We start from the raw sequence: 55,383 nt of genomic DNA, 5'->3' as shown, positions 1-55,383 counted from the left end.
AGTGCATTCGGAAAGTATTCAGACCAGTTCCCATTTTCCACATTTTGTTACGTTACAGCCTTATTCTAAAATTGATAAAATAAAACATTTTCCTCATCAATCTACACACAATAGCCCATAATGACAAAGCGAAAACATGTTTTTAGAAAATGTTGCAAATGTATAAACAAATCAAAAACAGGAATACCTTATTGACATAAGTATTCGGACCCTTTGCTATGAGACTTGAAATTGACCTCAGGTGCATCCTGTTTCCATTGATCAGTTTCTACAACTTGATTGGAGTCCACCTGTGGTAAATTCATTATTTGGAAAGGCAACCCCCTATATTAAGTCCCACAGTTGACAATGCATATCAGAGCAAAAACCAAGCCATAAGGTTGAATGAATTGTTCTTAGAGCTCCGAGACAGGATTGTGTCGAGGCACAGATCTGGGGAAGGGTACCAAAACATTTCAGTAATATCGAAGGTCCCAAAGAACACAGTGACCTCCATCATTCTTAAATGGAAGAAGTTTGGAGCCACCAAGACTCTTCCTAGAGCTGGGCCACCCGGCCAAACTGAGCAATTGGGGGAGAAGGGCCCTGGTCAGGGTGGTGACCAAGAACCCGATGGTAACTCTGACAGAGCTCCAGAGTTCCTCTGTGGAGATGGGAGAACCTTCCAGAAGGACAACCATCTCTGCAGCATTCCACAAAATCAGGCCTTCATGGTAGAGTAGCCAGACGGAAGACACTCCTCTGTAAAAGGCACATGACAGCCATCTTGGAGTTTGCCAAAAGGGACCTAAAGGACCCTCAGACCATGAGAAACAAGATTCTCTGGTCTGATGAAACCAAGATTGAACTCTTTGGTCTGAATGCCAAGCGTCACGTCTGGAGGAAACCTGGCACCATCCCTGCGGTGAATCATGGTGGTAGCAGCGTCATTCTGTGGAGACGATTTTCAGCGGCTGGGACTGGGACACTAGTCCCTGGCTTCGGGAAAAGTCTTCGAATGTCCTTCAGTGGCCACGCCAGAGGCCAGATTTGAACCCGATCGAACATCTCTGGAGAGAAAACAGCTTTGCAGCGACGCTCCCTGTCCAACCTGATAGAGTTTGAGAGGATCTGCAGAGATGAATGGGAGAAACTCCCCAAATATAGGTGTGCCAAGCATCAATCTTGGTTTCACCTGACCAGAGAATCTTGTTCCTCATGCTCTGAGAGTTCTTTTGGAAAACTCTAAGTGGGCGCTTGTGTGCCTTTTACTAAGGAGTGGCTTCAGTCTGGCCACTCAACCATAAAAGCCTGATTGGTGCAGTGCTGCAGAGATGGTTGTCCTCCTGGAAGGTTCTCCCATCTCTACAGAGGAACTCTGGAGCTCTGTCACCATCAGGTTCTTGGTCACCTCCCTGACCGAGGCCCTTCTCACCCGATTGCTCAGTTTGGCCGGGCGGCCAGCTCAAGGAAGAGTCTTGGTGGTTTCAAACTTGGCTAGGTGACCAATGTATTCTGAACAAAAATATAAACGCAACATGTAAAGTGTTGGTCCCCTGTTTCATGAGCTGAAATAAAAGATCCCAGAAATGTTTCATATGCACATAAAGCTTATTTCTCTCAATTTCTTTGCAAAAATATGTTTACATCCATGTTCGTGAGCATTTGTCCCTTGCCAAGATAATCCAGCCGCCTGACAGGTGTGGCAAATCAAGAAGCATTAAACAGTATGATCATTGCATCTTGTGCTGGGGACAATAAAAGGCCACTCTAAAATGTGCAGTTTTGTCATACAACACAATGCCACAGATGTCTCAGGTTTTGAAGGAGCGTGCAATTGGCATGCTGACTGCAGGAATGTCCACCAGGGCTGTTGCCAGAAAATGTATGTTCATTTCTCTACCATAAATCGCCTCCACATCCGGCTTCTTCACCTGTGGGATCATCTGAGGTGTTGGAGAAGGGTGTGCTGAGAAGTATTTATGTCTGTAATAAAGCCCTTTTGTGGGGAAAAACTAATTATGTTTGGCCAGGCCCACCCATGGCTGCGCCCCTACCTAGTCATGTGAAATCCATAGATTATTTATTATATATATATATTTATTATATTTACTGATTTTCTTATATGAACTATAACTCAGTAAAATCTTTGAAATTGTTGCATGTTGTGTTTATATTTTTGTTCAGTGTAGAATGATGATATCACTCAACAAAAAACTGGGGGAAAAATCGGATAATCTCTCGTTCACGCTCAAAAACTCACTGACGGTGGCGGAACCTAAATTATGGGAACGATGTCTCCTCACGCGGTGAATAAACTGTGGAACGGTGTTGCCATGTTCGCGGTTTTCCTGAATTTGGGCTACTTTGAAAACGATGTCGCGGGTGAAATGTATTGGTTGCGGATTTTTGGGCTAGTTCTAAGTTGCACCACGGCCGCCAAGGCATTTCTCTTAAAAATATATATTTTACTGTGACCAGCTCCTCAGTAGTGGTAAGGGCCGGAGAGGAGGAGGAGGTGTGTGTGTGTGTGTGTGTGTGTGTGTGTGTGTGTGTGTGTGTGTGTGTGTGTGTGTGTGTTGAGAGAGCAAAGCACAACACTACAGTTATTGACTGAGTCAAGTGAGAGAGGAGAGAGAGCAGCACGCGCACATTGTGACAACTTTTTACCAGTTGTAGGTAGGCTATTTAGATTGTCATTATGGAAACACCTATTTCCTAATATTTTTCCATTAAACATGTTCATACGCTAGAAGTGATGTACATCAAGAAATAATAGAGACAACGCACTGGAAAACGACTTTGGGCGCATTACATAAATCCCTTGGAGATGGTTTAAACTGCATTCTAATGTTGGCTGCTTAAAGAAAACTGTATCAAGCGAAGTGCTTTATGCATGCTCAGTTCTTGAGTCTCGGGGGCTGCCTGAGTGGACATTGGAAATGGAAGTTGTGGAACTCCCTCGCGTGGTTCTTTTTATGGGGAAAAGTCCTCAATGAAACTGACATTAGGCTAAAAGTGGATAATTATACATTTGCCTCTGTTGGCCGTCAAGTAGCCTATTAATGTATATGCCATTGTAGGCTACCATTTGATACAATAAATATGTTGAAATTACGATATTACGGGAGTCATTGCAAGTCAATTTGTGTCACTTGTGTAGCCTACCTGGAGCTGGCAAACCAATTTAATAAATAGCCTATAACTTGTTGTAGCCTTGTGTTATTATGAACGCGTTAGATTGACGGTAACATTAGTCAGATTAGGCTACAGATAAAATTAATTCCAAAACATAAACACTGGCTGTTGTTGACAAGCATATTCAGTTAATATACATATTATTAATATTTAATTCAGTGATTTAAATTATGACCCAATACTCAGTAGCCTATTCCAGTAAGCTATTGGGGAAACAAGCACTTCTTATTGCGAAATCGCCTCGCTTTTCATGTTGAATAAATTAGTCTGTTAATTTGAACCAAGCAAGCTGCTAAATCGTTCAGTTTACATATTGTCTAGGCTACTGTAGACTATCTGAAATTAGATGTAGGCCTATCAGGGGCTATAGGCTACCTGCCGTTATCTAAGCAAACTGGTAAAATGTTATTTGAATCATAAACCCAGATTTTAGTCTGTAGCCAATGTCAATTGAAATGACATGTCAATTTCGCATATGGGCCATTTATAACAGGTTGTAGTCTTAACATCTGGCACATAATAACAACACAATTAAAATAATGTTTTATGTTCATCCAAGTGTTTCTTGCTCAGATTTTTCAAAATGTACTGTCCAGCTTTCATCACTCAAACTCTCCTGTCTGATTTATCTAGAGTTATGCGCATGCGCAAAGGGTTATTTGTTTGTTACAACATTATCCAAGCACACCAAGACAGTCGTGATGAGGGCACGACAAAACCTATTCCCCCGCAGGAGACTGAAAAGATTTGTCATGGGTCCTTAGATCCTCAAAGCATCCTGACTGGTTGCATCACTGCCTGGTATGGCAACTGCTTGGCCTCCGACCGCAAGTCACTACAGAGGGTAGTGCGTACGGCCCAGTATATCACCGGGGCCAAGCTTCCTGACATCCAGGACCTCTATACCAGGCGGTGTCAGAGGAAGTTCCTAAAAATTGTCCAAGACTCCAGCTACCCTAGTCATAGACTGTTCTCTCTGCTACCACACGGCAAGTGGTACTGGAGCGCCAAGTCTTGGTCCAAAAGGCTTCTAAACAGCTTCTACCCCCAAGCCATAAGACTTCTGAACAGCTAATCAAATGGCTACCCAAACTATTTGCATTGCCCCCCCCCCCATTCTACACTGCTGCTACTCTCTGTTATTATCTATGCATAGTCACTTTAATAACTCTACCTACATGTACATATTACCTCAATTACCTCGACAGCGGTGCCCCTGCACATTGACTCGGTACCGAGGTATTTTCTTAAATCTGCATTTTTGGTAAAGGACTTGTAAATAAGCATTTTACTGGAATGTCTACACCTATTGTATTCGGCGCACGTGATAAATAAAATTTGATTTGATATTTATAATTATAAACCTGGTTCGAGCCCTGAATGCTGATTTGCTGAAAGCCGTGGTATATCAGACCATATACGGCAGGTAGCCTAGTGGTTAGACTATTGGACTAGTAACCGAAAGGTTGCAAGATCAAATCCCCGAACTGACAAGGTAAAAATCTGTCATTCTGCCCCTGAACAAGGCAGTTAACCCACTGTTCCTAGGCCGTCATTGAAAATAAGAATTTGTTCTTTACTGACTTGCCTAGTTAAATAAAAATATACCACGTGTATGACAAAACATTACTTTTTACTGTAGTAATTATGTTGGTAACCAGTTTATAATAACAATAAGGCACCCCGGGGGTTTATGGTAAATGGCCAATATACCACGGCCAACTGCTGTATTCAGGCACTCTGCGTTGCGTCTTACGTAAGAACAGCCCTTAGCCGTCGTATATTGGCCATATACCATACCTCCTTCTGCCTTTATTGTTTAATCATAGCAGTCAAGCGAGTTAAATCGACATCCATTGATAGAAAGTGATCTGGTGAGTTTAATAAGGGCAAATTATATTTTCTCTTGTCACATATTCAATTCCTTTATTAAGTCATGTCATAGATTGCAATAATTATTTTGAGGAAACACGATTTTTGCTTCTAACGTCATTACAAGTTTCTATGATATTCCTTCTTAATTGGTTTGATAACGTTATGGAAAAATACTTTATTCTATAGACATGGCAACGCCTCTCTTGCTGTGGCAGGTTTTGAGTGGTCATTGGGGTAGAAAGTGGAGGTTTTGTGCTGATTGTATGGAGATTGTGACAGCTGGTTAAATGGCGTCCCTTGAGAAGGCAAGAACAAGATTAGGCAAAGGTTGGCTACTTTGAAGAATCTGAAATATAAAATATATTTTTTCATTTGTTTAACACTTTTTTGCTTACAAAATGTTTCCATATGTGTTATTTCATAGTTTTGATGTCTTCACTATTATTCTACAATGTAGAAAATAGTCAAAATAAAGAAAAACCCTGGAATGAGTAGATGTGTCCCAACTTTTGACTGGTATTGTATGTTTCAGTAAAATTGGATTTTTAGCATTTATAGCAATGGTTATCAACTGTACTTACTGCAGGTATGGAACATAAGTTGCCGAAAATTGAGGTTGTGGTGGCATCTGCAGAGAGGTATTTGGTAGAGATCGACCGATTATGATTTTTCAACGCCAATACCAATTATTGGAGGACCAAAAAAAGCCTATACCGATTAATCGGCCGATTTTTTAAAATATATATATTTGTAATATTGACAATTACAACAATACTGAATGAACAACAACACTTTTATTTTAACTTAATATAATACATCAATAAATTCAATTTAGTCTCAAATAAATAATGAAACATGTTCAATTTGGTTTAAATAATGCAAAAACAAAGTGTTGGAGAAGAAGGTAAAAGTGCAATATGTGCCATGTAAAAAAGCTAACGTTTAAGTTCCTTGCTCAGAACATGAGAACATATGGAAGCTGGTGGTTCCTTTTAACATGAGTCTTCAATATTCCCAGGTAAGAAGTTTTAGGCTGTAGTTATTATAGGACTATTTCTCTGTACCATGTGTATTTCATATACCTTTGACTATTGGATGTTCTAATAGGTACTTTAGTATTGCCAGCCTAATCTCGGGAGTTGATAGGCTTGAAGTCATAAACAGCAATGCTTCAAGCATTACGAAGAGCTGCTGGCAAACACAGTAAAGTGCTGTTTGAATGAATGCTTACGAGCCTGCTGCTGCCTACCACCGCTCAGTCAGACTGCTCTATCAAATCATAGACTTAATTATAATATAATAACACACAGAAATACGAGCCTTAGGTCATTAATATGGTCAAATCCGGAAACTATCATTTCGAAAACAAAATGTTTATTCTTTCAGTGAAATACGGAACCGTTCTGTATTTTATCTAACGGGTGGCATCCATAAGTCTAAATATTGCTGTTACATTGCACAACCTTCAATGTTATGTCATAATTACGTAAAATTCTGGCAAATTAGTTCGCAACGAGCCAGGCGGCCCAAACTGTTGCATATACCATGACTGCGTGCAATGAACGCAAGAGAAGTGACACAATTTCCCTAGTCTAATATTGCCTGCTAACATGAATTTCTTTTAACTAAATATGCAGGTTTAAAAAAATATACCTCTGTGTATTGATTTTAAGAAAGGCATTGATGTTTATGGTTAGGTACATTCGTACAACGATTGTGCTTTTTTTGCAAATGCGCTTTTGTTAAATCATCCCCCGTTTGGCGAAGTTGGCTGTCTTTGTTAGGAAGAAATGGTCTTCACACAGTTCGCAACGAGCCAGGCGACCCAAACTGCTGCATATACCCTGACTCTGTTGCACAGAACGCAAGAGAAGTGACACAATTTCCCAAGTTAAAAGAAATTCATGTTAGCAGGCAATATTAAATAAATATGCAGGTTTAAAATTATATAGTTGTGTATTGATTTTAAGAAAGGCGTTGATGTTTATGGTTAGGTACATTGGTGCAACGACAGTGCTTTTTTTGCGAATGTGCTTGTTAAATCACCCATTTGGCGAAGTAGGCTGTGATTCGATGATAAATTGACAGGCACCGCATCGGTTATATGCAACGAAGGACAAGCTAGATAAACTAGTAATATCATCAACCATGTGTAGTTAACTAATGATTATGTTAAGATTGATTGTTTTTTATAAGATACGTTTAATGCTAGCTAGCACCTTACCTTGGCTCCTTGCTGCACTCGCATTGCTGCACTCGCGTAGTCAGCCTGCCACGCAGTCGCCTCGTGGAGTGCAATGTAATCGGCCATGATCGGTGTCCAAAAATGCAGATTACCGATTGTTATGAAAACTTGAAATCGGCCCTAATTAATCGGCCATTCCGATTAATCGGTCAACCTCTAGTATTTGGGTTTGAGACTTGATATCAGAAGAGTTACAGGGTGTGAAAAGTGGTGGTGTCCCATCCTTTCAGGTTGTTGGCCTGAGGTAGGACTAAATAGATTTAAATAGTGGAGTAGGGGGATGTTATTTTTTTGTTAGTGTAGTGCTAGATGGTAGGGTATTTGTTTATTTATTTTGTTATTTATTCAAGCAAAGTATTATGGAGTTGTACTCCAGTCTAGTAGGTGGCGGTGATGCAACATTTATTGGATGCCAACCGCTGTTAAACCTCATCGAAGAAGAATTGGGCTAGAAATTAATGCTTGACCTGGCAACCCTGCTGTGGAACTACTTCCTCTCAGTCCCAACATGCGCCATTGAAAATAAACGTAGCCGAAGTTTCACGGCATTCATTGTTCAAGTCCTGTTATTTCTGTAATTTGTTGGCCAGAAAATAACAATGGAGACGATTTTAGAACAACAACGTCGCTACCATGAGGAGAAGGAAAGGCTGTTGGATGCCAAAACTAAGGAAATGATGCATAAGAAAACCACGGTATGCGTTGCATCAACGCTAATGCTATTTAACGTTAATGAAGACGTTCATTGATTAAAGCATTAAATCAATTCAGATAAGCTAACGTTATTTCAGGGAATAGTAGCTTAGGTGTTATGATTTTGTTTATTTGTCGCTAACTTACCAGCTACAATTTCTGCCAGCTATTGTATTCAGTTAGCTGCATTCGATATAAGGCTAGTTTGTTAGCGAGCGTCAGCTAACTTGTAAATAAAGCCCAATGGGGTGGTTTTTGGTCCAGTTTCTGGCTTTGCCATCTAACGTTAGTTAATATTTATGTATTTTTCTTCTCAAACAGTTACGCGAACAAATAAACTCAGACCATCGAACAAGAGCAATGTTGGATGTGAGTATTTTATGTGATATTGAAACATCACAACACTAAATAACAATTTGGACCTGTATTTTCATATTCACTTGTTTTGTGGCTAATAGCCTACTTGTCAAGGACATGCATGGTGTGACAGTATTTTTTGATAACAAGCTTCGCCATCCTTTCAGAGATACATGGACGTGAGCTCAACTGTCAGGGAAGCATATGAAGACAAAGATGGGTAAGTGTGTGTGTGTATGTAATGTGTTTGTTTCAGGTGCTCATGCATGATCAGCCTTGTTATGTGGAGTAAATCAGAGGTGTAATATTGTTGCTTTCTCTATCCACAGTATGAGGAAGGATGAACTGAACGCCATCTCAGGACCAAATGAGTTTGCGGAGTTCTACAACAGACTAAAACAGATCAAGGAGTTCCACAGGAAGCATCCTAATGAGGTCATCTTTTTTATCAGCTCCTTCCTGTCAGGCCTAGCTGTACACTGAATAAATCATCCCAGAAGTACACAGAGGGTACAAAACATTAAGAACACCGGCTCTTCCATAACATACACATACATTGATGTCACTTTTTAAATCCCCTTCAGTCTCTGTAGATGAAGGGGAGGAGACAGGTTAAAGAAGGATTTTTAAGCATTGAGACATGGCTTGTGTATGTGTGCCACTCAGGGTGAATGGGTAAGACAAAAGATTTAAGTGCCTTTGAACATGGCATGGTAGTAGGTGCACTGGTTTGTGTCAAAACTGCAACGCTGCTTGGTTTTTCATGCGTAACAGTTTTCCGTTTGTATCAAGAATGGTCCACCAGCCAACTTGACACAACTGTGGGAAGCATTGGCGTCAACATGCGCCAGCATCCCTGTGGAACGCTTTTGATACCTTGGGGCAGTTAATGTTTTGTACACTTTGTAGGTGTTTAAAAACGTATCTCTGTGTCTGGAACTACTTAGGGTTTTTGAGAAGTTATACACCGAGTGTACAAAGCATTAAAAACACCTACACCCCTACAAAGTGTACAAAACATTAAAAAGGGGCAATCTGAAGTTAAAACAATGACACTTTACCCCGCCACTGTTTTGGTAAAATGCCTAGGGATGGGACAGGAGAAATGTAACCACTCAAATTCATAGACAGAGCTAGGACTGACCATCCATGATATCAAAGTATAGTTTGAGACATATTTTGAGGCTATACACTAGTGTTTGTTTACAAATGTTGTTTATAAAAAATTGAGTAAAACATACTTACAGTGGGGCAAAAAAGTATTTAGTCAGCCACCAATTGTGCAAGTTCTCCCACTTAAAAAGATGAGAGGCCTGTAATTTTCATCATAGGTACACGTCAACTATGACAGACAAAATTAGAAAAAAAATCCAGAAAATCACATTGTAGGATTTTTAATGATTTTATTTGCAAATTATGGTGGAAAATAAGTATTTGGTCACCTACAAACAAGCAAGATTTCTGGCTCTCACAGACCTGTAACTTCTTCTTTAAGAGGCTCCTCTGTCCTCCACTCGTTACCTGTATTAATGGCACCTGTTTGAACTTGTTATCAGTATAAAAGACACCTGTCCTCAACCTCAAACAGTCACACTCCAAACTCCACTATGGCCAAGACCAAAGAGCTGTCAAAGGGCACCAGAAACAAAATTGTAGACCTGCACCAGGCTGGGAAGACTGAATCTGCAATAGGTAAGCAGCTTGGTTTGAAGAAATCAACTGTGGGAGCAATTATTAGGAAATGGAAGACATACAAGACCACTGATAATCTCCCTCGATCTGGGGCTCCACGCAAGATCTCACCCCGTGGGGTCAAAATGATCACAAGAACGGTGTGCAGAAATCCCAGAACCACACGGGGGGACCTAGTGAATGACCTGCAGAGAGCTGGGACCAAAGTAACAAAGCCTACCATCAGTAACACACTACGCCGCCAGGGACTCAAATCCTGCAGTGCCAGACGTGTCCCCCTGCTTAAGCCAGTACATGTCCAGGCCCGTCTGAAGTTTGCTAGAGAGCATTTGGATGATCCAGAAGAGGATTGGGAGAATGTCATATGGTCAGATGAAACCAAAATATAACTTTTTGGTAAAAACTCAACTCGTCGTGTTTGGAGGACAAAGAATGCTGAGTTGCATCCAAAGAACACCATACATACTGTGAAGCATGGGGGTGGAACATCATGCTTTGGGGCTGTTTTTCTGCAAAGGGACCAGGACGACTGATCCGTGTAAAGGAAAGAATGAATGGGGCCATGTATCGTGAGATTTTGAGTGAAAACCTCCTTCCATCAGCAAGGGCATTGAAGATGAAACGTGGCTGGGTCTTTCAGCATGACAATGATCCCAAACACACCGCCCGGGCAACGAAGGAGTGGCTTCGTAAAAAGCATTTCAAGGTCCTGGATTGGCCTAGCCAGTCTCCAGATCTCAACCCCATAGAAAATCTTTGGAGGGAGTTGAAAGTCCGTGTTGCCCAGCGACAGCCCCAAAACATCACTGCTCTAGAGGAGATCTGCATGGAGGAATGGGCCAAAATACCAGCAACAGTGTGTGAAAACCTTGTGAAGACTTACATAAAACATTTGACCTGTGTCATTGCCAACAAAGGGTATATAACAAAGTATTGAGAAACTTTTGTTATTTACCAAATACTTATTTTCCACCATCATTTGCAAATAAATTCATAAAAAATCCTACAATGTTATTTTCTGGATTCTTTTTCTTCTCATTTTGTCTGTCATAGTTGAAGTGTACCTATGATGAAAATTACAGCCCTCTCTCATCTTTTTAAGTGGGAGAACTTGCACAATTGGTGGCTGACTAAATACTTTTTTGCCCCACTGTATATATTTTGAATTCTGGTGGGGTATGACAGTTGAACTAAGCACATGTGGCATTTATAAGTTATTCTTCCAGAATCAATCAATGGGTTTATGTAATTCATTTGAAAGTCCACAAATGGATACACCAATTGCACATTGCCCCTTTAAATAACTATTATATCATTCAATATGTCTCGGGATTCTATATGTCATTCTACAGTCCAGGTGCACAAAGGGGGGGAAGTAATTTGTGTTATTGCATGTTCCACAATAAATGTCTGAAACCAAATCTTGAACCGAAGTTTAGGTCAACCAACCATCATCAGGGTTTAGCATGTCTGCTGCTGTGGCTAAATCTGTATGTTGCTGTTTCAGATCTGTGTGCCCATGTCTGTGGAGTTTGACGAGCTGGTCAAGGCTAGAGAGAACCCAACTGAAGAAACACAGAGTGAGCATTCTACAGTATGGTGGTGGAGTCATTGTCACACACTGTAGGTGTTAATGTAATGATTTATGTGGTCTTTCCCCAGACATGGTGGAGTTCAGTGATGAGGAGGCCTACGGACGCTACCTGGATCTTCATGACTGCTATCGGAAGTTCATCAACCTGAAAGGGGCAGAGGTAAGATGTCCACTCTCTGTACTCTAAATTACATTACATTTAAGTCATTTAGCAGACGCTCTTATCCAGAGCGACTTACAAATTGGTGCATTCACCTTATGATATCCAGTGGAACAACCACTAAATACTCTTCATCCTAGTCTAATGTAAAACTATACTAAAGCCTAACCTTCTGCCCTCTCAGAAACTGGAGTACATCAGCTACCTTTCCTCATTCGACCAGCTGTTTGATGTCTCCAAGGACAGAAAGAATGCTGAATACAAAAAGTTAGCATATTTAACAATTTGCTTTATTGTACATACCTTTTCTTTGTGATTATACTGTAAATGCACTAAATGTATTCCTATAGAATTGTAGTACCTTATATTAATTTGTTTGTAGTTCTCCTCTGCATGTTTTTCCATTAGGTTGTTTCACACCTGTGTTCGATGTTATACAGGTACTTAGAGATGCTACTGGAGTACCTTCAGGACTACACAGAGAGAGTCAAACCTCTGTTGGACCAGAATGATCTCTACGGCAAGATCCTGGGAGAGTTTGAGAAGAAGTGGGAGATGGGGACCTTCCCTGGCTGGCCAGTGAGTGTCCAAGATGGGGAAGAGGACTACTATAGTGATGGTCTATATGGGAGTTTCACATTTTTATTCTCTTCCTCTGTTATAGAAAGAGACGAGCAGTGCTCTGACCCACGCCGGAGCTCATTTAGACCTTTCTGCTTTCTCTTCTTGGGAGGAGTTGGCTTCCCTGGGTCTGGACAGGTTGAAGTCTGCCCTTATGGCCCTGGGCCTGAAATGTGGAGGGTAAGCAATAATCATGCTCTTCTGTGGATGGGAGGAGGTCTATGGACATACATTAAACTTGGAATACTGTAATAACAGTTGTAATTTAGAGTATTATAACAGTAACTGGAATATTGTAATAACATCATTCCAGCCGTAGACTAGGAGTATAGATCGAAGGTGTAATGATGACTAATATCAGACTGGGTGACTCTGATGTAAGGTTGCTAAATGGGTGTATATAGCTAATGTGTATGTGACCCCACAGAACCCTGGAAGAGAGAGCTCAGAGGCTGTTTAGCACCAAAGGAAAATCCCTGGAGTCTCTGGATCCCTCCTTGTTCGCCAAGAACCCTAAGTCAAAGGGACCCAAGAAGTATGTGATTGTCAGTTAAACATTTGCATGTTTTATGTTTTTCTGCACCTGATAGCATGTTCTAGCCGTGTTATTGACCATTGCAATCTCTCTGCAGAGACACAGAGCGTAACAAAGAAGTCGCCTTCCTGGAGTCTCAGGTTTATGAGTATGTGGAAATCCTGGGGGTAAGTAAAAGCTGCCAAGGATGACTCCTTTATAGAACAAGAAGGCCTGCACACTGTTAAAGCTCCCAATTCACCGCTTTATTGACAAGGTTTCCATCAGGTCACCTGAAGAAGATCCATTTCGGATAGAAACGTTGTCAATAAAGCGGTGAATTGGGAGCTTTAACAGTGTGCAGGCCTTCTTGTTCTATAGTAGTGTTCTTTATTAGCCCAGCATCTATGTTTTTAGTCGTATTTAATGAATGTCTTTAGTTCTGAGGGCCTTTATATAATGGTTAGTCCCGGCCATACAATAGGTGTGTGTTACTCACGACAACCACACAAACACCTGTTAACACTTCCATCTGATTGTCTATGGCCCTGTAGGAGCAGAGGCAGCTGACCCATGAAAATGTGCAGAGGAAGCAGGCCCGGACAGGAGAGGAGAGAGAGGAGGAAGAGGAGGAGCAGCTCAGTGAGAGTGAGAGTGAAGATGAGGACAACGAGATAATCTACAACCCCAAGAACCTGCCTCTCGGCTGGGATGGAAAGGTTTGGAGTCGGGCCCTGACATCAGACCTGTGTACTAGCTGTGTTAAAGCTCTGCAATACTAATGAAATACAAATTATTGTTTTATTAATAAGTGTTATTTATTCAGACTTCATTGTACAGCAGTTGCATGCCACCACGCTAACCTCATTTTTAATTGTTCTAGCCCATTCCATACTGGCTGTATAAACTCCATGGCCTGAACATCAACTATAACTGTGAGATCTGTGGAAACTACACGTACAGAGGACCCAAGGCCTTCCAGAGGCACTTTGCAGTACGTTCACATTTCTGTTCAACATTATTCGTTGAATTATTATTTGCGTATTGTTATTACAATGTCATATTAGGTTATTACAGTGTTATATCAATGCCCTCCTTTCGTTTGTATATGTGCATAAGTGAAACTGCAGAGGATTTGATTTTAGAACTGGACTAATTCTGTTCTCAGCTGATAAGAGCATGTTGACCATGGTTAGTTAATATTACTGCTAGCTAATATGTTGTCGCCTGTTGTCTCCTCCCTTCAGGAGTGGCGTCACGCCCATGGCATGCGCTGCCTGGGAATCCCCAACACGGCTCACTTTGCCAACGTCACCCAGATCGAGGACGCTGTCTCTCGTAAGTAGTTCTGTTACAGCCCTGATAGAGGCTGAGGCAGATGACAAGTGAAAATAATGAGTATTGTTATTTGGGTTGAATAGAATAATCATGTTAGAGAAAAAAGTGTTACCAGACCAACAAATATTTTCCGGTGTAGTTGTACATCCAGATTGCCCTCGCAAAAAGGTTTCTGACCGCAAGGGTCTTTCCTGGTTAAATAAATTATGAAAAAATGACTGGTCATTCAGTCCAACTTCTGGATAATAATAGTGTATTTTTAACCCAGTATGGTCAAAGCTGAAGTCACAGAAGGCATCAGAGCGGTGGCAACCAGATACAGAGGAGGAGTACGAGGACTCCAGTGGAAATGTGGTCAACAAGAAGACCTACGAGGACCTGAAGAGACAGGGTCTGCTGTAGAGAGGAGACCGACAAAGACCTGGAAACCTTGAAGCGCAACATGATGCCCAATTATTATGATTTTGTTTGGCCTTTGACCCTTGACCTTTTCATTTACAAGTTGTGATGTTGTTTTTATTAATTCCTTCCTTTGACAACCATTTTGAAATGAAACAGCCATTGATTATAATAATAAATTAGTACTATTTGTCCCCATTGTTGTTTCTGAGTTGTTAGTTCTATTAGAAAGCAATTGTAATGTCTTAAGTTGTTTAAGGAGTCACCTGAACCACTGTCCATTCCCTTATGCATGATTACACATTTTTGTATATCCAAGAACCCTCCCATTGTCAGGTGATGGACAGTCCCTTTAAAGGGAGTGTACTAGAGGGGAGTCTACAGATATCTTCACACTTGCTCACCGATTCCTCTGTTTGACTGGTAAGGAAAATTCACCTTTATTTATTAATTCATACATTTCTTAAAACGTTGAAGATGCTTTCTCAGCTCAGCAGTCTTTTTGGCATTAAACAAATAAGACTGCTGTATTTGAGTGAGCTGTTAATGATTTAAATATTGTTCTTTCATGTAGTATGACTTGCTTGCTATGACATGCAAATTGACTTACAGTATCAGTTTGCCAATATGAGTGTAGTTGAGGGAAGAAATGTCTGAATATTGCTAAAATAATGTTGGATTTGGTCTGTTTATCCATAATATACACCATCCAACAGTCATCATAACTGGTTATATATAAACAGGGATATGGGTAGCGTTTAATTGTTTACCACTAATTCCCATGACCACATTACCAGTCTCCAGGCTGCACCCATTAAAAGTCATTGGGAGAGGAGATACGCATTTCCTTAGGTAATGCGTTGAGATGGAAGTTCTGGCTCCTGGTCTTGGCTAAGTGTATCCTGAGGGGATCATAAAGCTACCACGGTGTGTTCTACGAGTACTCCTGGACCCCAGGGACAACACTAACTAGATGGATATATAACGTGTTTATATTGGAGGAATATTCCTCTCATCATAACAATGCCCACGCCATCACATGACTGAGAATCTGAAACCGTCATTAATTAACACACCTGTTTGTACTGGGACTCAGGCTACACTTTTGCAGGTTAATTCTCCACACATCTGCTGCTGTGGGAAGTAAGCTAAGGATGTTTTTGAAACAGGACTGCAGAGGTATCCTCATCACCTTACCTAATCAATATCAGTAGTCCAGTAAATATGAGTTGGTTTTATACTAAAAATGACAGAGCTGGCCTTGATTAGCATTTTTATTTGACCATTTCAATGCAGGAGTCCTTGGTCTTTCCGGTCCTCAACGGAGATCTGTTGCATTTGTTCTTGGTAAGATTACGACATCTCTGATTTGTATTATCTGATTATCCCTGATTGTTTTAATAGCTGAGAGATTTAATAAGCTTTGATTATAACTCATTGATTATTAATTCATTATTTAGTGCTTTTGAATCTAACCATTAAGAAAACTGTGGGAGACCAACTCCCAACTTCCACAAATGACCCCAAGATGACTGAAGCTCAAACCACCCAACCCACCACAACCATCAGCAAACTGTATCCTATATACACAACCGGGTCAAACACTGAAAACAGCCAAACCATTCACACCACCACTGTCCCTCCAGGAAGAGACTACTACAATACAGACCGCAACAAAGAAGTCTTACATCCTACATCCCAGACTGGGGGAGAATACACCAGAGCTCAAGATTACATCGTAAACATCTCTACACTCAAGACTGAGAGAAACAACACAGAAGATATGAACGTCACCCCTTCTTTCAAGAATGAGATAGTGAACTATAGTGATGTCTTACCAACAACTCAGACCAATGGAAACCAAACTCAAGATGAGGGCAAGGACTTTGATGACCAAGGCTCCATTGCCTCTGTTATGACCCAAACTGAGAACTATAATATCACCACAGAGCCTACCACTACAGCTACTGCAAGATCCACCATATCCACAATGGGAGGCATGACTGTAAATGCTGCTTTAACTGGGAAGAAGGTACTAGACATTTCTTGCAAATTAATGCAAAATGCTGGCAATTTTGGCAGAAATGTCAACTTTTCAACATGCGTTATAAATTATAATTTGCTTTCCTTCACAGAAGAGGTCTTGTAAAATATTTAGCTGCATCGGCATAACATGCTACAAACATATGAAGGCCATGGAGGAGTTGTGTGAGGAGGGTATGGACTTCTGTGAGGTAAGAAGAGACCCATTCCTATTGTGGCTTTCTAACAAATGTCTTTACGATGCAATGTCAATTCAATGGGCTTGGTTATCAACATGTTAGTTCATCTGAATCTTAACTGTTCATGGATGAAGTGTTGTTTTTGTTAATGATGATGATGATGATTCTTCTACTCCTGATGGTGATGATCACAATGATGATAAATACAACTTATACACCATCCCACAGCTCAAGAAAGCCTCAAGCCAGGTCACCTGGAATACATACGTGGCGGTGTGGAGTGCTGGATGCGCCAGAGACTGCAGACAGAGTACTAAGTGTGGTCTCTTCAGCTCGTACCAATGCCACAATGAGTGTTGTGTGGCTGGGTCTGTCTCCTGTCTCAGACTGGATGGTTCTCTCAACATGCCTGTCAACTCTGCCTGCTGTGGCCTGGGGAGTCTCTCCCTCCTGGCTCTGAGTGTAACCTCTCTACTGGCCAGTCTACTCAACACTCGCTAATCTACTAACCTTCCTGTGACATTAGACTCACTTTAGAATACAGAGGGTTTAGTATGGATCGACTAAATGCATATTTCAGTTTTGTCATATCCACTGCTTGGGCGTCATTAGTTCTTTCATGTTTTCTTCGTCTGTGAATGCAAGCTCTCGTGAAAATAAAACTGTTTTCCAGCTTTATGTTGTCCTTAAATAACACATCCCAACCTCTAGTGGATCCAGTCATGGGTTTGAGTGTGCTGTTCTTCTGTGGGCGTTACTGCCAGGGGATACATAGGCCTACAATGAGCCCGCTATGGACCAATTACTGTTCACAATGATTTCAACTCAGACAATTAGACTCATACCTCAACTATTTTTCGCTTCAACCATGTTGATCATTATATTTCTAGGAATTTCATCAACATTGTATCACTGTCAGGTTTACAAAAATAGGTATTTCAGATGGTGTGCAGTGTAGCTTTGACTAAACTCCTAAAAGCCAATTAGACTAGTGTTCAGCAATAATTCATCTTCACAAGATGGCGCTATAGCACAGTTATATCCAGGAGCTATAGCGTACACACGTATCTGCCAAAACAATAGAAACGGTTGAGTAAATAAGGGATACAAAGTATGTTGAAAGCAGGTGCGATTCCTGAGTTAATTAATCAATTAACATCCCATCTTACTTTCGGTCATGTATAACTTACTGGGCAGGCCATTATTTTGGCTACAATGGCTATGCTACCGGCCATAGGATGACAATGTCCCCATCCACAGGGCACGAGTGGTCACTGAATGGTTGATGAGCATGAAAACGATGTTAACCATATGCCATGGCCGTCTCAGTCACCAGATCTCAACCTCATGCCACCGTGCATTGAAATTGCTCTGGCTCGTGGTGGCCCATGTCGGTGTTTCCTTTATTTTGGCAGTTACCGGTCGTCGACTTCACGGTTGACTGAGTTGATTCTGGCGGAAAGAGGAAGCTGGATCAGTAGGCTGCCAGGGTGACTGCGATGTAGCAACACTGTAACGGAGGAATCGGGATTGAAACAGAATAAACAAAGCGGAAGACATTTTCTAAAGACGCACGAACTTGTAGTTATTTTTGACTGCATTTACGTGGTGAACTTTCAAAACTGTGAGTAGCTAGGGATTGTTATTGAAACGTGGCAACATTTCTGTGCTGCGTCTGCTGAATGAGTGCTTCTTAGTAGCAACAAGTAAAATAGTTTTGATGATAGCCTAAACTCGCTGAGGAATGCCGAGATTGTAGTTGACTTTGTATTGGGCTACTGTAGTTTCAAACCGTTTAACCAAAAGTCCGTTCATCTCATTAATCTCAACAAAATGAAATGCGTTTGTAGCTGCTGTCGTGATATCCTACTGTTACTTGATCCATTTTGTAACCCTCTACTTCTCCTTTCAATGGCAACCCAGTGAGTGTGACAGCTTTGTTACCATGTATGAGGATGAATGAGACCATGCTCTTTGTGGAGGAAGAAGAGGTGGACAAGACAAATCAGCAGGTTGACGAGGACAATGTCTCCAGGAAGATGGTTACTGTCGACTGGGACCAATGGGACAAGCTACTGCTGCCCTCTACACTGGACTCTGGTGTGCACAGTCTGGACACAGTGTATGACAGAACCACTGTGATGATTGAACAAGACCCAGTGGGTTCTAGAACTGACAACAAAGAGGAAGAAGAGGACCTGATGATGTATCTAAACGAGGGATTTGAGACGGAGGACCGTGGAGGTCTGGAAGACCACTGGGAGGCCATGTCACAGGGGTACATCCACCACACCATCTCCCAGGACCAGATCCAGTTCACCATCAACCCTGGTTCCACACCCATGCCCCGGCACATCCAGGGGGCCACCATCACACTACACTCTGAGTGCCCAGATACCCACCACAGCGAGGTAAGCCTTGATATCCAAAGACCTGAATACTTCTGTTAGCTCCTTGAGTTTATTCCTGGGCTTTGGCCCAGTGGGCTAATCCCTGGTTCAACCCCAGTCGGTCACATAAGCCTGTTTTGATATCGGAGCATGTTCTGTATTTATTTGGATATCAGGAAAACTCACTGCTGGAATTCTGATTGTGAGGAGGAGAGGCATCATTGCTCATTCACGTACAGGGCATTTGCAAAGTATTCAGACCCTTTGACTTTTTCTGAATGTTGTTACGTTACAGCATTATTCTAAAATAGTATTTATTTTTTTATCCACCCTCAATCTACACACACTACCCCACAATGACAAAGCAAATACTTTTTTTTTTTTTCTTTTTCCATTTTTGCAAATGTATAAAAAATAAATAACGGAAATGATATTTACAAAAGTATTCAGACCCTTTACTCAGTACTTTGTTGAAGCACCTTTGGCAGGGATTACAGTATTGAGCGTTCTTGCGTATGATGCTACAAGCTTGGCACACCTGTATTTGGGGAGTTTCTCCCATTATTCTCTGCAGATCCTCTCAAGCTCTGTCAGGTTGGATGGGGAGCGTTGCTGCACAGCTATTTTCATGTTTCTCCAGAGATGTTTGATTGTGATCAATTCCGGGCTCTGGCATTCAGATTCTTGTCCCAAAGCCACTGCTGCGTTGTCTTGGCTATGTGCTTAGGGTCATTGTCCTGTTGGAAGGAGAACCTTCGCCCCAGTCTGAGGTCCTGAGCGCTCTAGAGTAGGTTTCCATCAATGATCTCACTGTACTTTGCTCCGTTATCTTTCCCTCCATCCTGACTAGTCTCCCAGTCCCTGCCACTGAAAAACATTCCTACAGCATGATGCTGCCACCACCATGGTTCACCGTAGGGATGTTGCCAGGTTTCCTCCAGATGTGACACTTGGCATTCAGGCCAAAGAGTTCAATCTTGGTTTCATCAAACCAGAGAATCTTGTTTCTCATGGTCTGAGAGTCCTTTAGGTGCCTTTTGGCAAACTCCAAGCGGGCTGTCATGTGCCTTTTACTGAGGACTGGCTTCCATCTGGCCACCACCAATCAGGCCTTTATGGTAGAGTGCTGCAGAGATGGTTGTCCTTCTGGAAGGTTCTCCCATCTCCACAGAGGAACACTGGAGCTCTGTCAGAGTGACGTTCGGGTTCTTGATCAGCTCCCTTACTGAGGTCCTTCTCCCCCCGATTGCTCAGCTTAGCATGGCGGCCAGCTCTAGGAAATAACTTGGTGGTTCCAAACTTCTTCAATTTAAGAATGATGGAGGTCACCACACCATGTTCTTGGGGACCTTCAATGCTGCAGAAGTGTTTTGGTACCCTCCCAAGATCTGTGCCTCGACAAAATCCTGCCTCGGAGCTCTACGTACAATTCCCTCGACCTCATGGCTTGGTTTTTGCTCTGACATGCATTGTCAACTGTGGGACCTTATATAAACAGGTGTGTGCCTTTCCAAATCATGTCCAATCAATTGAATTTACCACAGGTAAACTCCAATCAAGTTGTAGAAACATCTCAAGGAAGATCAATGGAAACAGGATGCACCTGAGCTCAATTTAGATTCTCATAGAAAAGGGTCTGAATACTTAAGTAAATAAGGTATTTCTGTTTTTTAAATTTGAATAAATTAGCAACATTTTATAAACTGTTTTTGCTTTGTCATTATGGGATATTTTGTGTAGCTTTATGACGATTTTTATTTATTTAATCAATTTTATAATAAGGCTGTAACGTAACAAAATGTGGAAAAAGGGAAGTGGTCTGAATACTTTCCGAATGTACTGTATATTTTCTAATGTCCCGGTCATGATGTCCTGAAGGATGTTACAAGGTTATAGATAGTCAGAGAGCCGTTTTGTAGTCTTCTTTGAAATTACACTGAGTTGAGAGTGTGGGCCTCAACCCTTAGGGCAAACATGACATGGGGTTGGTCAGGCTTACACGTGATGATCATGTGATGTGTATTCTCAGTCTGAATAACTGAGACGGACCCTTTTCAGCATATCACATATACACTCTTAGAAAAGGGGTACCAAAAGGGTTCTTCGGCTGTCCCCATAGGAGAATACTTTTTGGTTCCAGGTAGAACCCTTTTGTGGAAAGGGTCGTTCATGGATCCCAAAAAGGTTCTACCTGGAACCAAAAAGGGCTATTCAAAGGGTTCTCCTATGGGGACGGCCAAAGAACCATTTTACTTTCTATATAGCGCCGTTCTAAGAGTGTATAACATGTAGAAGGGAGTAAGAAGCCCCTGAGGTCATTCATTCGCATCATCATCACAGAGACAATAAACCATGCTAGGTTAGCAGCAGCAGAACTGTATTGTGTGACGGTGACAAGCCAACTGTTATGATGAAGTCAGTGAGTGAGAGGAAGAGACAGGAGAGGAGATTGGTTTGGGGTGGGGAAATTGGGCCAGGGAGCTAGCTGTGATGCTTCTGTTTTCCCTCATCAGCCTCTCTCCCATCCAGAACCACAGTCATTATATTCAAGGTCTCTGCAGATGTCAAGATGAGATGATTTTCTCATGCGTTACAGCCTCTTGGTTCTCTTTCTGCGAAGTTAATTAGGTCTCCTTCATAAATGTGCACTTCAATCTTCTCATACAAACCAATACAGCTGATTCATTTCCAGACTTGATGTATAGTAATGTTTGTGAAGTGTTACATACCGGTACTAAAAACACTTCCTACATGTTAAACTTATGTTTATGCATATGGTGGTGTTCCATCTTGTTGACAGTTTATATAACGACCACAACTCTCTGCCTGTCTGTTCTGCAGGTGAAGCGTTACCAGTGTCTATACGAGGACTGTAGTCGTACCTACAGCACAGCAGGGAACCTGCGGACCCACCAGAAGAGACACAGAGGAGAACACACGTTTGTCTGCAACCAGTTGGGCTGTGACAAGGCCTTCCTCACCTCCTACAGTCTGAAGATCCACGTCCGCGTTCACACCAAGGAGAAGCCCTTCGAGTGTGATCAACAGGGCTGTGAGAAGGCCTACAACACACTGTACAGGTAAGAGTTAGACCAGTGTTTTCCCTACCATTGAATAGGTGGGGCAGATACCTGCTAGGTTGGGGTTTCTCCGCCACATCTATTTAGTTCATATATTATTTACAGGCCCACTGGCACCAAAATTGTCAACTGAAGGAATCGCAGCCAAATTATTGTAGCGGGTAGACTTCCTGCCATGGGTCAAGACATGTGTCACGTGATGATGTTTCATCAGTCATAAGTTGGGCGCTCTCCTGACCCCCTGACCTCAAAGTTCATTTCCACAGCTTAGTGGCCTTTGGTATGCTGACCCCAAGTCAAGCCACAACTCACAGTGACTATGTTGGTGTGTTGATCTGCAAACATCAGCCGTGTTTGTTTCTCTCTGTTGTGATTGTGTTGATGTGCAGGCTGAAAGCCCACCAGAGACTGCACACAGGGAACACATTTAACTGTGAGTCGGACGGATGCACCAAGTACTTCACCACTCTGAGTGACCTGAGGAAACACATCCGGACACACTCCAAGGAGAGGCCCTTCAGGTGAGCTCACAATGAATGGCTGAAGTATGCAGTGGGTTGAAAGGACTAACTAATTCATGAATGAATGAATAAATGAGCACGGTTACATGCACACAATAATGTGATTTATTGGAGATAGACAGGTTAATATAATAGTTTGATTAAAATTTTACATCCATTGCAAGAAAACCGATTTCCCTACATGGACACATCTGAAATTAGGCGACTGATGGGACTTTTGATAAATGCTGAAAATCGTCAATCAAAATAAACGTTCTACCACAGTGACCATGTTATTTCTGAGAAGACTATTCGATTCTGAGTTCGGACATATAAAGTTTGTATGTGAAAACTATTTATAAGATGCGCACTTTCAGTTTTTCCGAACTCACTTCACTCGCACAGATCAAATAAACCACTGGAACATCGATTAAGCTGTTTACATTCCTAATAATTCTAAAGATTGCTCTGTTGTAATCGGCGTATGCTTACTTTGATTATGACCGATTTAAGAAAAGCAGTGTAAGGTGTTTACATGACTAATTTCATACTCTATCAGGTATGGAGGTAAGACCCAGATGCAGACCACGTTTAATATTCCAACAGGGGCAGGCAATAGACAGGTCAAGGCAGGCAGGGGTCAGTAATCCAGAGGTGGGGCAACGGTACCAGGTGATAGGCAGGGTCAGGGTAAGGCAGAGTGGTCAGGCAGGCGGGCTTGGAGTCAGGACAGGCAAGGGGCGAGAAAAGAAAGACTGGGAAAAGCAGGAGCTGAGACACAAAACGCTGGTTGACTTGAACAAACAAGACGAACTGGCAACAGACAAACAGAGAACACAGGTATAAATCCACGGGATAATGGGGAAGATGGGCGACACCTGGAGGGGGCTGGAGACAAGCACAAAGACAGGTGAAACAGATCAGGGTGTGACAATACTCGGCCGTAATCGGTTTAATATTGCATTATTAGTGTGCATGTAAACGAACTCCATGAACGCACAAATAAATGAACATAACTCAACTTAGTGTTGTTTTCTCCCCAGGTGTGACCATCCTGGCTGTTACAAGGCGTTCACCTCTAGTGACCATCTCCAAACACACATCCTGGGACAAGTAGGTGAAGGTGAGGTGGTGATACACAGCTAACTCCTTGAGCTCAAACCCTGTCTATTTTAAAATGAGACTAGGGGGAGTTGAAAACCCCTTTTCCGGAGTTGGAGATAAAACGATACGTTCTAGCACGTCTTTCTTTCCTCCCCGCTACGTTTTGAGTGTTGTTAATGGGGTATGGCTTCCTCTGCTGAGTCAGATTCTCAGACAGGTGTGTGTTGAAAACATCCAAGTTTATTTCAGCCCAGTAGATAGGCCTCAGCACTGCTCAGCTCCCCAGCTTCTTATTGGCCCATTTATTCTCGCAACGCCCTGTCAGCGAATCCTGATGAGCCTATTTATCTGCATCCAACAGAGTGCTGAGATCACACACACACACACACACACACACACAACAGTCCCAAAGATCCAAACCCAGTCCATCTAGCACTCTAGACAGGCTCAAACAAACACTCATATATCTGTAGGATTTCAAAATACTTTTTGAACCCAGGTCTTGTTGTTGTTGTTGTGGTGAAGCTATTAATACTGCTGCTGTTGTTGTGGTGAAGGATATTAATACTGCTGTTGTTGTTGTGGTGAAGCTATTAATACTGTTGTTGTGGTGAAGGATATTAATACTGCTGTTGTTGTTGTGGTGAAGCTATTAATACTGCTGCTGTTGTTGTGGTGAAGGATATTAATACTGCTGTTGTGGTGAAGCTATTAATACTGCTGCTGTTGTTGTGGTGGAGCTATTAATACTGCTGTTGTTGTGGTGGAGCTATTAATACTGCTGTTGTTGTGGTGAAGGATATTAATACTGCTGTTGTTGTTGTGGTGAAGGATATTAATACTGCTGTTGTTGTTGTGGTGAAGGATATTAATACTGCTGTTGTTGTTGTGGTGGAGCTATTAATACTGTTGTTGTGGTGGAGCTATTAATACTGTTGTTGTTGTGGTGGAGCTATTAATACTGCTGTTGTTGTGGTGGAGCTATTAATACTGCTGTTGTTGTGGTGGAGCTATTAATACTGCTGTTGTTGTGGTGGAGCTATTAATACTGCTGTTGTTGTGGTGGAGCTATTAATACTGTTGTTGTTGTGGTGGAGCTATTAATACTGTTGTTGTTGTGGTGGAGCTATTAATACTGTTGTTGTTGTGGTGGAGCTATTAATACTGCTGTTGTTGTGGTGGAGCTATTAATACTGCTGCTGTTGTGGTGGAGCTATTAGTGCTGCTGTTGTGGTGGAGCTATTAGTGCTGCTGCTGCTGTTGTGGTGGAGCTATTAGTGCTGCTGCTGCTGTTGTGGTGGAGCTATTAATGCTGCTGCTGCTGTTGTGGTGGAGCTATTAATACTGCTGCTGCTGTTGTGGTGGAGCTATTAATACTGCTGCTGTTGTTGTGATGGAGCTATTCATACTGCTGCTGTTGTTGTGATGGCGCTATTCATACTGCTGCTGTTGTGGTGGTGGAGCTATTAGTACTGCTGCTGTTGTGGTGGTGGAGCTGTTAGTACTGCTGCTGTTGTGGTGGTGGAGCTGTTAGTACTGCTGCTGTTGTGGTGGAGCTATTAGTGCTGCTGTTGTGATGGCGCTATTAATACTGCTGCTGTTGTGGTGGTGGAGCTATTAATACTGCTGCTGTTGTGATGGAGCTATTCATACTGCTGCTGTTGTTGTGATGGAGCTATTAGTGCTGCTGCTGTTGTGGTGGTGGAGCTATTAGTGCTGCTGCTGTTGTGGTGGTGGAGCTATTAGTGCTGCTGCTGTTGTGGTGGTGGAGCTATTAATACTGCTGCTGTTGTGGTGGTGGAGCTATTAATACTGCTGTTGTGTCACGGCTCCCTGCACTCGCCCTGAAGAGTGTGTCATCAGTCCGGTGCAACCTGTGCCGGCTCCACACACCAGGCCTCCAGTGCGTCTTCCCAGCCTGGTACGTCCTGTGCCGTCTCCCCGCACTCGCCCTGAAGTGCGTGTCTACAGCCCGGAACCTCCAGCGACGGTTCACAGTCCAGAGCTTCCAGCGACAGTTCATAGTTCAGAGCCTCCAGTGACGGTCCACGCCCCGGAGCTTCCTGCGCAGGTGCCCAGTCCAGGCACGGCGTCCAGTCCCGCTCCATGGCCGGAGCCTTCCTCTGCGCCGGTGTCCAGTCCAGGCACGGTGTCCAGTCCTGCTCCATGGCTGGAGCCTTCCGGTGCCCAGTCCGGGCACGGCGTTCAGCCCGGCTTCATGGCCGGATCCGCGGTCTGAGCGGGTGCTACGTCCCGCACCGGAGCCGCCACCGACGCTAGTTGCCCACCCTAACCCTCCCCATCTAGTTTCAGGTTTTGCGGTCGGAGTCCGTTCCTTTGGGAGGGGGTACTGTCACGCCCTGACCATAGAGAGCCCTCGGCGTTCTCTATGGTATTTTAGGTCAGGGCGTGACTAGGGGGTTCTATGTATTCTATTTCTGGGTTGGTGTGTGTATGGTTCCCAATTGGAGGCAGCTGAATATCGTTGCCTCTAATTGGGGATCATACTTAGTGTGTCCCTTTCCCACCTGCGTTGTGGGATATTGTTTAGAGTTAGTGCCTATGGGATATTGTTTAGAGTTAGTGCCTATGTGCGCTACGTATTGGCACGTTCGTTAAATCTTTGTTGTTTTGTAAGTTTCACTTTAATAAATATGTGGAACTCTACTCACGCTGCGCCTTGGTCCACTTATTTAAGCAACGATCGTGACATGTTGTGGTGGAGCTATTAATACTGCTGCTGCTGTTGTGGTGGAGCTATTAGTACTGCTGCTGTTGTGGTGGAGCTATTAATACTGCTCCTGTTGTTGTGGTGGAGCTATTAATACTGCTCCTGTTGTTGTGGTGGAGCTTATTAATACTGCTCCTGTTGTGGTGGTGGAGCTATTAATACTGCTCCTGTTGTGCTGGTGGAGCTATTAATACTGCTCCTGTTGTGCTGGTGGAGCTTATTAATACTGCTCCTGTTGTTGTGGTGGAGTTAATTAATACTGTTGTGGTGGTGGAGCTATTAATACTGCTGCTGATGTTGTGGTGGAGCTATTAGTACTGCTACTGTTGTGGTGGAGCTATTAGTACTGCTGCTGTTGTGGTGGAGCTATTAGTACTACTGTTGTTGTTGTGGTTTAGCCTCTCATACTGCTGCTGCAGGTTCCTCTGCGGCCCAGTTCTGCTCACTCACACACTCCATTCTAACTATAACACTGTAATTTGTCTTTCTAGCCTGTTCCTCTGATACCAGAGAACCAACAAACTTCCTCCCTCTGAGGAGCTATAAGTCTCAGATGGGGTTTAGATCCATTACATGTGATCTGTGAATGCAACTCACACTGATGTCAGAGGCTGAGGAAATCCATCTAGCTGCCTGCTTTTTGGGTTGGCTTCCCAGTGGGGGTTTCCATATGTATCCTGCAGAACTGCTTGTGTCTGTAGCCAGGACTTTTCTCAGTGTGTGTGCCTGTTTGTCAAACAACGCTAGTGGCTTGAGCCTCCTTGCCCTTTCCCCCCCAAAAAACACATGCCTCAAGGAACTAAAGGCTACATCAGCAAAAAGTCATGTTATTAATGATCATTGTCGTTATGCATGGACTTGGATATTGCTGAGCGTATTTCTATATCCTGCCCCTTCACCCTTGAGTTGTGGACTCAAATGACCTTTCTCCAAGCCAGGACTATATCTCAAATTCTTATGGGTTGTAGCAATAGGGTTGGCTGCTGAATAAGAGAGACCTATAAAAGTAATGTGTGTGTGTGTGTGTGTGTGTGTGTGTGTGTGTGTGTGTGTTTTCTGCTAGGCGAGCCACCCCTCCTTCAGGTGGACACAGACGGTGATAACTCCCTAAGCTCCTCCAACAGTCCGAGGGACAACATCAAAGGTCACGACCCTGGACCATCAGCTGACATAATTCACAGCCACTCCCACTCAGACGTGAGTCCTCTCACCATGTGACTGAAAACCGCACTTATTAATGTTTTGACAATGACATATTTCATCTGTTTCTGTCTCACACGCTATGTGTCTAGACTTACTGATCAAATATCCATGAAATCAATAGATTTTGTCTATTTTTCTGTCTTTTAAATCTGTACTCAATATGCGGCGCTCTCTAATCATAATTAATCAATAATCGTGTTTTGAAACACAGGATTTGAATCCTCGTTCCCCATGTCTCAGTGATATGAGCCTGATTTCCACTGATTCTCAGCTCCGAGAAAGTAATGTAAGTAATTTTAACTCTTTTTTTTCCCCATGTTTTCAATATCACACAGTCTGAATAAACATCCATGCAATATGTCTTAAAAGAAGACATGCACTCACTGGCCAATTTAATAGGTACACCACTCCGTTCAAGAAAATGGATCGCTCCTACAGAATATGAGTCACATTACCTGCTTTATATAGCAAGCCACGGCCGACAGGCATCAACGCATTCAGTTACTGTTTGATTGAACGTTAGAATGGGCAAAACAAGTGACCTAAGCGACTTTGATCGTCGGTGCCAGACTCGCCGGTTCCAGTATCTCAGAAATGACCGGCCTCTTGGGCTTTTCACGCACGACAGTGTCTAGGGTTTACCGAGAATGATGTGACAAACAAAAAACATCCAGTCAGCGGCAGTCCTGTGGGCGCAAACAGCTCGTTGATGAGAGAGAGCGAGCGGAGAATGGCAAGAATCGTGCAAGCTAAAAGGCGGGCCACAAACATGAAAATAACGGCGCAGAACGGCATCTCTGAACGCACAACTTGTTGATCCTTCTCCTATCAGCTAAAAACAGGAAGAAGCGGCTCCAGAGGGCATGCGATCACCAATACTGGACTATTGAGGAGTGGATAAACATTGTCTGGAACATGACAGTTTACTAGAGTGGCCTGTTCAGTCCCGACACCTCAACCCAAATAGAACATCTTTGGGATGAGATAGAACAGGCTGTTGGCAGCATGAATGTACCACTGTCCAATCTGCAGCAACTGCGTAATGCCATTGTCAGCATGGACCAACATCCCTGTGTAATATTTCTGACGCCTTGTAGAATGCCCCCAAAAATTCAGGCTGTTCTGGAGGAAAGGAGGGTCCGACCCGATACTAGATAGGTGTACCTAATAAACTGACTGGTGTGTGTGTGTGTGTGTGTGTGTGTGTGTGTGTGTGTGTGTGTGTGTGTGTGTGTATATATACAGTTAGCCCTTTGCAATTGGCTATACAGACGCTATTAGAGACTACAGTCATGTCTCAGGGCTAATTGTATACATGTACAGTGAGGGGAAAAAAGTATTTGATCCCCTGCTGATTTTGTACGTTTGCCCACTGACAAAGAAATGATCAGTCTATAATTTTAATGGTAGGTTTATTTGAACAGTGAGAGACAGAATAACAACAAACAATCCAGAAAAACGCATGTCAAAAATGTTATACATTGATTTGCATTTTAATGAGGGAAATAAGTATTTGACCCCCTCTCAATCAGAAAGATTTCTGGCTCCCAGGTGTCTTTTATACAAGTAACGAGCTGAGATTAGGAGCACACTCTTAAAGGGAGTGCTCCTAATCTCAGTTTGTTACCTGTACCAAAGGCACCTGTCCACAGAAGCAATCAATCAATCAGATTTCAAACTCTCCACCATGGCCAAGACCAAAGAGCTCTCCAAGGATGTCAGGGACAAGATTGTAAACCTACACAAGGCTGGAATGGGCTACAAGACCATCGCCAAGTAGCTTGGTGAGAAGGTGACAACAGTTGGTGCGATTATTCGCAAATGGAAGAAACACAAAAGAACTCTCAATCTCCCTCGGTCTGGGGCTCCATGCAAGATCTCACCTCGTGGAGTTGCAATGATCATGAGAACGGTGAGGAATCAGCCCAGAACTACCCGGGAGGATCTTGTCAATGATCTCAAGGCAGCTGGGACCATAGTCACCAAGAAAACAATTGGTAACACACTACGCCGTGAAGGACTGAAATCCTGCAGCGCCCGCAAGGTCCCCCTGCTCATGAAAGCACATACATGCCTGTCTGAAGTTTGCCAATGAACATCTGAATGATTCAGAGGACAACTGGGTGAAAGTGTTGTGGTCAGATAAGACCAAAATGGAGCTCTTTGGCATCAACTCAACTTGCCGTGTTTGGAGGAGGAATGCTGCCTATGACCCCAAGAACACCATCTCCACCGTCAAACATGGAGGTGGAAACATTATGCTTTGGGGGTGTTTTTCTGCTAAGGGGACAGGACAACTTCACCGCATCAAAGGGATGATGGACGGGGCCATGTACCGTCAAATCTTGGGTGAGAACCTCCTTCCCTCAGCCAGGGCATTGAAAATGGGTCGTGGATGGGTATTCCAGCATGACAATGACCCAAAACACACAGCCAAGTCAACAAAGGAGTGGCTCAAGAAGAAGCACATTAAGGTCCTGGAGTGGCCTAGCCAGTCTCCAGACCTTAATCCCATAGAAAATCTGTGGAGGGAGCTGAAGGTTCGAGTTGCCAAACGTCAGCCTCGAAACCTTAATGACTTGGAGAAGATCTGCAAAGAGGAGTGGGACAAAATCCCTCCTGAGATGTGGGCAAACCTGGTGGCCAACTACAAGAAACGTCTGACCTCTGTGATTGCCAACAAGGGTTTTGCCACCAAGTACTAAGTCATGTTTTGCAGAGGGGTCAAATACTTTTTTCCCTCATTAAAATGCAAATCAATTTATAACATTTTTGACATGCATTTTTCAGGATTTTTTTAGTTGTTATTCTGTCTCTCACTGTTCAAATAAACCTACCATTAAAATTATAGACTTTGTCAGTGGGCAAACGTACAAAATCAGCAGGGGATCAAATACTTTATTCCCTCACTGTATAAGTTGTGCATACTGTATGGTAAATGTAGCTAAATGTAATAATGGTAACTAAGACGTGCTGTATATGTTTTGCCTGTTAGACTAACGTTACTCTGCTGTTGTCTTGTCCCTGTGACAGTCTGATGCCCTGGACCTGGTGTTTGAGTTGCTGTTTCAAGACAAGCCACAGGGTGAGTACTGTGCTATGTTTTGGTGAACACCACAAGTGCTTTGTGGTCTAAATGCCTTGTCTCCTGTTAAGCCCTTAAAAACCTTTTTTATCTGTCCCAATTTTATCCAGATGTGTCATCGGTGGCAGTGCCCTCGTGTAGTTTGGAGAACCCAACTCTAACCGTGGTGCTTCCAGAAGCATCTCACTCTTTCATTTCTACCTGTCCTGAACCCTCTGACTCTACCCCTAGTGAACCCTGTCCTGTACCCCTCACCCCTAGGTGTATCCCTAGTGAACCCCGTCCTGTACCCCAGCCCACCGCTCTCCTCACCCCTGGGTGCACCCCTGGTGAACCCTGTCCAGTTCCTGTCTCTCCCATGATCAGTGATACACCTAAACATGAGGTGGATCCAGAACAGCCATCCAATCAGAGCCTACTACAACAGCCAGCCGCATCCCTCCATTCCCAACCAGGCTCCACCCAGAGCGTACTACTACAGCCAACCACCACCCTCCATTCCCATCCAGGCTCCACCCAGAGCGTACTACCACAGCCAACCACCACCCTCCATTCCCATCCAGGCTCCACCCAGAGCGTACTACTACAGCCAACCACCACCCTCCATTCCCATCCAGGCTCCACCCAGAGCGTACTACTACAGCCAACCACCACCCTCCATTCCCATCCAGGCTCCACCCAGAGCGTACTACTACAGCCAACCACCACCCTCCATTCCTATCCAGGCTCCACCCAGAGCGTACTACTACAGCCAACCACCACCCTCCATTCCCAACCAGGCTCCACCCAGAGCGTACTACTACAGCCAACCACCACCCTCCATTCCCATCCAGGCTCCACCCAGAGCGTACTACTACAGCCAGCTGCCATGTCCTCCATCTATTCTCAACCAGGCCCATACCCTCCACCCCCCAGCTCCTCCCTCCAGGCCCCACTAACACCCCTCTCCCTGGGGTACTCTACACCTCCTACAGTCCCTGCCCACAGTACCATCCAGCCCATCACTTTGTCCACTCAGAACCTCCAGTGGCTGTTGAACAGTGTCAATGACCTGAGGCAGCAGGACATGCAGACACAGCTCTCCGTGAGTCATCATTAACAACTTGCTAATAGGTTATTATTATAATTAATAAGTCAGGCCCATAAGTTAGAAGCAGATAATGCGTTTTTCTATTAGATGTTGGTCTAATAATACAACATTCTTACGTGTTTTTTTATGAATTGATCATTTGTTGTCATAGGGTATTTGTCATTATTCTAGATGCTTTATTGAAACCTCCTATTCCTGGAGGGTAGTAAAGCCAGCTAATTAGAATATGGAGATGGCCGCAGTCCAATCATTTGGTCTTTTAATTAAAATATGGAGAGGGTCGTCCAATCATTGGCCTTTTTATTAGGATGTGGAGAGGGACTGTCCAATCATTGGCCTGCTGGATCTCATCCAGTCCAAGTGTTAATTGACCTTCAGTTGTTTTAATGAAACTATTCCTCTGTTTCGCCACGAGGCATTGACATTCTGTTAATTATATGCTGAACATGCTCTCTTCTCTTGTTCTGTTGTAATTCAGCAACAACACAGTGGCTCGACACTAGAGAAGCTCTATTTCACCACAGAAATACCAATGGGAGGGAACACAGGTAATTTATGGAAATTCATCTTATGCTTCATTATATTTACCGACATATGTCACCTCTGATGAATTTAGGTGTGGTTTTACACGTATTCTACATGTTGAGCATTTCAATGTATTTGGTCGCTAAAGATTATCAGTTGCAGAGCTGTAGATATTGTAATGCTAGCAACAAGACCGTATCTGTGAGGTTGTTGTACTGTACAATTTGTATGGATATATTCACTTTTAAAAACATAATTTGACATCCCCTCTGTCTTGTCTGCTAGGGACAGCTCTGCAGCAGATAGGCCTGAGTCTGCCTGTCATCGTAATTAGACAGGGAGAGTCATGCCAGTGTCGGTGCCCCTGCAGAGACGGCAGCACAGCATCAGACACAGAGAAACAGACTGGTGCCCAGTTCTAGCAGCCACAGGACCCCTCAGCCCCAGGACCCGCCCCCTCAGCCCCAGGACCCGCCCCCTCAGCCTCAGGACCCACCCCCTCAGCCCCAGGACCCACCACCCCAGCCCCCTCAGCCCCAGGACCCGCCCCCTCAGCCCCAGGACCCGCCCCCTCAGCCCCAGGACCCACCACCCCAGCCCCCTCAGCCCCAGGACCCACCCCCTCAGCCCCAGGACCCACCACCCCAGCCCACTCCACCATAGCAGCCTCAACCTCCACCTGTACATCCCCCATGAAAAGTCAATCTTTTTATTACTGGATTAACTGTTCCTGTTCCTTATCCAACTGAAGTGTCTCTATGCACTGTACTGTGTACTTAACTCTTTCTGTTGTTAATACCTAGTTCAGGATCAGGTCCCCATAACCTCAATCAATAGTAACCCAACCAACCCCAGACTGGTTGCTGAGGGTAGAAAGCAATCATATGCTGCATTTAATTTTGGATCAGGTTAATTCTGGTAGCGGAATAGCAGTCTATTATGAATTGGGCTGAACAGTGGCTGGCCGCTGAATGTAGTGTGGAAAACGATTGACTTTGAGCACAAATCCTCTGTAGCAACATTCCTCTTTACATCCAGTCCCACTGGAAACATTAAAGGTGACATTTATTTTTGATGGTGCAGAAAGAAAAACCATTGTTAAAACAGACTATCATGCAGTACTTTCATTCTGAATCTGCAAATGATCTCTGTGTATTCAAGGATGTCGAATAATGGGAGATGTAAGTAGCAAATGCTGCTCTAACAATACAGTGCAGTACATTTAGACACTAGCAAACTAACCTGGCAAAGAAAAAATATTCGATTTTTCTTCAATGTTCACAATAACTGTTTTTAACATGTTATTTTTGATATAATGTCATTATCTGTAACTGTTTTACTTACAGACATTGTGACCAGATGGACAGGTTAGCTGAGGTGTCTGCATCAGGCTCCCCGTGGAGCTCTGAAGATTAACTGTTTTTTAACGTACAAAAATCCACTTGATTGTGTCTCTTTGAATGTTCTGCATTATTGAACTAGCTTAATGGGCTTCCTGTTTTTAAGTGCTTTGGTTTGGAACTCTCTGAGTGGCAGAATTCCCTCGACGACATCCCCCCCGGCCAACCCTGCTGCCTTTTAGATGCATTTCCTCTCTCTCTGTATCTCTCTGTCTCTCGTGCCTTTCTTTTTTCTAGTGTGACTTTCTGTCCCTGGACATTAGGTTGGACAATGTTTTCATATGACCTCAATATTCTAAAAGTGTTACTGAGTTAAAAGAAGGAAATACAATTTTTTGGGGTTGGAGTTTTTTTTCTAGCTTGCTTCTACTTAGCTGGCCTGATGGACCCATGTAGGAGGATCAGATGGTGACGGATTCAAGAATGAACAAGCTCTGTATGGATTATGCTCATTTATAATCTGAAGTGATATACTTTGTTTCACCATTGTAGAATGAATATCAGTTTGGATTCCAGGCGAAGAGGATGCTAGTAGCAAGGAACAACAGGCTTTCTAAAAGTTAATGACTTCCTTATTTACACCCTCCTACTGTCTTGTCAGTCAATTCTATTTTCATACTTCACTCTCTTTGATTCTCTGTCCCTTTCTCTTCTCTCTCGCTTGCTTTCTTCATCTCTCAGTTCACTGCCCTTCTACGGTTGAAATTCTGAGGTACGAACTAGGAAGCTATAATGGTATGAACGCATCATCTGATCTGGTACTAGAAGGATCGGTGATGAGTGTCGGGGCCGGCCGTCGCACGGTGCTGTGAAGCCTGACATTTCTAACCGCACCACGCCTGGTTGGTTAGTTGGTGTTAACGGCTAATGTGCTTGGGCAGTGTGTGCGTGGAGCAGGACAGAGACTCAGCACTGGCCCCATGGTTTCTATTTGTCCTGAGCTGAGTGGTAAAGTAGCTAGTGTGTTGGGAAGGGACCAGGCAGCCTGCTACGGCTTGACAATGATAGAAGAGTGTGTTACAGGACAGGCTCCTTCCCAGATGGTGGGTCTGACCCGTGCTGATTCGGTTGAGTTGAAACCACCCTATTTCAAACACACCAAAGATTCCCACATAGTAACCAGACAATACATTTATTTTTCACCATTTAAAAGTAATACAGGAAAGAATAAGTCAATGTCAGAAAGTCTCAAAGCTCACCCACACTACACAAACCCCAGTTGCTATATTATTACTGTGGCGTTCATCACAACAGAACTCTTCTGAAAGGAATAGACTTAAGTCACTCAAAACAGGCTATTTCTTGGCAATAACATTGGTTGGTTTACGTCAACCTATGAAACTTTGTACACAAGTATTTGTGTTGTGTTTTCAGATGTTAAAAAAAAAATGGTATCGGGATGAAATTCACATCAATGGAAAAGTTCATTTGAGAGAAGAACAGAAGAGTTGACGAAAACAGAGACAGGTTCAATCATGAGTGTACCCCTGAATCCCAAACCAACCCCTAGCCCCCTCCCCCTAGATGCTTTTGCAGATCTGAGAGGATTGGATAGGTGTAAGCAATATAGTGGAACCTTCATCTTGCCCTCTGATAGGCCAGGTGGAATTGTTGCTAAGTCAATGGTGTGAGCAGTCTCAGTCCCATTTGCTCCAGTAAAAAGCATACGCTACTTGTATTTATTGGGACAGTGAAGATAAAATGTGTACATTTGGCTCTATACTCCAGCATTTTGGAATTGAGATCAAATGTTTCATATGAGGCGACTACAGAATGTCACCTTTTTTTTGAGGGCATTTTCATACATATCTGTTTTACAGTTTAGAAATGAAAGCACTTTTGTGTATGTAGTCCCCCCATTTGAATACAAAAATAATTCTTATAAGTATTTGGACAAAAGTGTATTACCCCCCCCCCCCCCCCCCCCAAAAAAAAATATATATGCTAAGCTCTCACCATTACCAATAACAGGGGAGGTTAGCATTTTTGGGATGGGTATGATCTTTGTTCCTCTAACTTTCTCACTCATCATTATTCAGGATATATTCATTACTATCCATAATTGTGGCAGCATCCACATTAATGTAGAAGTGTTCAGAAACATCTATTCTTATTTACAATAAAAGTGACTCCAGTACATTATTCACCATTGGGCAAAACAATCTGTAACACAACCAAAACAAACTGCAAATGCATCCAACAAGTTTATAGTCACTAGCTTGACGTAGTCATTGCGTGCTATGAATATAGGACCAAATACTAAACTTTTGAATACTTTTTAATATGCTATAAGTTAATTTGTCCAAATACTTATGAGAAGAAAAAAAACGTATTTGAATGGGGAGGGGACTCGATACATTCAGGTGTTAATTTCTAAACGGTAAAACATATGTATGAAAATACCATCAAATAAAAGGTGACATGCTGTACTGTCACCTCATATTAAAAACATTTGATCTTAAATCCAAAATGCTGGAGTATGGGGCCAAATTAACACATTTTTGCTTCACTGTCAAAATAAATATGGTTTATATTCACAAGGACCCAGAATACCCAGCAATGAGGCCACTCCTACCCTTTTCTCACTACCATGCTGAACCAAACTGTTTTGGCTGTGCTATTTTCTTTCCATTTTTTTTTCTTTTCAGCAGTTTCCAGCAACTGTGGTGGATAGTAACCACTAACCAGGACAGCTCAGTACAGCTTGGTTTGGCTCAGCTCAATAGTGTGAAAAGCTCCTCAGTTTTACTTGCTCCAGTCACACCCAAAAGGTATTATTCCCATTGACCCAGTCCAGTCAGGACTCCTGTCCTCTACATGAGCCACTTGTCTTTCTCCTTGTTGAAGTGTTCGGCCCACTTCCTGGTGAGTTCCAGGTACAGATCTGACCGGTGGGGCTGGTAGTCCAGATACAGCCGGGTCACCGTCTTCCTGGGCACCGCCTTCTCAATCTGTGTCCCCTCATGCCACTCGTTGAAGGACGTGATGGTCACGATCTCCGGCCGCACCGACAGCGCAGCCTGTAGGCTGGTCTCGTAATAGCGTCCGTTGACCCTGTTCCTCGTGTTGTGGTTGTTCCATGGCCTCACTGCGGTGTCGACGTATCCCGGCCCGGCGCTGGGCACGAACAGCAGGTTGTTACCGTCACAGAAGTCCTTGACCGCCTTCCAGTTCTGGTGCGAGGAGCCGAAGGAGAAGCCGTTGGAGGCGAAGTATGTATACATGCCGTCGAAGCCACCGGCCAGGATGTCGTGTTTGTGGCGTTCCTCTACGACCAGGGCGAGGAAGACGCCGTCGTAGGGCGTGCCGCGGAGGGTGTGGGCGCCGGCGGGGTGGAGCAGGTCGGCCCAGGCCTCAGGCGGGGTCAGGTAGGAGTCGTAAACGTAGAACAGAGGAAGGATCCGCCCTTTGGTTGACCTGAAGCGGTAGAAGGCACCATGGTTCCCGTACCTATGAGGTAAAGATTTTTACTTTAGTTCATGTTTACTTATGCAGCTAGTAGCTGAATTGCAGTATACATACAAATCACACTTATTTTTATAGAGAAGTGAACAAGCAAGATGAAAAACATCATGACTCCATAGGTAGCCAATCTTCCACTCCCAATGTGTATCACCCACATGGGTGATTCGATTTTACAGTCAGAGAGTATTATATAAGTGTTGTTTTTTTTTTACACTTGTTACAAAGCAGAAGGTTCTGCCAACACAAGGGTTCTCAATTGAGTGAAGTGCCAGATGTCTACAGAAAATGCTATTATGTGAAATGGTGCTATTATTTTCAAGAGCAAATTTGGAATGTGTGAACACTGTAGATGGAGAGATCAGCATTTATAACTGTACCCCCCCTTCCATCTCTCATTCTCTGTGGTTTATTTTCAGGCAGATGGCTAGCACAGTTGCTTTTGCAGAAGTTGGCCTCAGTCACGATCATCACTGTTCAGTTAGCTTGACTATGATACGCTAACCCTACCGCCCTACCACAGAGGGTGTCTAAAGGTTGGGACAATGTTAAGGTGGATCACTATCATGCCTCATTATATAAAACATCTCATATTCATATTTCTGTCCTCTGCTGGTCTAGCCTGGTCTCGATCTGTTGGTGCACTGTAACCGGCTCCTACAAAATGTAAGATCAGAATTTGATCACCCTGTAGCAGGAGAACTTTCTTGCAATGCAGGAAATGTTAAACGTGTAGTGTATTTGAGGGTTAAAAATGCTTCTAAAGTTTGTCATTTCCACTTTGAAATTTCAGACTTGATTTTCCCTTACGAAAAGTGTATCAACCCCTACAAAAATGTCCATACATTTTTATCCACATAATAATTCACATGCCTATTGCTGCAGGATTATTTTCCTGCTGTAGCAAACTGGCTCAAATGAAGGTCCTACATATGTATAGTCGTTGTTATAAATATGTTTGGCATGACAATGACCATAGGAGTTGACAAGACTGCACAAATAGATCTGGGACCTGCAGGCTACTACTTGTCTCTTCCAAAGCCAAACTATTTTCATACATTTTCCCACAGGTACTAATCTTTTAGTGGCACTATCAATTGTCTCAAGCCCTCGGAGTAATACTCTAAAAATGAAAGTGAAATCAGGACAAAGGCCACTTTCTCTCAACCTCCTTTAGACCCGAAGAAGACTCCGATTTCTCCAGATCAAAGTCACTGGAAATTGACATGGAAAGCAGAGCTCTGACCTTTGGCTTAAAGTAAGTGATAAGAACAGCTTAATCTGTGAGTTTGAGAGAGAGAGAGAGAAAGGGGGGAGTGAGGATGGAGATAGGGTGGAGAGGAGAAATGGAGTGGCTGGCTAGAGGAAGTTGATGTACAGAACATTTGAAGTTCAACCTGCTTGTTAACGTGTAGCTCAGTTGGTAGAGCATGGTGCTTGCAATGCCAGGGTTGTGGGTTCGGTTCCCACGGGGGACCAGTATGAAAATGTATACACTCACTACTGTAAATCGCTCTGGATTAGAGTGTCTGCTAAATGACAAAACAATGTAAATGATCTAGAGAGAGCGAGAGAAGAGGAATGGAGAGAGAGATATGAATTGTTTAAGACTGACCTAATTGTCAATGATGTAGTTAGAGAGAGAAGAGGACATGTTGATGCACAGGACAGTGGAAGGTCAACCTACTTGTCAATGATGTATTTGATGTTATCGTGCATGCTGAGGTCAGTCCGTCCCTTGTACGGCTGGATGTGGAACGCCACCTGTGTGAACAGAGCACAGATACTGATCATTATAAACTCTTAATGAAGAGGACAATACTGGCTGCAGTACGCATTTTCATAGTCTTTGAAACATTAGTATACCACTTGAATGTAAACACTGTCCTGTAAATGAAGACGATATGAAAAGCCATGTTCACATTCGTTAGTATATCAGCACGTTGCCATTTGATTGTTGTATTGAAATGCAGTAAGGCATTGACTGTTCAATGCACTGGCATAGAGAAAGAATATGTACTGTCGATACCTCGCTTTCCAACAAAGTCACTGTATTTTTTTCACTGTTAGAAAAAAGGGTTCTTCAGCTGTTCGCGTAGGATAATTATTTCTGGTTCCAGGTAGAGCCATTTTTGGTTTCATGTAGAACCCTCTGTGGAAAGGGTTCTACATGGAACCCAAAAGGGGTTTTCAAATGGTTCTCCTATGGGGACAGCCAAAGAACCCTTTTAGGTTCTAGATAGCACCTTTTTTTAAAGATTGTATTATACAGTATGTTCTGTATATTGACTTTGTGTCTGTATTCTGTTTGTACAATGTCTTCATGGCAGCACCTTCTCACTAAGTTAAATTCTGGGTATGTGTAAATGTACTTTGCGAATAAAGTGATTCTGATTATTGTTCATAATCAATGCATTTCGCCATGTTGTCCTCCAACTGGCATATCCATCGGTAAATAGTACACTTTTAGGAAAAGTGTTACTTAGGACCTAAAAGGGTTCTTCGGCTGTCCCAATAGGAAAACCCTTTGAATAAACCTTTTTGGTTCAAGGTAGAACCCTTATGATGTCACGCTCTGACCTAGGAGAGCTGTGTTTTCTCTGTTTAGCTAGGCCAGGGTGTGATAGGTGGGTGGGCATTCTATGTTCGGTTTTCTATGTTTTGGCAGGGTATGGTTTCCAATCAGAGGCAGGTGTCTATCGTTCTCTCTGATTGGAAGCCATACTTAGGCAGCCTGTTTTTCCTTTGTGTTTTGTGGGTAGTTATTTTCCGTTTTAGTTGTAAAGTACCTGACGGAACTGTCTGCTGTCATTTTTTTGGTTTAATTTGTAAGTGTTCATTGTTCTTTCATTAAAACTACAAGATGAACGTATTCCACGCTGCACCTTGGTCTACTCATTCTGACGCCTGTGACATGAGTTCCATGTAGAACCCTTTCCAGAGAGGTTTCTACATGATCACAAAAGAGTTCTACCTGGAACCAAAAAGGGTTCTCCTCTTTTCCAAAGAGTATAGAACCTGTTCCTCAGGGAATTCATGGGCAATATGTGTTTAATCAAATGTCATGGACTCCAGTGTCCTTCCAGAATAACAGATGAAATTGACCCTATCAGACTAAAATGTCAGAGGCCTCCAGGCTGGGATCAGCCAATCAGAGATTACCTATAACTGGCAGCTCATCTATAAATCCTTCTCTGGGGGGGGGGGGGGGGGGGGTGTGCCTGGCGATGTGAGAGCTTGTATCCCAAGTGTAAAGATATAAGGTGATAGAATGGCACAGGGCAGGAGCTAAGTTCTTAAAATTAATAAAAAGACTGGAGGGAGGAAGAGGAAGAGCGAACCACTGAAGCAGAGATCCTTAGTTCCCAGCGGTCATATCCAAACTCAGGACCTCACCCTCTGTCATGTCTTAAGTGATCCTCCATCCTCCTTTAAGAAAATAACAGTAATTTTGAGTTATATTCCTGCCAGTGGTACTGCAGTGAACTTTATCTTCTGGAGATGGATAATAAGCACGATACTGCTCTCTACTTTAAGGTAGAGAGTATTATTGCCTTAAAGTATTATCTAAGGCCGTTTTCTCTCTGTGCCTCTGTCTTTGCTGCAACTGAGAGACAATGCCTGCCAACCTTTCAATGAACCACACAAGGGCCTTACTTGGAGATACAGTAGATGGCATACATATAAGGTCTATACATCCAACCAGGATGAAATCCCTTGAGGTTTCAAAACAATCTTTCAAGGGAGACCTGGATCTGATCCACATACCACACCTTGAAGGATCAACAGGGAGTCTCTCAGCATTCAAATGACTGATTGCTGTGTGACACAGATTACTGTGAATGATCCAAATGACATGAATGGGACTGTGGCAGCAGGGCTGATATACTGCTGAGTGATGGCTGCCCTCTCTCACCCCAGGGTTAGACAAGCCTGATCCCATGTCTGTTTGGGCTGTATAGCCTACACCTACGGTCATTGTCGTGACAGCACAAACCGATTTGGAACCGGGGTTAAACTGCCTGACGACTAGGAAGTTTACCTCCGCTGCTGTAATAGCAAAAGGTCTACTTCAGCTCACCGTCAACCACTGATAGAACCGTCGAGCCATGAAGGAGCGTGGCGGGCTACATAGAAAGGAAAGAACACCCACTCCCTCTCTCTGGCTCTCTTTCATAAAGAGTTTCCATGGCAACACTGTGTTTGGCACGGCAGCGACCAGGCTCACTCGCTCGCCGAGCTGTCAGTTTGTGTCTTTGCTGGTTTTGAAGTCAGAAAGGCCGAGCGGCAAGGTGAGCTGATGTGCTGTTCAATCTGTCCCTTTCCTCAGCTGAATAAACTGTGTGTGTGTGTGTGTACAGGAGATGAGAAGCTGTTTTTCAGTTTGTTTGTTCACACGTTGTGCTGTGTAGTGGAAACAGATTCTCCTATTAGCATTCTGCCCTTAGGTGTAGCTACGCTTACTGGGAACGTTGATCGTTATTTGAAACATCTAAATATCTAACACAGATGTTTGTTTCGTCATAGATTTTTTTTGGTGAGAAGTAATAATAAACTAGGTCTGAGGCAGTATAATGTTTACACATTAGGCTCTGTATATTCTCATTCCTGATTTAAGGTAATGATCATGTGAACAAAGTGGGTGAATGGAACAGTCAGTGTGCATATTAAAGGCTATATGAGTAGAAAAGACACAGGTCGACACAGATGCACTGAGGAAGTATGGAAGGAAAGAGATCTCTCAGTCCCTCTTCCTCAACCTATAATTCCTGTGTGGCAGTGATTCTGCAACACTGGTTGGAACAGAACATTGCAGCGTTAGCCCTCAGGTTAGTCATACAGAGATACAAACCGTTACTGTTGTGTAAGTCCCACACAGTACTTCTCATTATTCATTCAATTCCACACTACACACACTGTTGGAAGTAAAGTCTGCACTGTCTTTGGCAAATGTAAGCCTGCCATATTCTACATATGAAAGCGGATGGACAGAAGAACCTTGGGCTATATTTAACTAACTGCATGCACTGTACTGCATGCTATTGGTGTGTGTGTGTGTGTGTGTGTGTGTGTGAGAGAGAGAGAGAGAGAGAGACCATCTCGTGCCATGCACACAGGCCTCAGGCTGCATGATCAGCCCCAGTTATGCCTTTGAGGCCAATGCTGTGTGTGTGTGTGTGTGTGTGTGTGTGTGTGTGTGTGTGTGTGTGTGTGTGTGTGTGTGTGTGTGTGTGTGTGTGTGTGCGTGTGTGCGTGCGTGCGTGCGCGCGCGTGCGCGCGTGTACAGAACATCTCTAATTGCTTCAGTAGACTGAAAGTCAAACAGTACAACAGTGCCTTGAACGGTATCCCCTGTGTTACTCCTCCGTCAATTGGAAACGGTCTTTCTTCGTTTTTAAAATATCGAAGAAAAAAAAGTCTGCCTTCAGAGGACCTTGTGAAGCACCCAAAGACTTGGGAGGTTGTTGAAGAAATGTGTTTTCTCTGACTACATCAATAATATACAAGATGGAGGAAGAAAGTGGGCTAGAACAGATGGTTTTAGGCATAGAAAATACATTCCAAAACCAACATCCTACACTTCACCCTAAAAAAGCAATGCATTGCGTTTGTCTTCGAGGGAACACAGTGAATTTATACATACACAGTGGCTGTTTTTGGAGTGTGAATATTTCAGTCTATGTATTTAGTTAGGTACAAAGGCCAGGACTGATACTCACTTAGACTACTACGACAAAGGTCTAAGTTAACGTAGTCTCTTGTGACAGACTGTTACAGAAGAATGTAGGTCTATTTTCTGAATCTCAAGTTTAGGATCTGAGTGAACAACATAACCCTTAAGCACCTACCAACCAATCATCACTGCCAGACGGCCAGTCAGCCAGCCAGTCAGCCAGCAAGCCAGTCAGCCAGTCAGTCAGCCAGTCAGCCAGCCAGTCAGCCAGACGGCCAGTCAGCCAGTCAGCCAGCCAGTCAGCCAGCCAGCCAGTCAGCCAGTCAGCCAGCCAGTCAGTCAGCCAGCCAGACGGCCAGTCAGCCAGCCAGTCAGACGGCCAGTCAGCCAGCCAGGGTTGAGGCCAATTCCTTTTGAATTCAGTCCATTCCAGAAGAAAACTGAAATTCCAATGAACTGAATTGGAATGGAATCGACCCCAACCCTGTAGCCAGACATTTATGTATTCAGTAAAGCACCAGAAAGTGTGAAAACATACCGGTTCTCTCACCAGTTACCTTGATGCTGTGTCTGTGGGCAGCGTCCATCACAGCAGGCACCAGGTCTTCACATGGCTCACCATGGTTGTCTGCAATGCCAGGCGGGTACCAAGACAGAACCAGTACCCCTGGGGCGAAACAGTTAGTGAGGACAGTCTCTGGTATGACTATTGACAGAAGGGTAGGTCTATAACACATCCCCTTTCATATGAAAGCTCAAACGCATTAGGTGCACAACGTTGGTGCAGATTGAATGGGGGAGTTTAAGTGAAGCTACGTCAATATTTGAGAGCTACAGTTTCATGTCCAGGACACCGCTCGATAATGATATTTCAGTTTGGATGGGTTACTGGTGCCGAAATCCCTTACCTGCTGCAGCCGCTTCAATCTGCGACATGTGTGACTCCAGCACGGCGGGTTCTCTGGAACTGTATGGTCCTAGTTCCGGGTAGAAACTCGACGCTATGTCCTCTGGAGGAGTGTGTCTTCCTTTGGCGTGGCTGGCGGCGATCTTAGGGTCCCAGTGCGGTACTAGAACATGGTCCCAGTGAATATATTTACCGTCCATCTGTGGGTTGCCGTACCATAGGTAATAGAAGATTTGTACGTCGTAGAATATACTGTAGTCACGGTCGGATTTTGTGAAGACGACTTTGGTGTCGCTGGCTAGATGGGACTGACCAGGGGAAACTACCATGTCGTTTGAAACTGGCCGTCGCCGTTCGCCTCCTCTTTCCCCCACAAACTCTCCCATTCCCGGGGCCAGGTCTGAGAAGCCATCGCTGGGTTTCAGTGTTCTGAGGCCCATCATGGTCCCGAAGATGAAGAGGGTGAATAAGAAAAGTGCAATGAAAGCTTTCTTGCGCAACCGTGTCATTTTGGTAGCTGTCCGTAGTGCTGAAGGGAGCCTGGGAGAACGCTCTGTGCTGAGGTGAATGGACAGCCAATCCGTCGAGTGCTTTCGTCGAAACTATAGCGTCGTTAGAGCTATGTCAGTCTCTTCCATCAACATGTGAAGTCTTCAAGTATACACACTTGGCATGAGAAAAATGTGGGAAAAGCCACTCAATCTCTACAGAGGTTTGTGCGTTTCGTCGTAGAGTTCAGTGCCAGCGTTCGTGGCTTTGAGTTCGATGTCTGACTTGGAACGCAAAGAATCAAATGCATGTCCCTTCAAACATCTAAGATATAGCCTGTCAAAGCATCATCATTTCCTGGTAATGTGTTTTGAAACGAATCTCTTCTTTGTGTTTAGTTTTCTGCTTCTATCCACGAATAGCATATATGTCTCTAGCATTAAGGTTTAGCTTCTCCTAACGACTGACTGTCATTACCATTTCAGGGCATCGTCATATTAGGGTTTTTATGCTTTCCGACCGCCGAGAGTTCATTTGTGGATTCCACTGAGAGAAACAGAGAAAGCATGTCGCTCTGTTCGCATTTCAAAAGCCAATCTCTCGAGTTTTTTTTTTCAAACTGTGCCTCCACACTCCCAGCTGCTCTTCTAGACTGTTAATTCATCACAGAGTTCGCAGCACAGTTACCTTTGTCTTCTGCAATTGCTCTCCGCTCGCGTGCTATCCCTACCCCTTGTTTATCCGCGTCTCTTATCTACGTTGATTATGCATTTGAACCTGCTCTTCCGGGAGCAAACCGTTATAATCCATCACATTTTCAGAACGGTAGAATTGGTCGACATTTAATAGTCTGCGCTAGGTCGATTTGCGGTTTTAGGCAGACCGTTTTTCTATCTATCGTTTTCTCGCCACACACAGCAGGAGAAGGAGGAGGAGGCTGAGCACAGCGCTCGGTGGTGCGATGCGGGGGCGAGCAGAGTGGGAGGGATTAACCCTGGTTTTAAAATCTATGGATTAACCCCGCGCACTGCCTTGAGAGGAAAACAGAGCGCGCGTGGAACCAATGGGTAGCCTATATGGTTACTTTAACTCAGTATCTATTGATAGACGTAGGCTACGTTGCATTCTCTTGCTGTCCTTCTATTTCAAAAGATCCTCCTATTTCAAAGCCTTTCTCTCACGGATCAGTTGCCTGTTCACACTATAGGCTATGTGGGCTATATGTTACAATATGGACACATTGACTTACATCTACTATTTATTGAACAAAAGAGATCTAACTTGTACGATGTTGGCTTTATGATACAGCCTATGGCGAGAGGCTATAGAACACACTTTGTCAGTATATGACAGTGGAGAGTGAAAGCGATGACATTTGAATAAAGATAAAATAACAGAGGGCTAAGGGCCCTTGTGTGGCCCCAGTTGCGCGCCTTTTCAGATTTATTTTGTTCCTTGCCAATAAAACAACAGCAAAAAAATCTGAATCATAAATCTTTGAAATAGCCTACTTCTGTTTGATCAATATTGCTTTTCACACAGGAGATTTCCAATTCCACGAAGCATCGGTGGGCTGAGTAGGCTTATGTCGAAAACATTACAACATTTAAATATGTAGAAGCTTTGAAGTGAACGGTTGAGATGAAAGATGATGCCACCCACTACATCCTTTTGGACGAGCTAGAAGCCCTGGCAAGATTAGCTCCTGGGAGGCAGATAAATACCCACTCACACGGTGGATTAGAGCCGCAGCACCGGCAGCTGGCACTGGGAACCGGAGTGGACACCCACGGCTAGGATCTTCTCCTCGAATCAAGCCCACTGGCACAGCTCGCTTCTCTCCATAATAATCAGTTAGGCTTTTCTATTATGAAGGCCCCCTGACTGTGCTTGTGTTGATATTTTATAGCCTAAGGCTTCTTATTTATCATTGTTTTCTTCTTTTTTGAAGGCTCAAATGTCATTAGCATATATAGTCAACAAAATGGTTTTTCATTATGTTACTCTATTGATGTTGTCTTCATTATGATTTGTATTTGAGTGTGTATTTAGGTTTCATGCACAAAAACATATAAACTGTATGTATTAAATTCAAACAAGCCTCGATCCAGTTTAGGCCTCTGCAAATGTGTAATGGAACCAGAGTGACATCTAGTGGGATGAGAGATACATTGTTTACAGTAATCTTGTTGATGTGAGAAATATGACTGGTGAGGATCCGATCCACACAGTATTAATAAAAGTGACAGGTTCAGTTGCATTCAGTGATGATAGAGAGCGAGGACTGATTTAATGTAACCTCTCACTGTGTCCATGCATATACATTTGTCACCACCAGGTGGAGTCCATGTATCGTTAAAACGAGTTTGAATTGTGAGACGAATTGAAAGGTAGACTATAGCACCATGCACAACAAGGGATGGGTTCACCAAATGTTTACATGGGCGCTTTTCGTTATCGAATAACGATATCGATCGACACATGATCAGTTAAAATGTAAATAGAGACACCTTGAAGTCAATCATCAATCCCGTGTTCTAGCTCTGCAATTGACTTGATTCTGCATAAAGTGATTTGAATGTTTGAAGCTTTATGAAAAAATTACACGTTGTGGCTTGATATAAGAACGCTTCTTCTGACTAGTAGTATTCGTTGAGCGCCAAATCTAACTTTTAGAAATCATCAACAGTTTGTTTTTTAGAGCTTTCATTTTAGCGGTAAGTGCTGTCCAAGGTGCTGAAATAGTCTAGTGGTTAGAGCGTTCATGACGGTAACCGAAATGTCGCTGGTTCGAATACCAGAGCCGACAAAGTGAAAAGTATTTCGATATGCCCTTGACCAAAGCACTTAACCCTAATTTGCTCCAGGTGCTCTGTACTGACCCTATAAAATAACACATTTCACTCCACCTATCCAGTGTGTATGATATACAGTGAGGGAAAAAAGTATTTGATCCCTGCTGATTTCGTACGTTTGCCCACTGACTAAGAAATGATCAGTCTATAGTTTTAATTGTAGGTTTATTTGAACAGTGAGAGACAGAATAACAACAAAGAAATCCAGAAAAACGCATGTCAAATATGTTATAAAATGATTTGCATTTTAATGAGGGAAAAAAGTATTTGACCCCTCTGCAAAACATGACTTAGTACTTGGTGGCAAAACCCTTGTTGGCAATCACAGAGGTCAGACGTTTCTTGTAGTTGGCCACCATGTTTGCACACATCTCAGAAGGGATTTTGTCCCACTCCTCTTTGCAGATCTTCTCCAAGTCATTAAGGTTTCGAGGCTGACATTTGGCAACTCAAACCTTCAGCTCCCTCCACAGATTTTCTATGGGATTAAGGTCTGGAGACTGGCTAGGCCACTCCAGGACCTTAATGTGCTTCTTCTTGAGCCACTCCTTTGTTGCCTTGGCCGTGTGTTTTGGGTCATTGTCATGCTGGAATACCCATCCACGACCCATTTTCAATGCCCTGGCTGAGGGAAGGAGGTTCTCACCCAAGTTTTGACGGTACATGCGGTGAAGTTGTCCTGTCCCCTTAGCAGAAATACACCCCCAAAGCATAATGTTTCCCCCTCCATGTTTGACAGTGGGGATGGTGTTCTTGGGGTCATAGGCAGCATTCCTCCTCCTCCAAACACGGCGAGTTGAGTTGAAGCCAAAGTGCTCCATTTTGGTCTCATCTGACCACACCACTTTCACCCAGTTGTCCTCTGAATCATTCAGATGTTCATTGGCAAACTTCAGACGGGCATGTATATGTGCTTTCTTGAGCAGGGGGGCCTTGCGGGCGCTGCAGGATTTCAGTCCTTCACGGCGTAGTGTGTTACCAATTGTTTTCTTGGTGACTATGGTCCCAGCTGCCTTGAGATCATTGACAAGATCCTCCCGTGTAGTTCTGGGCTGATTCCTCACCGTTCTCATGATTATTGCAACTCCACGAGGTGAGATCTTGCATGGAGCCCCAAGCCGAGGGAGATTGACAGTTCTTTTGTGTTTCTTCTATTTGCGAATAATCGCACCAACTGTTGTCACCTTCTCATCAAGCTGCTTGGCGATGGTCTTGTAGCCCATTCCAGCCTTGTGTAGGTCTACAATCTTGTCCCTGACATCCTTGGAGAGCTCTTTGGTCTTGGCCATGGTGGAGAGTTTGGAATCTGATTGATTGATTGCTTCTGTGGACAGGTGCCTTTTATACAGGTAACAAGCTGAGATTATGAGCACTCCCTTTAAGAGTGTGCTCCTAATCTCAGCTCGTTACCTGTATAAAAGACACCTGGGAGCCAGAAATCTTTCTGATTGAGAGGGGGTCAAATACTTATTTCCCTCATTAAAATGCAAATCAATTTATAACATTTCTGACATGTGTTTATCTGGATTGTTGTTATTCTGTCTCTCACTGTTCAACTAAACCTACCATTGAAATTATAGACTGATCATTTCTTTGTCAGTGGGCAAACGTACAAAATCAGCAGGGGATCAAATACTTTTTTACCTCACTGTATACAGTACCAGTCAAAAGTTTGGACACACCTACTTATTCATTTTTTTAATATATTTTTTAAACTATTTTCTACATTGTAGAATAACCCCTCCAAACTGTGCAAAGCTGTCATCAAGGCAAAGGGTGGCTACCTTGAAAAATCTTAAAAATAAAATATATTTTGTTTTGTTTAACACTTTCTTGGTTACTACAGGATTCCATGTGTGTTATTTCGTAGTTTTGATGTCTTCACTATTATTGTACAATGTAGAAAATAGTAAAAAATAAAGAAAAACCCTGGAATGAGTAGGTGTGTCCAAATTTTTGACTGGTACTCTATATAAATATAAATGCTACTTTAACATTTATTGTCAAATGCCAGCCAGAAATGTTCTCTGCTCTGACACACACACACACACACACACACACACACACACACACACACACACACACACACACACACACACACACACACACACACAGACACACACAACTGTAGAATATCTAAATTCTTATGTGAAAATGAACTTGTTAGCACCTCTGTTGCTCAACCCCTATTGGCAGATAATCAGCAAAACCACCAGACAGCGTCACAGCAGTTTGATGTATTGGCTCTCTCAGCAGATGGCCTGGAGATGGACTGTCTTACCTGACTTCAACAAGTAACAACACATTAACCAATCAAACACTCTTAGCTACATGTTATTCCATGTTAAAAACGGTTAACCTGCAAACAGAATATTTGGACAATAATGTAAAGGATATGTAGCTTATTAAAAAGAAAATTCAATCACTTTGCTACAATTTTCACAAGTATGTGGTACATTTTCACAACTCTAAACTCAAAAACTGAATCAAATCATCAAATTGACTCATGTTTCAAAACTCTAAGCACATTTTCAATTGACTGAGTACTGCAAAACAATTCAAAGTCTCTTGTTCACTGCACCAAATCGCTCTTTCAATTTCCATACATATTCAAACTAAGTATTTGATTCTCACATTACTTTTGATAAGATTTTCTTGTAATTGGCTAACAATACACCTGTTTAACTATCATTTAATCAAACAGTTCAGAACTGCTGAACACTGTAAAAGGCTATATTTTCACATCATAAATGTATCAATTGACATCAATTTAGGTTGGAAGGTAAAACCAAATCCTATATGGATGTGGCTGTAAATACTACATCATTATCATCCTACATCAGCCAGTGTGCTTCAATACAATAGGGCAAAGTGTAAAGAGTTACCATTTTAAATGATGGTGCAGCAGTTTACAATGCACTGCTGAAATACTTGGCTTGTAAATGACAGTATATTTCACTTATCTGACTTTCATTGATACGCTGTTGATTTTGTCAAGCAGAGCGAGAGAGGTATTACTGTAGCAGTTACAGTATCAATATTGTGCAATGTTGCATGGGGCAGAAATGGCATACATATACCAGGCTACACCAATACCTTTTACTGTAGGCTTCCGCTTTACTGTACATGCCACAATACCCCTATATCTGATGATTCTACAAATGTGCTGTTTACAGTAAGGATACTGAACCTGTAAATCTCATTTTTCTCAACATGCTTCAAACTTTACATTGGATGCAAACAAATGCTGAAAAAAAAAATATTTGCCATAAACTTTAAAAAATGGTACATACTGGTACATAGCTAAATACTTAATGAAAAATTGTATTTACCTTATTTTATTCCTTCTATTCAGCACATCCAACAGATTTATTTAGAAAATTGTATCATGCATGTTTTGCTATTAGATTACATGCGAGTTAAAATGACTAAACGATGACTGTATTGGTGACGAAACAAAATATTTTCATGGTATTTGACCAAAAAAATGATATTGCATGAATAACTCAGGGGTGAAAGAAGTGTTTGACTCCAGTGAATGCTCAATCAAAGGTTCTGAACATAAGACAAGTGTTATCAGTTATGAAAATATACCACTTGCATCTGAAAAATGAATCACAGTGATTGAAAAAAAAAACGTAGATATTAAAGCAACAGGCTTTTCTAACAAATGTTTTTTTTTGTGTGGGAGGAAGGGAGGAAGAGAGAAAAAGAGAGAGGGAGGGCTACCTGTCAGAATGTCACAGTATGATGTATGGATCAGGTATAGATGGATCAGGCTATTGATCAGTGCTGTGTCCCCTGGGGGAGGAAGGTGAGATGTGAGCTGACAGCTGAAACCATATGGAGCCATTGAGCTTTCTCCTTCAACCAACCACAAGGCCCTAACATGTTTCTCAGGTCAACTACTCCTCCAAGCAGTTCTTGATATGACGACATGGATCAGTACACCTCATGCTCCTCACCGCACACACACACACACACACACACACACACACACACACACACACACACACACACACACACACACACACATTAAATTAATGAACCCAGGTCAAAAGAGAAACACTATACACTCTTGCAGCCTGGTTGTAGATAATCTTACAGATATCTTGCCTGCTGTTACAGGAATGATAGCCAACAACCATGAGAGGGGTAAGATAGATGGAACCCTCTGCCCTTTCAGTCACTATTACATAACATCTGGTAGTGTGGGTGTATGCATTTGTGTGTTTGCTAGCATGCGTGTGTGGAAGTTGGGTGGGGGTTGCAGTGTGTGTGACCAGTGAGCACATGTCGAGGCATTGTAATTACTAAGCCCCTGTGTGTGACAGGGGTCACCTTAAGGCCGGCCTTCTTTGTGCTCTGACCAACAGATCCAGGGCCCTTCGTCTCCATGGTGACCCAGAGAAGACTGCAGTGTAGCAGCAAGCCTGAGAGATTATTAGAGAAGAATTTGAATGAAACCAGTCATATAGTTTTAATTAGCTAACACCTCTCTCACCATCTCCTTCTCGCCTCTCTTTCTGTCCCCCCATTCCTCCATCTGCCCCTCTCCCTCTTTTTCTTTCTCCCTCTCACCTCTATATATGTCTCTATTTCTCTATTTCTCTATCTACCATTCTCCCTCTCCTTGTGTGTGTCTCTCGCTCTCTCTTTTGCTCCCTATCGCTCTCTCACTCTTTCTCTCCAGTGGGTAATGCTCTAGGATGACTGATGGTTTTGTAAGATGGAGGATCCTATGTCCATCCCAAAATGACTCCCTCCTCCACTTCCCGTTCATCCTGGGGACACCTTATCTCACAGGTGTCGTTGGCCCACATGTAAAGAAGAAGGGTAAGACACGAGGGTGCAGGTGACAAGGGTCCCATATGGCCCGCGCACCAGCTGCCCAACGGACATGCACGACCTCAAAGTGTCCCGTTCACAGCGTGCGATTGGTTTCCGTTTCCTGTATCTGACAAGGTATCCACGTTTTACTATTGATGTGCGTGACTCAGTGTCTTTGTCAGGCGCTTTACGGCAACAGGTGGATGGGCTTTCCACTTATGATGCAGCTGATTCCCACAACCCAAGATATCTTAGTCATTTTAATTATCCGACATTGTAATTGACTTGTATCAAATGAAGTATTGTAGCCTATTGAGTTCATGCGGTGTAGTCAGTGCTTAGAGAAAAGCCGGATGACACCTGCATTGTCAATGTCATGACAGCTGCCATTGAAAAGCGTTGATGGCTGAGTTAGAGCACAGATCCGGTAAAGGTGACTCATCGTCGCTAATTATTCAAACGCTTCAGCAGGGATCCTGAACCTTTGGGTTTCAGAGGCCATAAAAACCCGTGTCGAGTCGGTGAAGGGACTGACAGGTTTTACGTATAGCCTTGCATCTGAAGAGCTCACCAAGAATTACTTTCTAAAATGTGTCCAAAAGACCCCAATTGTGGTGAGTTGCCCATTTTATTCCTTTGTTATTAACCTCAAATATATGCCAAATATATGGCCACTATGAAGTAGGACTATTTTGTGTGTGTGTGTGTGTGTGTGTGTGACTTGGTGTGTTTTACACATGATTACTTGGTCTGTTACACGGCCTTTTATCCTATTGCTACCTCACGTTTAGTCTGCAGTGTCTACCAGGGGAATTGTCTCATTGATTGGGATTGCATTGGTAGCCTGTCTTTTCATCCTCCCAATCGCAATTGAGATGGTGAGAAATAGTCCGATTTGTAGGAGTGACACTTCACTCAACTTTTTGGATTCCTTTCAAGGTTATTCTATCTGATTTTATTTTCCATTTAAACTTACCAATATTGAGAGGGCACTACGAAGTTATAACAACGCATCAGTAATAATGTGCCATAGCCTTGTAGCCTATGAGGACAGGCCCTCCCCCTCTCACACAAGGCAACGCAACCCTTCTGTTTATGTTCACATTCATTATCTGTATCCGTCAGCGATTCTGAGGGAAACCAACCTATTACACCGCCGTTCACAGACCGTGCGCCCCCAAGCTAGAACACAAATAACAAGCACGTTATGCTGAATTATAAGAGCGACATTCACTAGAGGATTGTGTAGAACTAGTATCTCAAGAGATAGGTGTTTATTAATGTCCTTTGTTTACAGCGTGTAGTCGATAGTAATCCTAAACACGTATAACAATAGCAAAATATGTTAGCTGAAAATTGTTTCAAACGAAATGACAAAGCGGAATGCGTGTGGCCTGCCTATTCTGGATATTTCTACAAGATCAGCTACTTTAATAAGGTCTTCTATTTTTTTCCTGCTCACTGCTAAATGTATTTTCCTGATATTAACCTATTCTTTGGTTTGTAGATGTATTTTAATGTGACTTTTTTAGTGTGTTCACGTGTGAATGCAACAAACAGAAACAGAACACAGCTATAGGTTGATTTATGCTGCTAGATTTAGATGTCCTTGGTTTTAACATCAGACGTGGTGGTGTGGAATGTGGAAGGGCAAGGTTTAACTTCAATGCTTTCCATGAAACCATGCACCTGAGTGACTGACTATCCGCATATTCAAATGCTCCAGGCACTGTGGGGGTTGTGGCTCTCTCCTGTCCCGGAAGTGGAGGGGGTCGCACGGGGTGTGAGTCCCCCAAGGCCCCGCTGCTAACATCTAGGTGGTCCTCACCGCTGATTGGTCGCTCGGCGAATTTGGGCCCTATCACCGTGGAATGTCTAATTTATCAGCCAGAAGATTGCAATTGAGCATCACGTGGTGGACTGGATCGAAAAAGTGGGGGTTAATATTAGAGGTATAGGAGGGTCAGAGGGGGCTCCCTTCCATATTGTGCAAGAGACCAGGAGAAGGAAAATACACTATTTTCCAAAGAGGGATTACCGAAAAACGTGCACGGATGTTGACGATACAACCAGAGTTTATTGCCTGATTCTTCTGGAGTTGTAGGAGGCCCAGGAACCCCCCAAACCATGGCAGAAGGTACAGGCAATGCTTCCACAGGTTCTTTGAAGATCTTTGGGGGGATTCGATGGAAAGATCTCTTTATGAGAAGAGACAAAAAGAGGGCGGGTTGGGTTTCCTTGTATTGTCTTTCAGATTTGGGGATTCTTTTGAGAAATGCTTCCCAGCAGTTCTACACCACTGGTTGTCAGGGCGAAAGTTTCTCCAACCCTCTTTGTTTGTTTCCATTGCTGTTCTGTTCCTCTTCTGCGCCTTTGTTAAACTGTATTCGGGAAAGTGTTGTTGTGTAGAGTGGAGGAGGGTTGAAGGTGGACAGGGCAGGGGGACTGGGGAGAGGAGGACACGGTAACCCTGGATTAAAATATACCCGGGAAAGGGATGGTCTCTTTTTCCGAACAGCAGTTTACAGGTAGATCGGCCATTAGTGTTTAGATTAGGAACATTCTCCGAAAGCAACAGCACACTTTTGCCTGAGAATGTTGTTGTAATGATTTATTCTTCGATTTGGGACCTACAATCTCTTTTCATGGAAGAATGGTTTTCAGTGCTTGCGCTGACAATTTGGGATAAATTATCACTATAGGTGATGCATTTTGCTTTATACTCTTCATTGGTAACTGAATCTTCAAGTTTAATATTTTCTATATTTTTTTCTTCAAATATTCAAAGATATTGTGTTCTCGGTAATCGTTGCTCCTCATGGAAAGAAAATGCAAACTTTTATTAGGCTACATTATCAGAGTCAATCTCTTACGTGCTTGGGAATTATTTAGGCATGTATCGTGTAAATCAACAAGTTAGAAGCTATACTATTATAATGATAGATACATTTAAAACGTGTATGTTTATTCAAATGATACATTTTGACGATATCATTTCGATTAGCTTATATTTATTACGCATATTATTATTTATAAGAATGCATCATTATTACCGTATTATTATGTATAATTAGGCTCGTATGATTAGACCTATTATTATTATCACCATTAGCGTATTGTTTCCATTTCAAAACAACTTGAAAAAGAGTCCGTCTAATATACTAGCTTTAA

General features: G+C 43.1%; 4 protein-coding genes across 5 annotated transcripts; 3 read left to right on the top strand and 1 right to left on the bottom strand.

Moving 5' to 3' along the window:
* The first annotated feature begins 7,769 nt into the window (after window positions 1–7,769).
* On the top strand, window positions 7,770–14,863 carry LOC115173775 (splicing factor 3A subunit 3). The gene is made up of 15 exons (XM_029732152.1): window positions 7,770–7,992; window positions 8,312–8,359; window positions 8,515–8,567; window positions 8,677–8,782; window positions 11,547–11,619; window positions 11,702–11,793; window positions 11,978–12,060; window positions 12,234–12,372; window positions 12,458–12,594; window positions 12,842–12,949; window positions 13,047–13,116; window positions 13,483–13,647; window positions 13,812–13,922; window positions 14,176–14,266; window positions 14,535–14,863. The coding sequence occupies exons 1-15, from the start codon at window positions 7,897–7,899 to the stop codon at window positions 14,666–14,668; spliced, it is 1,506 nt and encodes a 501-aa protein (XP_029588012.1). The 5' UTR covers window positions 7,770–7,896; the 3' UTR covers window positions 14,669–14,863.
* Window positions 14,864–14,977: 114 nt separating this feature from the next.
* Window positions 14,978–17,565, top strand: LOC115173776 (uncharacterized). 2 transcript variants are annotated; one of them, XM_029732155.1, is made up of 4 exons: window positions 14,978–16,012; window positions 16,126–16,697; window positions 16,804–16,899; window positions 17,116–17,565. In XM_029732155.1, exons 2-4 carry the CDS (start codon window positions 16,194–16,196, stop codon window positions 17,386–17,388), a joined length of 873 nt encoding a protein of 290 aa, XP_029588015.1. In that variant the 5' UTR covers window positions 14,978–16,012; window positions 16,126–16,193; the 3' UTR covers window positions 17,389–17,565. The 2 variants fall into 2 exon arrangements, with proteins under 2 accessions (XP_029588015.1, XP_029588013.1); XM_029732153.1 differs by having other exon boundaries at window positions 16,801–16,899.
* A 645-nt stretch (window positions 17,566–18,210) lies between these two features.
* Window positions 18,211–33,060, top strand: LOC115173774 (metal regulatory transcription factor 1). Its single transcript, XM_029732151.1, has 11 exons — window positions 18,211–18,511; window positions 18,811–19,298; window positions 22,119–22,357; window positions 22,747–22,878; window positions 23,901–23,980; window positions 27,756–27,889; window positions 28,107–28,181; window positions 30,929–30,980; window positions 31,091–32,064; window positions 32,549–32,618; window positions 32,881–33,060. The coding sequence occupies exons 2-11, from the start codon at window positions 18,837–18,839 to the stop codon at window positions 33,015–33,017; spliced, it is 2,355 nt and encodes a 784-aa protein (XP_029588011.1). The 5' UTR covers window positions 18,211–18,511; window positions 18,811–18,836; the 3' UTR covers window positions 33,018–33,060.
* A 3,372-nt stretch (window positions 33,061–36,432) lies between these two features.
* Window positions 36,433–45,641, bottom strand: LOC115173773 (glycoprotein endo-alpha-1,2-mannosidase-like protein). Its single transcript, XM_029732150.1, has 4 exons — window positions 44,040–45,641; window positions 43,689–43,798; window positions 39,145–39,221; window positions 36,433–37,445 (listed from the first exon to the last, which is right to left on the bottom strand). The coding sequence occupies exons 1-4, from the start codon at window positions 44,545–44,547 to the stop codon at window positions 36,809–36,811; spliced, it is 1,332 nt and encodes a 443-aa protein (XP_029588010.1). The 5' UTR covers window positions 44,548–45,641; the 3' UTR covers window positions 36,433–36,808.
* Between the last annotated feature and the right edge of the window lie 9,742 nt (window positions 45,642–55,383).

Source organism: Salmo trutta, chromosome 34 (genome assembly GCF_901001165.1).
Source record: "Salmo trutta chromosome 34, fSalTru1.1, whole genome shotgun sequence".
Classification (NCBI taxonomy): Eukaryota; Metazoa; Chordata; class Actinopteri; order Salmoniformes; family Salmonidae; genus Salmo; species Salmo trutta.
Note: the sequence above shows the minus strand (reverse complement) of the source record. Positions and strands in the feature narration are given on the sequence as shown.

What these genes read in the sequence shown, in the direction of transcription:
- LOC115173775 (XM_029732152.1), top strand. Translation starts at nt 7,897, where the DNA reads ATGGAGACGATTTTAGAACAACAACGTCGCTACCATGAGGAGAAGGAA. An exon ending in CCCAACTGAAGAAACACAGA is followed by an intron (nt 11,620 to 11,701) that starts GTGAGCATTCTA and finishes GTCTTTCCCCAG; the next exon opens with ACATGGTGGAGTTCAGTGAT. An exon ending in GATCGAGGACGCTGTCTCTC is followed by an intron (nt 14,267 to 14,534) that starts GTAAGTAGTTCT and finishes TTTTTAACCCAG; the next exon opens with TATGGTCAAAGCTGAAGTCA.
- LOC115173776 (XM_029732153.1), top strand. Translation starts at nt 16,194, where the DNA reads ATGACTGAAGCTCAAACCACCCAACCCACCACAACCATCAGCAAACTG. An exon ending in CTGCTTTAACTGGGAAGAAG is followed by an intron (nt 16,698 to 16,800) that starts GTACTAGACATT and finishes TTTCCTTCACAG; the next exon opens with AAGAGGTCTTGTAAAATATT. An exon ending in AGGGTATGGACTTCTGTGAG is followed by an intron (nt 16,900 to 17,115) that starts GTAAGAAGAGAC and finishes ACCATCCCACAG; the next exon opens with CTCAAGAAAGCCTCAAGCCA.
- LOC115173774 (XM_029732151.1), top strand. Translation starts at nt 18,837, where the DNA reads ATGAGGATGAATGAGACCATGCTCTTTGTGGAGGAAGAAGAGGTGGAC. An exon ending in ACAGCCACTCCCACTCAGAC is followed by an intron (nt 27,890 to 28,106) that starts GTGAGTCCTCTC and finishes TTTGAAACACAG; the next exon opens with GATTTGAATCCTCGTTCCCC. An exon ending in ACATGCAGACACAGCTCTCC is followed by an intron (nt 32,065 to 32,548) that starts GTGAGTCATCAT and finishes GTTGTAATTCAG; the next exon opens with CAACAACACAGTGGCTCGAC.
- LOC115173773 (XM_029732150.1), bottom strand. Translation starts at nt 44,547, where the DNA reads ATGACACGGTTGCGCAAGAAAGCTTTCATTGCACTTTTCTTATTCACC. An exon ending in GATTGAAGCGGCTGCAGCAG is followed by an intron (nt 43,799 to 44,039) that starts GTAAGGGATTTC and finishes GTTTCGCCCCAG; the next exon opens with GGGTACTGGTTCTGTCTTGG. An exon ending in ATCAAATACATCATTGACAA is followed by an intron (nt 37,446 to 39,144) that starts GTAGGTTGACCT and finishes TTTACCTCATAG; the next exon opens with GTACGGGAACCATGGTGCCT.